Source organism: Xyrauchen texanus, chromosome 26 (assembly GCF_025860055.1).
Source record: "Xyrauchen texanus isolate HMW12.3.18 chromosome 26, RBS_HiC_50CHRs, whole genome shotgun sequence".
Classification (NCBI taxonomy): Eukaryota; Metazoa; Chordata; class Actinopteri; order Cypriniformes; family Catostomidae; genus Xyrauchen; species Xyrauchen texanus.
Window position 1 is genome coordinate 38,708,942 of NC_068301.1, and position 72,089 is coordinate 38,781,030.

Sequence of the window (72,089 nt, forward strand, 5' to 3'; positions counted from 1 at the left end):
ATGTGGTCAAGTTGCAAGCAGAATTCGCAGACAGTGTTTTCTCCCCAATGTGCTGTAAGTTCTCGTGATAGCATAGCTACTCACCTCAATCGGGGTGGTGGAGGAGGAATCTCAGTTGCCTCCGTGTCTGAGACCGTCAATCCGCACATTTTATCATCTGGTTTGTTGAGCGCGTTACTGCGGAGACATAGCGCATGTGGAGGCCCACATTTTCCCCGCGGCATCCATGCACAACTCACCATGTTCCACACCGAGAGCGAGAACCACATTATAGCAACCACGAGGAGGTTACCCCATGTGACTCTACTATCCCTAGCAACCGGGCCAATTTGGTTGCTTAGGAGACCTGGCTGGAGACACTCAGCACGCCCTGGATTCTAACTCATGACAAACCTGAGGAAGTGTGCATTGGGCGAGTGGAATTTGGTATCTGGGGTTCCACTTGGTCATGAGAAGGTTAGACCCCAACAAAACTGCAGCAATCACGGTCTGCCCAAGGCCCAAGACCAAAAAGGAGGTGAGACAGTTTCTGGGGCTGGTTGGCTACTACCAAAGATTTGTGCCTAGTTACTCTGATGTCACCAGCCCACTGACAGATCTCACTAGAAAGGGGGCTCTTGTTTCGGTCCAGTGGACAGAGTAGTGCCAACAGGCTTTTCTAAAAGTAAGATCTTCACTTTGTGGGGGACCGCTCTTACGTGCTCCAAATCACCGTTTATTTTCATGGTCGTGTGTCTGTTTGCGGGAGAGAGGGAGTGGTGTGGCTCATCGAGTTTGTTGGCGTAATTTCTAACTGATGTTTAATGTTACAGTGATGGCGGAGAGAGACTTTGAAAATAAAAAAATAAAAGCCTTACATGAACTGTTTCACTGCTACCCGTCTCCTCCTTTCCATAACGGAACCTTGATATGAGTTACAGAATCATAACTCAAATATATTAGTTCTTTACACTTTGGCTTCGAGAGCTACTTACTTAAAATGATCAAGTGCAAATTTGCAGCTTGTGGGATAGCCTTAAGCCTTTGCGCTTGAATAAATTAAGTATGTTTGGTCAGGATAAGGGAACTTATGAAGAAATATAGTAATTGTTATTAAAAATGTATATAGTTTTATTTCTTATGAATATTGTTGTTGTTTTCTTGTGGCTGGTTGAGTTGTGATTTGTGTAAAGTCACCATTAGGGTGATTAGTGTTACCTTTGGTGAACTTGGAGCCCATTAAATTTAAGTAATTCTACTCTACTCAGTTGTACTTTACTAAAGTGTAGTTTTATGTGCACTAAGAAGCAATGAAGAGAATTCAATGTGTGATATGACAACCTAGAGTCCACTCATCACCCGTATTCTGTATATGACATGCTATAACTCAATTTAAATAATTAAATTAAAACCAAAATACTTGAATCAGATGTGTTAAGTTTACTTGTAAATAGTAAACTGTGATTATATAATTAAGTTCACCATGCTTGAATCAAATAAGTATGTTTACTTAGAAAAAGCATGCAAACCAATTGGCTTAAAAAATCTAAGTAAGGTCAACTAATTAGATTTTACAGTGCAGTGTTCATACTTTTCTCTGGGTTAGTAATTCACACGTTATACCTTTGGCACCACAATTCTGGGGAGTGGTTTATAACCCAGGGTTAAGTGTTATGTGAAGACAAGGGGTTTTACTAATTCTGAAATGCAATGAATTTCCTAATGCCATGAGAAACATGAGTTAATTGTAACTGAGCAATTGTTAGACAATCTTACATTGAGAAGTATACTCATTTTCATTACTGATGAAGATTTTCTTTAATTACTTCTTCACAATTAAAACATTTATTCAAGAACAAGAACAAAGAATAACAACATTTGCCTTTAATGCTGATGTTGATACTGCATTAGCTGGAAGATAAGAACACTACATGAACATTAAATGACCACTACAAAGGCATCTTATCAAGAAGAATTATGAAGATTATGGGTTTGTTTGTGTGTTGAGTGTTGAAATGTTGTATTTGGGGTTATTCCACTACTGAGAATTTTTAACTTGAACTTAAATATGTGAAAATCATGGAACTGACACTTTTCCTAAGAACTTATATATCATACTTTCAATAAATTGTGTTTTTATGAGTACACTTTAATCTTTTTGATAACAAAAGCTAGGTTTCCATCCAAGTTGCAAACTTTATTTATGCAAAAAAATAATGGTCTAAAAATGGTCTAAAAAAATATTGCAAAAACAATGTGTTAATAAAGCTGCTTGTCCATTTCTTGTGTTCAAAAGAACAAAATTGTCACTTTCGTAGAAATTGTAGCCACTGTAACTCTTTTATTAATAATACACTCATTGTTTAGAGCACACAGAAAGAAAAAAAAAACACTGTAGAGAATGTTGTCTCATGTCTGAGAGCGACAGTGCACGGGTACGTGCCTAAATTGTCAAATTCACTTTAATGCCTCATCAAGACGATTTGGTCTAAATTGAACTTAAACAGTGGGACAAAAAGAGTATTTGCATCAAAATGTTTTACTTGAAGTGTACATGTAACTGAATTGAGTACTGTCTAGTAGGCTATGTCATAAAAAGGCTCTTAATCAAACAACATTAACAAAGAAACAAGAAAACATCTCACTACTTTTGGCCGAATAACTTGAGTAGTTTAAAATCATTCATGTAATAGAATAAAACAGTGACATTTTTAATAATAATATTTTTAATAATACTGACCCCTGATGTAGAGAGTGTGTTAAGTGGTATAATAAATTACCAGGAAAGTAAATAATGTACAATTATTTACTACTACTTAAAGAAATAATTCATTAATAAATGACTCATTTCCTCACCCTCATAACATCCCAGATGTGTATACCTTTCTTTGTTCAGGAGAACACAAATGAAGATTTTTAGGAGAATATTTCAGCTCTGTAGATCCATACAATACATTTGAATGGATGCCAGAATTTTGATGCTCCAAAAAGCACATAAAGGCAGCACAGAAGTAATCCATATGACTCCAGTGATTTAATCCATGACTTCAGAAGGTATATGATAGGTGTGAGTGAGGAAAAAGATCAATATTTAAGTCCATGCTTGCTAGAAATTCTTCTCTCTGCCCAATAGATGGCGATATGCATGAAGAATGTGAATCACCAAAAACACTAGAAGAAGAAAGTGAAAGTTAAAGAGGAGATTGACTGAGCAGGGAGGAGAATTATTAGTAAAAAATTACTTAAATATTGATGTTTCTTAATTCTCTTCTGAAGACATGGATTTAAGCACTGGAGTCACATGCATTAGGCTAGGCTACGTTTATGCTGAATTGTGTGATTTCTGGAGCATCAAAATTTTGGCACCCATTCACTTGCATTTTATGGACAAAAGAGCTGAGATATTCTTCTAAAATAATTTATTTGTGTTCTGCAGAAGAAGGAAAGTCATACACACCTGGGATGGCATGAGGATGAGTAAATGATGAGAGAATTAAACATTTTGTGTGAATTATTCCTTTAAAGCCTGATGTGGCCCCGTACTAAACAAATGCTCTATCGCCTCCATTGTGCGGGACATGACATGCCAAGTGACCCTTGCATTGTTTGAACATGATTAATGCATAACAATAACTCTCTTAGTCTGCATTAAGGAAATTTTAGACTCTACACATAAACTGATTTTAATGTAATTGTTTCATACATTATGATATTGAAAATGACTTTTTCATCTTTTCATTTATGTAATCATGTCACCCTTTTATTTATTTTTTAAATCAGATTAATGTAATGTTTACAGTATCATAGATAAGTGATGTATTTTAAAACTTGTCAATCATAAACACCCATAAAATACCTCTATATGTTATTCTTTCTGGCAAACAGACATAAAAGGGAATGTAAATGATGATATGTGTTCTACATTTTTGAATTGCAGCATAGACATTTTATTACAAAGGGGCATAGCTTTCACAACTCAGTACTCAATACTCACTCACTACTCATGAGTACTTTTAAATGAGCTACTCTTTTACTCTTACTTGAGTAGTTTTTAGGACTGGTACTTTTACTCATACTACATTTTTTAAGAAGTAACAGTACTTTTACTTGAGTGTTATTTTTCAGTTCTCTTTCTACCCCTGATAGTTTGTCTATGCACTGCAAACAATAACACGTAAACTAAAAACATAAAACGAGGATTCAGTAATGATGGAGATAAAATATACTTTATTAAACATGAAAATAATATGCTTAAATATGCAAAATAACAATGACAAGAACTTAATTTCAGAAGTCATAAATAAACATGTCACAGTAACTTCCCCCGACAGCAGATACACATCGCGATCGGTTAACACAAGTAATGTTCTATTCATATGAGCATGACAATCAATTTAAGCTTCAACAAACCAAACATATCCCAGCATTAAAGGAGTTACAGAACTTTGCCAAACGGATAACAGCTAAACATCCATCCAGACTGCAGTGATGCTGTCCTGAACTGTGTGAATGTCACTGAACTGAACAATGTAGTTTCTCCAGCCGGAACACGAGACAGCCGGTACTTCTTTCCTGTGTTTACGGATATGATGTAATGATGTAAGGATGAACGACATAAGCCAGCGATTTCGTGCCAAATCTGACCCGAATCATTTTCATAGGCTTACTGTAGTAAATCGGGGTAAGATAAGGACATTGTTTTGAACATTGATTGTTAATGTACTCAAACAATAATGGCAATTTGTTCATTTTTAACCAAAAAATCTTACATAGTGCAGCTTTAATTATAATTAAATAACGAGAAAATGACTTGTGAGAAAACGAGACGTTGCCATATAGAAGGAAATTCTCTCAGTGTTTTGATATATTGTACATATTCCAGGTGTCTGTTTTACAGGTATGTCTTCAGATTTCAGGGCAGATGTGTAATCCGGGAGTGGATGTTCTCATAGCCAATGATCTAATCCGTCTTATTCAGCGAATCAAGTCTGACCGACAGACTTTTGTGGTTTATTGCTCTGTTCTGTGTCATACACACCACACTCACTTTTACTGTGCATATCTAGAAAACAGGGATGGGCTGAAACCTGTTTCCAGATGGCCTATATTGTGGTGTTCACAAAGCCAGTATATCCAATGTTTCAATAATGATATACTTATATTTACACAGTGCCTTTCTTGAACTCAAGGTTTCTTTAGAAAACAAGACAAAATAAAAAACCCAAAAAATCAAATATAGAATAACAAATGTAATAGAATAAAAAGCAAAAGCTGTGAAACAACATATAAGATAAACATAACCATAGGGAGCGACCTACATTGTACCACTTTCATGTTCAAACAGGGAATCTATAACTGCATACACGCCACACATTTTAAACACTGAAATGACAGCAAATTCATGGTGCCTGTGTGCATGTGTCTGAAGGTTGGGCCACACTGCATGTTAATGGGATCACATTCTCCATTCACAGCTATGAAATGTCACTGTCTGTCACTTCCCTTAACCCAACAGCAAACCCATCGACAACAGAATAAGTTCTTTAGCCTGAGCACTTTAATAATACATTAATATGTTTGATAATCTAACAATCATTATTTATAACAATCATCAAAATAATGCACTTTATGTTATACATTTAGTTAGTTAGCCATTAATTCCCATAGTAAAGAAAATACAGATAAGGTCTCCTGCTTCTCAGATGTTTCCCCTGAGAAAAAAGGCTTTAGTAATCTCACAAATGTCTGTTTTGGCGTTCTCAGCTGTCTCAAATTGTCCTCTGAATTGCCAAGATACCAAAATCTGTGATCAGAAGTCTACAGAGATATACACTTTAACGTTTCATCAAATTCATCCAAATGATCTGAGTTATGTCATCCACAAATCCTCAATTTTAGATGAAACATTTGGGACAAAGTTGATAAATGCAGTACAACTGAGATCTCAATTACGTCTCCAGAGCTATAATAGAGCAACCTCAGATCAATTAGAAGTGACATACGGTTAACTAATTACAGGTTTGGTACCCCTGGAGGTTAAGAATCTTGATGAAGGGCACAATGGTAACAAGTGAATCAACCCTTGACTTTTGGGTGATGTGACTGGAACCAACATACTAGACAGACAGCTGTTGATATAATTTGTCTCTGAGTACAAGAACATATAAAACCCCTAGCAATAACAAACATGATGCGACCTATGCAGTTTGCTGACTAAATGTAAAAGTGTTTATGTAGTAGTTCACTTCAGAATTTAAATGCTGTCTCTTTTTCACTTCCTTTCATCTGTGAAACATTCTAAGAGTCATTTGTCAAACAATTCCCAGATAGCACACGTACATCTTCAAGATGTCTGTTTTAGATTTTTCTTTTATCTGGAAAGCAATACTATCTAATATAACATCTGCTAAACATACATTAAAAGATCAGATTTACAAACATTCTAACTCATAAACATCTCAAAGACATTTGCTGAATGTCTTGTTGACATCCGCAACATACTTATTGACATACGTCTTATAGCAATGCAGATGAGCAAACAATGTAAAAATAAGTCTTCCATTAAACACACACAAATCAGATAGAAGTCTGGGTGATTTATGTGTGCTATCAGGGATGTATTATTCAGTAATCCCCTATCCATGCAATTAATTAATTAATTAATTCAATCTTCAAGGACGGAAAAGAAAAATTATATAAGCACTGTTTACAAGTCTATTGAAGACATACAATAGTTTCATGTGAGGAACATTCCAAAATTTAAGCAATTCACTGATTCACTTCCTTTCGGCTCAAGATCCCGCACCACGTCTGCACGTTGCCAAGGGTGTCTCCCTGCGGCGGCTGCACCGGCTCCGCCTAGGCACGCCCCTGCGGCCCCGCCCCGGCTCCGAGCCCCCCGCAGGAAGCAAACGCCACCCATCTCATGGCCACCTGCTAAGAAGAAGAATTCTAAGCGCCCCTGAGACGGGCGACCCAGGGACGAGAAGACCTGCTGTCCTGGAGCTGGTACACAGACCACTCCATCCCCCGGTGGAGGGCCGGGAGGAGAATCTTTTGGCCCTGTTTCTTTTAGTTTTTCACACACCTCCCTGACTCCGCCCCACCACGAGGCCCCACCTGTCGGTTCGTCCAACGAGATTGTCCCCTTGGCCCCCCTCACCTGGAGCTTGGTGTTGCGTGGCTTGCGCTCTCCAACCCATCGCGATGGCTGACCCAGACCGTCCGACTTGGCTACGCGATTCAGTTCACCAGGCTCCCGCCCTGGTTCAGTAGCGTCCACTTAACCATGGTGAAGGGCGAGAACGCCGCTACTTTGTGCATGGAAATCGCCACCCTTCTGCGTATGCGTGCAATAGAGCCGGTCCCTCCTGCCGAAATGAAGAAGGGGTTTTACAGCACCTACTTCATTGTACCGAAAAAAGGCAGTGGTTTGCAGCCAATCTTGGACCTACGAGTACTGAAACGGGCTTTACACAGTCTTCTAGCAAGCATCCGACATAAAGATTGGTTTGTGCCGGTAGACCTGAAGGACGCGTTCTTCCACGTCTTGATTTTACCTCAACACAGAACCTTCCTTCCTCGGTATAGATGCGCTGGGACACAGCTGGCCGCCTGCACTACGCAAGTATGCGTTCCCCTCGTGGGACCTGCAAGCGTTCTCTGTCAGCGAAACGTGCCTGGAGTTTGGTACGGGCTACTCTCACGTGAGCTTGACACCCCGACCGGGCTATGTGCCCAAGGTTCCTACGACCCCTGCCATTTAGATTGCCAAGATTCCATAATGGCTTAAGAGATCATCACTCCTGGGAGGAGTTCCCATAGCATCAGGGAACCAAGTTTATAGCCCTAACATGAACGTTTTTGTTTCTCAGTCTCCTGTGTTTTCACTCACATTGATGTATATTTTTAGTGGATAATGTGATGTTTAGCAAATTAAATTGCCAAATAAAAAAACATGGCTACATAGTGCCGATACTATACAGAGTCGTGATGAGCATCTTTTGAAAGCGCCTCACACGAGTGGCCTGAGGATTGTTACGTTGATAGTATTAACAACTTTGAGTTGTTATGACAGCCAACAACTGCACAAGTTGAGCCTGAACTCATATTTACTTCATCTTAGGGTCTTTCTGGTTCTTTCATTTAAGTAGTTTTTACATTGCTTCTAATGGAGATAGGAACTAGAAAACGGTCCAGCGGTCACAAAAACGTACCAAATAACCTCCCCTTCAAATTAACAAATAGGAAGGAAGTGTGAGAAACATCCAAAATCCTCATCAGAACAAAAAGACCTGCACACAAAATTACATTGGTTTCCTGTTAAATCCAGAGTGGTCTATAAAGTGCTCTTATTAGTGTTTATATAAGTCCAACATGGCTTGGGACTTTACTACCTGACTGAGCTCATAGTTGCCCAGAACTCAGCTTGTTTATTATGGTCTACAGGAAGCTCATTTCTCCATGTCCACAGAACTAGACTCCTTACCATGAGTGGTTTTGCCTTCTTAGTATGTGGTCCTCATCTGTGGAACTGCCTTTTCGTCTCCATAATATAGAATGTCTTGAAGCTTTCAAGAAAGATCTAAAAGCCCATTTCTACTAGCTAGCCCTTCTGCAGTCTTAGTTTTCTTCTTTATTTAACGCTTTGACATTGCTATGCCATGAAAAGCTCTATATATTTCAATTATCATTATTAGGTTGCCAACTTTGCAAAACCATCACCACCAATGTCAGTAGCCTGTCAGGGAAGTGAAAACATTGAAGCAAGCTCCCCTTCTTATTTACAATAGGAAGATATAGAGATAATGCCAAGGCCAAAAGCCTGCAGCACATCATAGTAATGATACTAACCAATAGGGTAGTGAAATATTAGCACATCAACCCCTCTTTCTCAGCCAAAATCTGTGAAGAGAGGGAGGAAACATCCAAGTTCGGGGAATCCTAGCCTGGTGCCAGAGAGATGTCTTTTCTAGAGACACTCCCTTTCACCCAAGCTCAGGAGGAAGGTATGCTCTTGGTGGAATGAGGTTTAACATCAATGGGGCACTTCACACCTTGTGAATCTTAAGCAAGCACAATGGCATCAACAACCCAGTGAAAAGGTCTTTGCTTGGAGATGGCCAAACCTTTTTTCGGTCTCCAAAGCATACAAAGAGCTGATTTGACAACCTGAATTGACTTGTTCAGTCAATATACTGTACATGTGCAATGCCATCACAGGACAAAGCATGTGCAATTTGCACACCTTGTTTGTTTGAGCCCTCAAAATGGTCTAAGAGGGATATAATGTGTGTGCACAACCCAAATTATCTCAGACCCCACTAAAAGGAGCCACGAACAAACTGGTCTGAGTACGGTTTGTTTGTGGGTCCTTTTGTGGTTTGACTGATTCATGAAATGTGAAGGTGAAGAGGTACCCATCTGCTTTATATTTTGTTATGACGCAAGTACCTCGTGACTTGCCACACAAAGTGTCTAGGTTACGTATGTAACCTCCGTTCCCTGATGTAGGGAACGAGACGTAGTGTTGAAGAAGCGACACTAGGGGTCTCTCTTGAGTGCCGAATAGGCCTCTGATCTATGAAAAAAGGCCAATGAGAATTAGGCAGACAGTATTTGCATACCCGGACATACGGGTATAAAAGCGGAGAAATACGTAGAGTTCATTCAGGAGTTTTCTGAGAAGCCGGAAATGGTCCAGCCACCACAGTGGGAATGGAGGTTACATACATAACCTAGATGTTCCCCGTCTGTCACTCACTTCGACGTTGTGTCGAAGAAGTGACACTAGGGGTCCAATTTAAATGAAGCCATGCGCTGAGCCATGTACGTGTACTGCTGACACAAGAGCGGGCAAGTATTTCACGTGCAAAGGCGACAAGTTGTGTCAGACTGCATGTACCCTTCCCCAATGCCCCATAAAAGTCATGAGAATCCTTCTGGTTACCCTAAATGGGAACAATTTGACGCTTGCCAACCTGGGAACTTGCCAACCTGGGAAGGTTGGTTGCTGAGGGCAGTTCCTGCAGGGAGGGACACAGGTGGAGCGCAACAGCCCTGTCCACCTGGGGAATCACCGTGTACATGTGGGCCGCTCCGCCGTCGTGGGTAGCAAGAGCGGATGAGCGAGTGGCTTTGTGACGTGTGGAGAGGGGTGCCCTCCATGCAGACATCAGCTCATCATGCACCTCCAGGAAAAACGGGACCGGGGGGCACGGCTGTGAGCGGTGTGGAGCCCCCAAGAACCAGTCATCCAACCGCGATGGCTGTGGGGAGGACGGACGGTTCCAGTCCAGCCCCACGCTGGCGGCAGCTGGGCAAGCATATCGGACATCTGCGTGTCAGCCTCAGCCTGTGCATGCTGGCCCGAAGGTGGCAGCCCAGGGGAGTCATCAGCGTCAGACGGCGTGCTCTCCAATGCAGCGGCGAGCTCATCCACCTCGAGCTCTAGAGGATAGGCAGGCTGGCTGTAAGGTGAGCCGCTGTTGCCTCGAGCACAGACGGGAGTCAACGAATGTACCCGGCGGAACTGCACCCGCTGCCGTCCCCAGATCGCCTCCATCACCAGCTGCATCGTCCTCAATCCTGTGGGAAGGAGCAATGCGTGGGGCGGCTAGAGTGGCATGCTTTCTATTGAAAGCGAGCCGCGACCGCAACATTGCCATGGTCATGTTCTCGCTGTGAGAACATGAACCATCCACAAACGCTGCCTCGGTGTGATCGCAACCCAGACACACAAGACAACGCCGGTGGCCGTTTGAAGAGGAGAGCACTCTACCGCATCCAGGAACTACACAGAGGCGGAAGGACATCTTTATAAAGATGCGTCCTGAAAAGGACGTTCAACACCAGCTGTGTATTTGCTCTTTTAGAAGAAAATACTCTTTCAGAGAAAATCACTCTTTTAAATAAACTCTTTTAGTTTTGCGTTGTTGAAGCGCCCGGGGGAAAATTGCACTTCCGTGCAGAGAAGTTAAAAGGCACTGATGTGCGCTGTAGATCCAACAGCAGGCAAGCGTCAGAGGAACAGGAACGGGTGTGTAACTCGCAGCTGACTGCATACATGACCATCTGCTCCAAAGAAAATTTCTGAATGAACTCAACGTATTTCTCTGCTTTTATACTGTCTGCCTAATTCTCATTGGCCTTTTTTCATAGATCAGAGGCATATTCGGCGCTCAAGAGAGACCCCTAGTGTCGCTTCTTCGACACAACCTCAAAGTGAACGACAGACATGGAACTTGATTACATAACCACCTGATTGAGATTATTTTATCTAACCGTGGTTATTGTGTTCTTCAAATTCCAATCATATATTACTGTCCAAATAAGGTCATTTTAAGTGAACATCGAAATACCATGATTACCATGACTGTGTTGTGTCTTTCGGTCTTGTCGTATTATCTAAGCACTCCAAATTAACCGCAGACCGGTCACAATCAGAGCAGCTTTTGCAGAGTTTGTAAGGTTTGCACCAAACTCCCGCAAAATTACAAGCAAGGATTTTTTATAGTGAATGCAAAGCTCTTCATTTCACTTTAATTTAACATTCCTGTAATGTCAAATGTGCTTGGTAGTTTTGGATTCATTCATGCAGTGTTAATGAAACACAATAGGAAATGCCCACTTATTCTATTCCTGTGGAGATGATGGAACGAAGAAACATATGTTCAAATAAACATGAAATCTCAAATGTTTTCCGTCATGCGAATAAGGGAATTGCTGTTTGCAGCATTTTATGATGATGTTAGATGTGCTGTCTGTTAACAAGTCCATCTCCCAATAATTTGAGTAGTAGTCCACTATGATCAGAAAGGTGTTATGATTCACAGAGAAATGATCCATGCCCACTGTGGCATGGGGGCGTGGTCATGTGTCGGTCTGCAGGAGAGAGGTGGCCCGTTGTGTGTCTGTCCAGCCATGTAGGATAGTAGATTGAAACAGCTTAGTGGGCTCATCTGCATCTCTCATCCATGTTTGTGATGAGAAGTTTGTATTTGCTTTGTGATCAACCCACTCAAACTCATCGTGTCTGGCAGGGTTGCTTGTGAAAGGATATCAGCAATGTGGAGATCGGTTCCTTTATTGTACGTAACATTGAAGTTGTGATGCTGAAGCCTTAGCATCATTCTCTGAAGACGCTCAGGAGCAGTGAGGAGTTTTGTTTTTAAAGATAATCTCCAATGACTTGTGATCACTCAGCACAGTTTTCCCATGAAGGTATTGGTCAAATCTGTCACCGACAAAAACTATTGCAAAGCATTCTTTTCCGATTTCAGCGTAGAGGTACAGTTGGTGTCAGTGTCCTAGAAGCAAAAGCTATGTCCCTTATGGAGCAAAGCTGCTCCTAAACCAGTGTTGCTGGCATCAAACCGAAGGGTCACTTCTTCCGAGACATCATAATATTTCAGCCAGGCCTGGTGGTGGCATATTATTTACGGCTTCCACTATCTTTGGGGCTGGCCATAGACCATCTGCTGTCTGCTGTTAGGAGGTGCCCCATATAGGGCACACTCCTAAATCTCAGCTTGATTTTGCTCCTGTTCAACTTTAGGTTCACCTGTCTTGCCCTTTGTAAGAATTTGGTCTAGTTGTTGTTGTGGTCTTTCATTGCGTCCTCCTTAGTATCACCACACAAAGACAATGATGTCATCAGCTATGACACTGTCTCCTTGAAAGCCCAGCAAAGCTTCCTGTTGCCTTCTCTGGTATTCTTCAACAGCTGGTTTCACTCCAAAGCGTAATCTGGTCCACCTTTACCTGCCTTTGGGAGACTAGAAAGTAGTAAGGTAGCCGTTCTCTTCATCTAGACAGACCTGCCAGTATCCGTCTTTAGCATCTTGGACTGAAAAAATCATAGCTTTGGACAGAATTGGGAGGAATTCTTCAATTGTGGGTATTTGGAAATTAAAACTTTTAAGATCTTTATTCAGTGCACTTGGATAAATGCAGATTTGTAGCTTGCCAGGTTTTTCTATGACTACCATAATACTTATCCATTGTGACTTTGGTGATCACCCCTGATTTCTCCATTGATTCTATAGCTTTTATTATTTTGTCTATGAGAGGAATTTGCATACGCCGAGAGGGATGCTGCACTGGTTTAATGAGTCGGGCTCGCAAAGCACAAGAGATGACCCTAAAGAGAAAAATTCAGATGAAATGGCGCTGTATATAGGCTGGCCATGACGTGCGCACGAGAACCTGAGCAACAACTGGTACCTGCCAATATGATTGATGTGATTCCATATAAGGGCTTCAGAGATCGTCACACCTGGGAGGAGTTCCCATAAAATTAGCTACTCATGTAGCATCAGGAAAAAGGTGGATAGGGTGGCTACATTTGGGTCTGTTCCTCACACAGAGCGATTGTATGGCTCCAAAAGACTTGAAATATAGCAAATGAGTCAAATGAACCTCTTTTATAAAACTTCTAGGAGGCTTTTTGGCCATTGTGTTGCTTGACAGCCCCAGTCATCATTTAGTTTTATTATACTGTTTGAAAAATGGTGACCAGGATATACTTAAAAAAATAAACTATTGTGTGCCATAGGAAAAAAAAAATAGACATACAGGTTTGGAAAGACATGTACATTTTAATTATGGGGTGAACTGTTGCTTTATCATAGTCTTCAGACTTTTCAAAATCCTAAATCTTTCTGTTGATTTATTTCCAGGTTTAAAAGGAAACAATTGCGGATTTTCAGTGTGGTCTCAGACTTTTAAACTTCACTGTATCTGTTAGTGGGTGTTTAGCACTGACGTGCGGTCTGGGTAGGCAAACTAGGCACTGCCTACCCTGCCAAAATTCAAAAATAAAATGTTTATTAAAAAAATAAACTTGTATTTGTATTTTTACTTTTTATTCTTGTGATGTATATATGCAATATGTGTGTTATTCCAATTGTTTAGACGTTATGATGACAAATGTAGCAGTTACGCATAATCAACTAAAAACATATGGTAGAATAAGCAGTGCTTTTACGGTCCATTCGTTGCAGACGACAAGCGGAAAACCCATGTTGCGCATGCGCACTTCGATCCTGTATTCTTTAACATGTACGTTACGTATCAGACATGGACCAATTAAAATCGAGATATTTCTGGACATTTGCGTAGCTAACGTCATTACACCACAGCTAGCGTACATGCCTAATCCCCGCCAAATTCAAAATGACAGAACACCGGCCGTAATCACGAATTAGGAAATTTTATAACCAAATATGAATTAATTGCAAGAGGGAGGTCTACGCCAGCCTTAGATGGACTAGCACAGCAAAAGGGCCCAAAAATGATCCGATCATTTCAAACTGATTGGTATGTAAGAAAAGATTGGCTATGTGGCTGTTCTAACAATCAGCGGCTGTACTGCTATCCCTGCCTGCTTTTTTTTAACCTGTCAGACTGTTTGGACTTCAGCAGGATATTGTGATTTGAACAACCTGCCAGCAGCTTTAACCAAGCATGAAAAGTCGTCAGCTCACATCCAGTGTCAAATTACACTGAAAACCTTTGGAAAATCTCGGATCAACCTTGCACTTGATGAGCAAAGGAAGCTGAATATAACCTACCACAATGAAAAGGTAAAGGAAAACCGTGAGGATTTGAAGGATCTGATAAATGCGTAACGTTCACTGTTTACGCGCTTGTGTGTGTGTGTGTGCGTGTGAGAGAGAGAGAGAGAGAATACACGATATACATCCTGATTTGTACATTTCTTGATATGCTGCGCTTGTGCGTAACGTTCACTGTTTACGCGCTTGTGTGTGTGTGCGTGAGAGAGAGAGAGAGAGAGAGAGAGAGAGAGAGAATACACGATATACATCCTGATTTGTACATTTCTTGATATGCTGCGCTTGTGCGTAACGTTCACTGTTTACGCGCTTGTGTGTGTGTGTGTGTGAGAGAGAGAGAGAGAGAGAGAGAGTGTACACGATATACATCCTGATTTGTAAATTTCTTCATATGCCGCGCTTGTGCGTAACGTTCACTGTTATTACGTATAATCAGGTAATCTGGCTTTCATAACTCAGTGCCTAGCCTCTTTAAGACATCACCGCACGTCACTGGTGTTTAGTTCTTTAAACTTTAGCCCAAACAGACTGGTGTAACTGAAATTGCCTCTGATGGTTTATGTTGTAGCACATTGTCAGGCAGACGTGTTCAGACAGCTGTAATCTCTCAATGTTACAGTGTGTTCACCAACAACACGAAAACAATATTTTGACCTCAGAATACTATGTCTGTCTTTCAGTCTTCATCATGTGAAGGCATAACTGCTCTTTCTCCTCTCAAACATATCTCCACCCTGTCTATGAGACAGTAACCCACTTCTCACTCTGTCTGTTTCTGTTGACTCATTAGATTCCTCCGTAGGAGGGAATCTATTGTAATTGATGGTTTTATTATTATTATTATTATTATTATTATTAGATTCCTCCGTAGGAGGGAATCTATTGTAATTGATGGTTTTATTATTATTATTATTATTATTATTATTATTATTATTATTATTATTATTCTTCTTCTCCTTGAGCCCCAATAGCTCAAAAAGTCACTGGTCAAAAATTTTCTAAATTGGCACATTGATACTCCATGCCAACGGGTACCCCCAAACCAAGAATGGCCCACATTCGCCCATAGGTGGCGCTACAGGCCACGCCCAAAAAAACAAAATTCAAAGTGATACAATTTCCACGCCATTTGTCCAAATCTTCTGAAATTTGGTGTACATGCCTCATTCCTCATGGGGAACAAAAAGCCTCAAGAACCCATAACTTCCGCCATGATGGATTTTCCCGTACGTTGAAAATTTGCGAAAACCTACAAAACTCTTCTTCTCCTGAACCGTAGCTCCAATTGACTTGAAATTTGGTACACATGTGTAGAATGGACATCCTTGAAAACGTTACTTAGGAAAAATGAATACGATACAAAATGGCTGAAAGGGGCGTGTTTATGTAAATGTCCAAATTTTAACAATATATACGTGTCAATAAATCAAATGTAATTTTGACTGATGGTTTTTCAAACCTAACATGCTTAAAGATGACATCACTCTGAAGTACTGTGCAAAGAATGGCCATGCCAAAATTCCCATTTTCTGGTCAAAAATGTTCTAATTTGGTAAATTAATAGTACAGGCCAACAGGAATCCACAAACCAAGAATGACCGACATACGCCACTAGGGGGCACTACAGGACAAGCCAAAATTCCCATTTTCTGGTCAAAAATGTTCTAATTCGGTACAAGAATAGTACAGGCCAACAGGAATCCACAAACCAAGAATGACCGACATTCGCCACTAGGGGGCACTACAGGACAAGCCAAAATTCCCATTTTCTGGTCAAAAATTTTCTAATTTGGTACTTTGATACTGCAGGTCAACAGGAACCCTCAAACCAAGAATGGCCAACATTCGCCCCTAGGGGGCACTACAGGCCATGCCGAAATTCCCATTTTCTGGTCAAAAATTTTCTAATTTGGTACTTTGATACTGCAGGTCAACAGGAACCCTCAAACCAAGAATGGCCAACATTCGCCCCTAGGGGGCACTACAGGCCATGCCGAAATTCCCATTTTCTGGTCAAAAATGTTCTAATTTGGTACATTAATAGTACAGGCCAAAAGGAATCCACAAACCAAGAATGACCGACATTCACCACTAGGTGGCGCTAGAGGCCAAGCCGAAATTCCCATTTTCTGGTCAAAAAAGTTATAATTTGGTACATTGATACTACAGGCCAACAGGAACCCACAAACCAAGTATGGCCCACATTACGCCATTAGGGAGCTACAGGCCACTCCCAAAATTTCGTTTTCTGGTCAAAAATTTTCTAATATGGTACATTGATACTGCTGGCCAACAGGAACCAACAAACAAAGAATGGCCAACATTAGCCCCTAGGGAGCACTAGAGGCCACCTGAAATTCCCATTTTATGGTCAAAAATGTTCTAATTTGGTACATTGATACTACAGGTCAACAGGAACCGCTCAAACCAAGAATGGCCAACATTCACCCCTAGGGGCGCTACAGGTAATTCCCAAAAGTCCCATTTTCTGGTCAAATATTTTCTAATTATGTACATTGATACTACAGGCCAACAGGAACCCACAAACCAAGAATGACCCACATTTGCCCATAGGAGGCTTACAGGCCACGCCCCCAAAAAATATTTTCAAAGTGATACCATTTCCACGCCATTTAACCAATTCTTTTGAATCTTGGTGTACATGCCTCATTTCTCATTGGGAACAAAAACGCCTCAAGGATCCATAAGGTATGATGGATTTTCCTGTAGACTGAAAATGTTTCGTTTAGGATTCAGACAGAAATACATGTTTTTGGATTCATCCATTGAGAGGGTTTAACCCCAACCCTCTACTGATCAATTTGAAATGATTTGCCATTTTGAGGAGGAATCCGCATTGCTGCTTGCAGCTATATTTATTATTATTATTATTATTATTATTATTATTATTATTCTTCTTCTCCTTGAGCCCCAATAGCTCAAAAAGTCACTGGTCAAAAATTTTCTAAATTGGCACATTGATACTCCATGCCAACGGGTACCCCCAAACCAAGAATGGCCCACATTCGCCCATAGGTGGCGCTACAGGCCACGCCCAAAAAAACAAAATTCAAAGTGATACAATTTCCACGCCATTTGTCCAAATCTTCTGAAATTTGGTGTACATGCCTCATTCCTCATGGGGAACAAAAAGCCTCAAGAACCCATAACTTCCGCCATGATGGATTTTCCCGTACGTTGAAAATTTGCGAAAACCTACAAAACTCTTCTTCTCCTGAACCGTAGCTCCAATTGACTTGAAATTTGGTACACATGTGTAGAATGGACATCCTTGAAAGCGTTACTTAGGAAAAATGAATACGATACAAAATGGCTGAAAGGGCGTGTTTATGTAAATGTCCAAATTTTAACAATATATACGTGTCAATAAATCAAATGTAATTTTGACTGATGGTTTTTCAAACCTAACATGCTTAAAGATGACATCACTCTGAAGTACTGTGCAAAGAATGGCCATGCCAAAATTCCCATTTTCTGGTCAAAAATGTTCTAATTTGGTAAATTAATAGTACAGGCCAACAGGAATCCACAAACCAAGAATGACCGACATACGCCACTAGGGGGCACTACAGGACAAGCCAAAATTCCCATTTTCTGGTCAAAAATGTTCTAATTCGGTACAAGAGTAGTACAGGCCAACAGGAATCCACAAACCAAGAATGACCGACATTAGCCACTAGGGGGCACTACAGGACAAGCCAAAATTCCCATTTTCTGGTCAGAAATTTTCTAATTTGGTACTTTGATACTACAGGCCAACAGGAACCCACATACCAAGTGTGGCCCACATTCAGCCCTTAGGGAGCTACAGGCTACTCCAAAATTTCGTTTTCTGGTCAAAAGCGTTCTAATTTGGTACATTGATACTGCAGGTCAACAGGAACCCTCAAACCAAGAATGGCCAACATTAAGCCCCTAGGGAGCACTACAGGCCATGCCGAAATTCCCATTTTCTGGTCAAAAATGTTCTAATTTGGTACATTAATAGTACAGGCCAAAAGGAATCCACAAACCAAGAATGACCGACATTCACCACTAGGTGGCGCTAGAGGCCAAGCCGAAATTCCCATTTTCTGGTCAAAAAAGTTATAATTTGGTACATTGATACTACAGGCCAACAGGAACCCACAAACCAAGTATGGCCCACATTAGCCATTAGGGAGCTACAGGCCACTCCCAAAATTTCGTTTTCTGGTCAAAAATTTTCTAATATGGTACATTGATACTACTGGCCAACAGGAACCCACAAACAAAGAATGGCCAACATTAAGCCCCTAGGGAGCACTAGAGGCCACGCTCGAAATTCCCATTTTATGGTCAAAAATGTTCTAATTTGGTACATTGATACTACAGGTCAACAGGAACCCACAAACCAAGAATGGCCAACATTCACCCCTAGGGGCGCTACAGGTAATTCCTAAAAGTCCCATTTTCTGGTCAAATATTTTCTAATTATGTACATTGATACTACAGGCCAACAGGAACCCACAAACCAAGAATGGCCCACATTTGCCCATAGGTGGCGCTACAGGCCACATCCCAAAAAAATATTTTCAAAGTGATACCATTTCCACGCCATTTAACGAATTCTTCTGAAACTTGGTGTACATGCCTCATTTCTCATTGGGAACAAAAAAGCCTCAAGGATCCATAAGGTCTGTATTGATGGATTTTTCTGTACACTGAAAATGTTTCGTTTAGGATTCAGACAGAAATACGTGGTTTTTGGATTCATCCATTGAGAGGGTTTAACCCCAACCCTCTACTGATCAATTTTAAATGATTTGCCATTTTGAGGAGGAATCCGCATTGCTGCTTGCAGCTATATTTAAGCTTGTGTCTATGAAAGTCAAATAGTGCCTAAGGCCTTGTCCACAATAATACATTTTAGTTTGAAAGCGAATCTTTTTCTCTCTATTTTGGCCTTCCGTCTGAGATGGAACGTTGAGATTTTGCAGCCAAAATCGACACTCCAAAGTAGATACATTTGAAAAACGCTGTTTTCGCGCTGTAGTGTGGACTGGGAAAATGGATGCTTTTGAAAACGATGATGCATTTTAATCATGTGATGCAGTCATGTGACCCATTCAGTCCAAAACAAGATTGTGGACGACATTGTATCGCAGTTGTTTTGGCTACTCTCCAGTTTGATTGTGTCGTTAAAGATTAATGTCAGTTTGTACATACTTCAGCTTACATTTCTTCAAAGGAGACAGGATGTTTACTCAAAGTTGTTATTCAGCAGCGGAAAGCGAGGACAGTTGCATTTCAGACCGTAAATTCCCAGTCTTCATTTTCACTCGCTTATGCAACTTTATAGTCTAGTGTTAGCCGCGGCAACAACTCCACCTCATTCTCCGTCCTTTTAAAAAACTCGGTGCCTTTCCTCGACATAGCCGCAACGTTTTAAAGAGGTGGAAATGAAATAAACGCCTGATGGAAATTATGCATATCGAAGTGTCTTACGTTTTACTCATGTGCATTACAGGGACGTAAGCCTTTTCAGGCGTTTCAGTGTGGATGAGCAACTTTTGGAAAACACTTGAAAAACGCTAGTGTGGACGGAGAGTATTTTCAAATGCATCTGGATTAATGTAGACATAGCCTAAATTATTTGCATGTGCAGAGTAAGATTTGTGAAAGCATAAATCAATTTGCAAATAAATTGCATGCACAGAGACATTTTGGTAACGGCGTACATCAAGTTGCAAGCATAAGAAAAAATTATTAGCCATAATTGAATGCTTTGCATAAGTGTAATTTATGTGTTGTATTATGTATAAACACAAAGTGAATTTGGTTTGTAGTCTTCTGACTTCCTTTTTTTCACGCTTACACTTTTGTCATTGATTTTGTGCCTAAACATGGCCAAAAACTGTGCAAACCTGCAATCAGCGATATGCAAGAAAAGAAAGAATGTCATGAACCTGATTCAATCTGTGTGTGTGTAAAATAAACTACTGCAAACATGTAAATGATTTGTGTTTGTGGCAGTAATATTTTCCAGAAATAATCCGATATACACAGTGTCCACATTCCCTGCTTCTAGTAACCAATCAAATGAGGATTTCCTTGACCAGTTTACTCTGACCTGATTGGTTTAATAATGTGACAGACAGCTTCTTCTTCATATGGCTAAATGTCATTCCTCTGGGTATCTCTCCTCTCTTAAATATTAAAAATCTTACTCTGTGCATGCAAATCATTTAGGCATCATTTTACCTTCTTATAGTCTCCCGGTGTCATTCTCTCATATGTCTGTGCAGACAGGTGACTTTAGTCCCAAACTGCACCAGAAACACCTCAAGCATTTATCAAATCATCATTCTGAGGCTGAAGTTAATTTAGCTTAAATGAATAGTTCACCCAAAAATTACAATTCTGTCATCATTTACTCACGCTCATGTCATTCCAAATCTGTATAACTTAAGTGGAACACAAGAGGTGAATTCTCATGAACTCTTCTGAACTTGCCAATTTTAATTTTCAAACATGCATTTATCTGCACATTTCTGGTGAAACCATTTCAGTAGCACTGTTTACAACTGTGAAGCTGTCTTAGCCAGCTACCCAAAATTGTCTTGGAAGAATCAGAGGCAGCATGACAACATTAACATATTAATTGCCATGCTAACTGTTTCCAAGGCAACATTATTCTGTCCGACTGAGAAACAAGCAGCAGTTAAGCAGCTGCTGGGGTGACTGCATGGTATTGGTGTCTTATCCTGAAAAATGACAAACAACTAAAAGCATTTTTCTCTCTGGTGAAAGTTTAAAGCTGATGTGTGTAATTTATTTTATGTAAAAAAATATTCTGCAATTTAATGTCAACAGTCAACAGTATGCAAGCCATGGATCGAGTGACTTCCTGAAGAGTGTAAATCTTTCTAGTAAATCAGTTAACTGGTGGCCATCTTTGGAAGCTATTACACAGTAATCAAATAACATTTGATAACGATTTCAAATCAGTAGTAAAATCTGACAATGCATCATAAAATGTGCTTTTTTTATTTTTTACCTCAGATAACTGTAAAAAACTAAAATGTCCTGTCTTTATAGCTAATGTGCATGAGCGTTGTGAAGTTGATTGGCTCAATTTACCTGTAAGGCAGGATTTCCTTTCTACATCTGTTGACCTTTGGACATTACGATTTCTCCCATTCATTTTAAAAGAAGTGGCCAGTCTTTGCTAAATAGTCTCTGGTGTAAGTAACACCCTGTGTACACTAGATGCTGCGGTGACAGTAAACGGCCACTGAGTGATGCACATGCTGGCACTACTCCTGCCAACAAGACAAATAAACTATTTAGAATGTTCGTTTCGACGTTTCCAGTGTAGACAGCCTCACGCGCTACATCGCTCTTGCCAGTGTCTGTTTGAGCTGCGTGTTGCCTATACAGCTGGAGTTTCTCTTACTGCCCTCTGGAGAAAACAGGTGATACTCCATGCTTTAATTGCTCAGACGGAAGAAATATTCCTTATAACAGTCCGGGGAGATGATTTTTTAACACGTTATTGTTTATATAATTAATCACATATTTATTGCATATCGTTTTTCACATTAAAAAACATCAGAGGCACCAACAATCCCTGCATGCGATCTGGAGCCTCCTCGTCCAGGAGAGAGCCCCGGCCGTGACCCCGGACAACCGCAGCCCCCTTACCCCACCTACGCTCTTGAAAATGGGGGGGAAGATGACGCCGAGGCCTTCCTCGATCTGTTTGAACGGACTGCCGAGCTCTGGGGCTGGCCTGACCAGTGGTTGGCCAGGCTCTTTCCGTTGATGTTCAGGGAAGCCCAGCTTGCTGCCCAACAATTGCTGGCGGCTAACCTCCTGGCCTTTGATGTCCTGAAGAAGGCCAACCTGCAGCGGGTGGGTCGTAGTCCAGAGCAGTACCGCCAGCTCTTCCGGTCCTTGAAGCTGGGGAAACCGACCGCCCGTTTGCCTTCTCCCAACGGCTCTGAAACACGTGCCGGAAATGGCTGCTGGTGGGGAACCACAACGTCGTGAGAGTGCTTGACCATGTGGTACTGGAGCAGCTAATCCTTCATCTGCCAAAAGGAATGGCAGAATGGATCCAGTGCCACTATCCGGCGTCGCTGGCGGAAGCTGTCCAAATCGCGGAGGACCATATGATGGCTGAGGGTGGAAGAGCCCCCTTTCCCTCTCACTCTGCTCTCTCTCTGCTCTGAGATCGCTGCAGTGGGCGGGGATCACAGCAAACCCCAAGAAGTGCGCAACTGGGCAGGTGGAGGTACTGTATCTGGGGTTCCATATGGGTCATGGGCAGGTGCGTTCCCAAATTGACAAAACTGCGGCGATTGCGGCCTGCCCGAGTCCCAAGACCAAAAAGTGGGTGAGACAGTTCCTGGGGCTGGCTGGCTATTACACGAGATTTGTGCCTAATTATTCAGATATTACCAGCCCGCTGACTGATCTCACTAAAAAGGGGGCTCCAGATCCGGTCAAGGGGACAGAGCTGAGCCAAAAAGCATTCACGCAGATTAAACCAATACTTGGCGGGGTTACTTGCGTGGCCGGTTTTGCATTCACCTAATTTCTCTCTCCCTTTTCTTATTAGAGACGGACGCTTCAGATAGAGGACTGGGTCCATATTCTCGCAGGTGTTGGAGGTGGAGGAGTGCCCGGTGCTGTACATCAGCCATAAAAGGAATGTCTGGCCATCAAGTGGGCGGTCCACACTCTCCGGTACTACCTGCTAGGGCGGGTTTTCAACCTCTGCTCAGATCACACCCCACTCCAATGGCTCCACCGCATGAAGGATACCAACACGCGGATCACCCGGTGGTATCTGGCTCTCCAGCCCTTTAAATTCAAGGTGGTTCACAGACCGGGGGTGCAGATGGCTGTCGCCGTCTTCCTTTCCAGAAATGGGGCTGAGTGGTAGGCAGGCCGGATGGCACCTCAGCCTGAGTCTGGCAGTGGGGATATGTGGCAGCGGGGGCGTGGTTGAGCACCTGACTGTAGAGGGAGAAAGTGGTAAGGACGCTTGCACCTGAGCTAAATTATGTCTAACACGGCCACAACACCGCCAGACTGGTGAGAGAGAACAACACGAGTGACCAGTGACTGGCGTATCTTATTGAGTGTTTTATGTTATTGTGAAGCTGAAGACTCAGAGAAGTTTATGTCGACAAAGTTTGTGTGACACTGATCTGATTGAACTGAGAAAAGCTCTGAGAAGAGTGCACGCTGAGTGTTGAAGGCAGAGAAATAAAGAGCTTTACTCGACTCTTCTCCATCTCCTCCCTTCCATCTCTAAGCTTGAAATCGTTACATTCAGCAATTGCATTTTTCATCTCACATTTCCTTTATCTGACAATATCTGTAAGGTTTAGGTTTAAGGGTTGGGGTAGGGAGGTCAGTTTTGTTGATTAAAACTCGATAGAGCATTAACCTTAAAAAATGTATTTGTTTGGGAGAACATTTAACTCACTTTTAGTGCCACACCATGGACATTTTTAGAAAATAACTATTTAAATTTGGTCAGTTCCAAATACTCATCTATCAAATGACTTCAGAAGCGCACAAGTTGTATGTCCTTCTGTTATGAGGCTTTTAGGAGGTTTACAACCTGTATACTTTTTATGTATGGAAAAGAGCTGCTAGGAATTTCTGGAAAACCTCTCCTTTGCACAAAACAAAGGCATCTGGGTGTAAATAATGACAATTTTCTTTACCTATTTCTGCACACTTTATGTACTCCTGGTATTATAACACATGTGCAAATACAAACACAGCTTTCTGATGCTTTGTACTGTAGAGTTTTGTGTTTTTGTGTCTAAATGATATGTATTTTCAGTTTCTCCAGAGTGGAGGAGGTGTTCCTGTCCTCCAGCATGAGAGTCCACACTTGACTGGGCAGTATGGCTGGAGACAGCCTCTTCTTCACTGCACTCATGATTTGCATGGCTGTCTGGACGTCACACACAACCCACAATGAGTTGTACTGCGTCAGCACCTATCCACACTTTTCCTCTCTTTCTCCTTTTAACACACACACACACACACACACACACACACACACACACGGACAAACAATATCCCTCCCCCACCGACTTCAGACTCCAGCAATCTACCTCCCAAAGGACTCTCTCCCTCTCTCGCTCTCTGACGAAGGCAGCCCTTCCCCCCATATGTTCAGGTCTCTTCTGTTCCCACGAGACTGGACTGAATCCTTGGGAGCAAGGTTAAAGTGTTCACTATTAAACACAACACTTTACTCATATTCAGGCTCAAAGTTAACACAAGCAGTTCAGAATTATGTGAATTCAATAATTTCAGAATTCAATTCTGTTTATTATTACCAACATATTGTTCCAAACTGTATGACTTTCACACAAAGAGATGTTTAACAGAATGTCAAAGCTGCTCCTGTTAGGATTCAGACAAGGGCAGACGAGGAGTGAGGATCTAAATGCAGTTCTTTAGTAAATCAACAAGAAAACACAGAATAAATCAAAACACAGGGAACAAACAAAACATCCACGAGGGGAAAACAAAAATATAAACACTAGAAACATCCACAGAGGGCACGGCAGGAACACAGGCAAAGACAACCATAACATAATCGACCGACAACGAATGAACAAACAACAGGGCTTAAATACACAGAAGGACAATGATTAAATGAAACACAGGTGTGAACAATTATACTGGCAGTGATGAGGGCAGGGGATTATGGGAAGTGTAGTTTAGAACAGGTGACAGGGGAGAAACACAGAGCAGACAACGGGGAATCGTGACATAACCCCCCCTCAAAGGAGCGGATTGTAGACGATCCTAAAAAAAAAAAGAATAAACCCACAAAAACAAAAACAAAATCGTCCAAGGAGTGAAGGGGGGGCTCGGGGGGGCAGGCAGACCAAGGAGGGCAAAAGGGGCAAACAGGCAGACCAAGGAGGGCACAAGGGGCAAACAAGCAGTCCAAGGGGGGCACAGAGGGCAAACAGGCAGTCCACGGGGGGCACAAAGGGCAAACGGGCAGTCCACGGGGGGCACTAGGGGCAGACAGGCAGTCTAAGGGGGCACAAAGGGCAAACAGGCAGTCCAAGGAGCCACAAGACGGGGACTGGGTCAGGAGGCCTGGGAGGTGGCCACAGGACAGGTACTGGGTCAGGAGGCCTGGGAGGCGGCCACAGGACAGGGACTGGATCAGGAGGCCTGGCAGGTGGCCACAGGACAGGGACTGGGTCAGGAGGCCTGGGAGGTGGCCACAGGACAGGGACTGGGTCAGGAGGCCTGGGAGGTGGCCACAGGACAGGGACTGAGACTAGAAAGGAGTGAAGAAATTTCATACATTTCTGTCTGTTCCTTAAAAATGTCTGTGGCAGATTTCAGTTTGTTTGTCAGTTACAAATCTTTGGAACAAATAGATTAAAACGATTATACTCTTAAGTCGAAAGAAATGCTTGAACAGAAATGTGTATTAATATCTATTCCGATTTTAAAGCAGAGCATAAGAAAGCAGAAAAATATTACAAATATTCACTATAGACATTTCTATGTGTTTTCAAGTATAGGTCTCTGCAGAACAATAATGTGTGTTTTCTAAACTATCCAATGAAAGGAAGGAATCTCAACATCCGCGGTGGTGCGTGCCAGGACCCGTTGCATTCCCACTGTCACTTCCGGGGCTTCATCTTGCCTTCTTGGGGCTTTCTTGTGGTCAATTGGCTTTGACCCGCCGATTACCCTTGGGCCAAACAAGGCCAACTGGGAAATTAGGTGGGTTCATTGTCAAAGGCGGCGTTTCGCCAAACTTACCATGGTACTTTCCATGGTTCGGTGAACTTTCATAGAGGGTGTGCTGGGACATCGTCCCGCTGTTAGTGGAGAGACTACTCTGACATCATGGCAGTTACAGTCGGTGAGTTGTTATTGCTAATTTATCTTGCTAACTAGTTAATGTTTACATTTGAAATAAACTTGATATTCTAGATAACTAGATAACATGATACTTCAACTTGAGCTTCCCTTTTGCTTGTGAAATAGGCGGGTTATGTGAAGTTGGATCCAGGGCGGCGTACTCAGGGCAGGTTTTAGGATAACGCTGCGGGGCCAATGGCCAGATGGTAGGAATGCAGATCGATTTTGGTCTTGTGGCTCAAGGTCTGAGGCTTTTGGCCCTGACTGCCCAGTAGATAGCCCTGGCTCGCACTTGACTGATAGTGGAGAAGCGGCTATTGTAGAAGTCAGTGGCTATTTTCAAACTTTCCAATGAAAGTAGGTAATCTCAATGGTTTGAAAATACTCAATGCCTTGAAATGGTCATTTTAAAATAATGAACAATTTAGTAACAATAAAGTGCTGTGTTACAAGTTTCACCAAATGGAATTGCAAAAATGGTTGGTCACTTTGTGTCAGGGCTTTGTGTCATTCCAAGGAACGAAAAACAAACAGAACAAAACAAGTTTTTTTTGTCGGTAACAGGTAAATAAACAGTTAATTTCGTTCTGATCGGTCTCAGTTACTGTCATAACCTCCATTCCCTGATGGAGGGAACAAGACATTGTGTCCCTCTTGCCACAACACTGTATTAAGCTGCTGAAATGTCCGGGACCTTACTCTCGGCACCTCAGCTCAAAACCTGTCTGAACAGACACACGCTTCCCTCATTTTATACCCATATGTCCGGGGGAGGGGCATGCAAATTCTGTTCGCCAATTCTCATTGGCCTTTTCTCAAAGATAGAGGTAACCAAGGCTCTCAAGAGAGACCCCTAGTGTCACTACATCGACACAATGTCTCGTTCCCTCCATCAGGGAACAGAGGTTACTACAGTAACCGAGACGTTTTGTTATATGACTCTGTGCATCGAAAGTTTAATCCTAAAGTCTCCTTAACTGAGATCAGTTGTTTTAAATTAATTTGAATTATGCGCAGACTATATGTAATGTCCACGCATGTGGACGCACGGTCTCAGGGGGTTAAATATTTTTGGGGATATATTTAATATTAAGAATACATTTATTAAATATTTTTGGGGATGTATTTAATATTAAGAATACATTTATTAATAGATGTTATTTTATATAGGCTACTGTATACTATGCTTGTTATTATATGTATGCTGATAATTCCCCCACATGGGGGAAAAATATATTGCTCATACCCTTATTTTTTTGTGTGTTTTATCAGATCAGGTTCATTTATTTTTTCTTAAGAGATCTGGTAACACTGCAACCAGTACATCACCCAGCCTTAGCACAGAGTACTGGCATTTAAAAAAAATATCATTATTAAACATTCTTTAATTCATCTGGAATCGGAATGAAAAACATTTCATTTTTTTTTTATTTATTTATTTTTTTATCTTTATTTAACCAGGGAAATAATCACATTGAGATAAATATCTCATTTACAAGTGAGCCCTGGCCAAGGTAGCAACACACAATATACATAACTACATAAAACAGATTACACAACACACACATATACAACAATAAAACAAGATTAAACGTTAAGAGCAAGTGCAGACAGATTTGAATAATTTGTTTAAATGTAACTTGAACTCATTTATAGAAATAAGTACATCAAGTTTCAATGAACTTTGGATCTCATTCCAAGCAGCTGATGCACTATAAATAAAAGCAGTTTTTCCAAACTCTGTCTTCATTAAAGGAACATTTAAAAGAATATATCTACTTGAACGTAGATTATACCCTTGAATATTAAAAGTTATTAAGCTATTCATATATTGAGGAAGCTGGCCGACTAATGCCTTATATACAAGTATGAGCCAGTGCTTGGTGTCTCCCATAGTATGCCGCAGAATTTTGATCACATTAGATGTAAAATGTATAATTTAATCATGTGATATTTGAAATTAATAACCAGAAACACTATGTTATAAATTTGAAGATTTTACTTGTGCCTGTGTGTACAAGAAGAAAGCCTGAGAAAAGCTTTTATTTCTACCTTTTAAAACTAATGAAGGATTCAGTATTTTTTATAATTTTTTCCATTCTTTTTTTTATAAACATGATATATGAGATTACATGTAAGTATATTTCTACTGTTATAAAAACACAGATTTGAGAGAGTTAGCAAAATTGAAGATAATAATCATAAAGAATTAACATGAAACACACATCATCGCTGTCTTCAGAGAGTCTAGCCAATTACGAATAAGCCGTGTCATCATCAACATTTTTAAACATTTTGTATCAACCCTGTGCAGAGCTCCATGAAGTCAGACACACCTAATAACTATTTTCAATCAGGTTTCCCAAACACCACCCTTTTCTTCCATTGGTTTTACAAACAGATAATCCCACCCCAAACTTGTTTCTGTGTCAGACTGGTCCGGACGCTCAAGCAAATAGAGGCCTGTCTCACAAAGAGAGATAAAAAGAGAGATTCAGAGTAGATTTCAAGTTGACAAAACCAAAACAGTTTAGATCAGGTTCAGTGGTCTCATGGCATTCGCTATAAACCTTGCCTGTCAACTTTGATCCTGAGTTCATGATTAAACCTGCAGTGCGTGACGTCTGCCATGAACATCCAGTCACGTGAAGTATGGTGTGAGTCATGAAAGATTCAGCATGATTTGCTTTGCTATAAATATCAGAAGATCATTATGAAAAATATGAAGAATTAAAATATTGACACAGCAAGAAGTAACACTACTGATGTTGCAGAAGTTTGAAATGAGTGCTGGATCTATCATCTATCAAGTAATTATTTAAATATAACTGTTTATAATTATTTCATCATTATCTATTTAATTATTGTTATTTGAGGGGCTTTCTCAGCAAATATTGATTATATGTGATTAATTGTGATTCATTTGATGAATTAATTGGCATACCATGTAATTAATTTGATTAAAATTTGTAATCAATTGACGGCCCTAAAATTTATTTAAAATGTAAAGCTTTATTTTTATTTAAATTAAAAGCTTAATATAATTTAATAGAGTGCAAGCTATGCTACTTCATATGACTGCCTTGCCTATAATTATACCAGTATATTATTTGTTCAGGTGGATACAGACTCTGCCAGAGCCCTTTATAAAATTATAATAATAATACTTGGAATATGAGAAAATGTATTAAATAAATTTTGCTCTTTCTTTCTACAAACATGACAACTAATAAATACCTATTTGGTGTAGCAGTGTGCTTTTATTGAAATGATGGGCATTGTATTAATTAATCTTACAAGTTGTTTTATAGATTTATCTTAGATTTATATTTTAACAAGATTTTATATTGTATGGAAAGAGTGGGTACAATACGCAGAATAAAAAGTTGCATAATACGTGGTGGTGGTGAATTGGGCTAAAGCACATAACTGTTAATCAGAAGGTCGCTGGTTCGAACCCCACAGCCACCACCATTGTGTCCTTGAGCAAGGCACTTAACTCCAGGTTGTTCCGGGGGGATTGTCCCTGTAATAATTGCACTGTAAGTCACTTTGGATAAAAGCGTCTGCCAAATGCGTAAATGTAAATAATAAAAGTGACTTTAAAGTGTGAGAATCCCATTATGAACAGTTCTGCAAACAGTTTTTCTGCATTACACACAGCATACAGGTACAAATGTGGAAAAAAAAACTTTTAATGCTGCTTTTAAAACATACAGTGCATTCAGAAAGTATTCAGACCCCTTCATTCTTTCACATTTTGTTATGTTGCTGCTTTAAATATTTTTATTTTCCATACCCCATAATGACAAAGCAAAAAACTGATTTTTGATAACATTGCAAATGTATTTAAAAAACAAACAAAAAAAAAACTGAAATATCACATTGACATAAGTATTCAGACCCTTTGTTGTGACACTTGAAATGTAGCTCAGGTGCATCCTATTTCTCTGAATCATCTTTGAGATGTTTCTACACTTTTAATGTCCACATGTGGCAAAGTCAATTGATTGGACATGATTTGGAAATGCACACACCTGTCTATATAAGGTCTCACAGCTGAAAATGCACATCACAGCAAAAACCAAGCCAAGAGGTCAAAGAAACTGCCTGAAGAGCTAAGAGACAAGATTGTGTCGAGGCACAGATCTAGGGAAGTCTACCATTTTCTATTTGTGACTGCATTGAAGGCTTCCAAAAGCATTCCTCCATAATTCTTAAATGGAAGTTTGGAACAACCAGGACTCTTCCTAGAGCTGACCGCCTGACCAAACAGAGCAATCAGGGGAGAAGAGCCTTGGTAAGAGAGGTGACCGAGAACCCGATGCAACACTCCACCGATCTGGGCTTTATGGCAGTGTGACCAGACGGAAGCTTCTCCTCAGTGCAAGACACATAAAAAACACCTAAAAGAATCTCTGACTGTGAGAAACAAGATTCTCTGGTCTGATGAAATGAAGATTGTTTGGACTCAATTCCAAGTACCCTGTTTGGAGGAAACCAGACACCGCTCATCACCTGTGCAATACCATCCCAACGGTGAAGCATGGTGGTGGTAGCAGCATGCTGTGGGGTCTTTTTCAGCAGCAGGGACTGGGGGACTGGTCAGGGTTGAAGGAAAGCTGAATGCAGCAATATACAGAGAAATCCTTAATGAAAACATGCTCCAGAGTGCTCAACACTGGGTTGAAGGTTTACCTTACCAACAGGCCAATGAGCCTAAGCACACAGCTAAGACAACGCAGTAGTGGCTAAGGGACAACTCTGTGAACGTCCAGACAGAGCCCAGACTTGAACCCATTTGAACATGTCTGGAGAGATCTGAAAATGTCTGTCCATCAACTGTCCCCATCCAACCTGTCAGAGCTTGGGAGGATCTGCAGAGATGAATGGCAGAAAATCCCCAAATCCAGGTGTGCAAACCTTGTCGCATCATTACCAAATAAACTTGATCCTGTAATTGCTGCCAAAGGTGCTTCAACTAAGCACTGAGTGAAAGGTCTGAATTATGTCATTATAATATTTCAGTTTTTTCTTTTTAATAATTTTTCAAATGTATCATAAATCAGTTTTTTTCTTTGTCATTATGGGGTATTGAGTGTAGACTGATGATTTAAAAAAAAAAAAAGCATTTTAGCATAAGGCTGCAGCATAACAAAATGTGAATTCAGAATTTTGAATGCACTGTTTATCTGCTGGAAAAATTCTTATTTAAATCTTAATCCATTAAATAAATTAAATTAAATAATTTGCTTGTGTGCTTTAATTTTGAGCAAGAGATACAGGGGGAATGACTTCATTGTGTTAGAAATGTCACTTTACTCAAAGCTGATTGGTTCTGAACTGTTATCCTTCTAATCTGTCACCCTGAACAAAACCTGCCCCAGACCAGATTAGCAATGTAGTGTAAATTAAACCAGGAAAAACAACAATGTTCTTGAGAATGAAAAACTAGAGTTTGCTCAACTAAACTCAAACTCACGTGGGAAACCTTCTTTGTGAGATAGACCTCAGAGCAATGTATTGAAAGTGTCACAGTTTACACTTGGTACTGGCTTACTTATAGTTGTCTCTGCATATTAACCTGAGAAAGTATTTTAACATTGAACAAATGACACACATCACCTATACAGATCCAATCTTAGTTGCCAAAACTGCCACTTTTTAAAGCACGCACGTGGCCTCTGCTCAGAGGTCAGTGGGTATATTTTTAACATTTAAAGGCATTTGTTGTTTAGGCCAGGCTGTCTTAGAATCAGCATTTTCTGTTGTGACATGTCAAACTGGTGTAAACTGGATTGTTGTTTGCCTGGAACATTGAGCAGGTATGTGTTACGAGAGGCGTGAAGTCAAAACATGCATGCCTGTGTGTATTCAGCAGAATATTTCTCAAGACTACTTAAGAGGGAGAGAGAACAAATTGCTGACTTAAAATACTCCGTCTTCCCTTTCTAAGTTCAGTTGATGATGTGATTGGAGCACTCCCACTGAACTGAGAACAAACACATGATATACTGACTCTACTGTTAGCTTAGCAACATGATCTTTTCAACAAATTCCTTCATATCTCGAAACATGACATTTTTATGCACAGATAAAGATTTGCTTAGGGCTGAAATGTCATTTCAGTGGAGAGGAGATTGTGCACCTTAGAAATGCTTTTGTTCTGTTTTTCTACAGGTACTTTCTGCTATGCTCACCCAAAGAGCTAAACATTAAGCAACATTTGATGTGTTCAAACATCCAGTCAGCTCATTGTTCCTCAGAAAACAAATCTGGGAATTATTAAACTTTCATTTGTAACAGATTTATTGGGATGAGAAATATCATGAGAAATAGAAAATCTTTGGAACTAAAAGTGTTGTTCAAATGAAGCTAACATTTTTAACATCTCTTTTTGTGTTCCACATTACAAAGAAAGTCACTCAGTTTGGAATGTCATGAGGCAATTAAATGATGACATGATGTTCTATTCTTTATTTCATATATATATATAGTATGTATTATATATATATATATATATATATATATATATATATATATATATATATAGCAAAGCTACTTACAGTGCATTCAGTGTTTCCATTTTATCAGTTTGTGTGTTCCCTGGGAATCAAACCCATGATCTTTGCATAGCAAGCACCATGCTCTACCAGTTGAGCCACAGAAAGCATTGCTAAACAATGCAGTGTACACCTGCCACTGGAGACGGGAGAGTACTGTAACGCAGTTTTACCTGAAAGAGATGCATCTTTTCAGCACAAGGGATCAGATGTCCGTTTGAAGCACTAGAATAATCTGACCGTGCGAGATGACATTTTAACAAGATATACTCTCTCTCTCTATATATATATATATAATATTAATAAAAAAACACTTTTTTAACAATGTTAACTTTTCTTTATAAAGGCTTAGTTTAAAGAATCGTGAAATGAATGGAACCGCGAGCTCAGTATTGTGAACCGTACAGAAACATGAGATGAGTGAACCGTTACAACCCTACATGCTATTATTAACAAATATCTGATGAAAATTTTCCTTATTCAGTAAAAAAACACTTGTGTAAACCCTGACCTCAATGAAAGCGCTAGTGGCCTTTGTGTTGTCTGTCAAGAGGGTATGAGAACTGTTTTGACTGAATTTCATAGTATCATGTCCTTTGAATATCTGGCTTTCAAGATTGTTGGTCAAACAACCCTTGTTGTAATATTGTTTCAGTCCCATTTTTTTCTCTGAACTTAGTGAATTACTCCTTCTTGCCTGTACCATGTCTTCCCTTGTACTCCTGCTTAATGATTTATTCATGTTGACACTGACTGTACTAATGCAACTGAATGCATGTCTGTTCTATATTGCTTCTATTTAATACAGCATGTGAACGTTCCTAACTACAAACATAGTCACATAGTTGTTTATATTTGTACTTCAGGCAGGGGTGGAGCTCTCGGAAATTGCCATTTTTGGTCATTTTATGTCTTGGGTACAATTTAGTTCATCCAATGATACAAATCTATCATCTACTATCTTAAATTTACAAATTGCCTTTCATATCTAAACTCTTGGGAAAGGTTGTAGCTTCCCAGTTATAGAAGCCAATAATCTCTTTAAGCCTTTAAATCAAGTTTTTGTCTATAGCACAGTAATGAAACGGCTCTCCTGAGAGAGACAATCATTTTTAATGATCTCCTCTTCTTTGCTCACTCGGGGTCCCTCAGTATTCTGATTCTACTTGATTTAAGCTCTGCTTTTGATTAGAGATGGGCTTTTCGAGTGATTTTTTAGTCGAGTATTCTAACGCATAAGAAAAAGAATAACCAATTACTTGAAATTTGGAATTTAAGTTCAACCTTCAACCTATGAACCTTTTTTCTTATTTAAAAACGAGCACTATGCATAAACAACAACAACAAGATTTAAAAAATGACCAAAATGAAAAACTCTTTCCTCACACATAGAAACATACATTCCAAGTCTTCTGAAGCAATACAATCAGTTTAAAAAAATGACAGAATTTTATTTTTGGGTGAACTATTCCTTTGACAACATCATGCATCCGCAGCGCCAACCAATGCAATGAGTTGTAACAAGATTTAGGTGAAAGAAACAGTTTCATTGATGCCCCCGGCAGGTAAAGGCACATATAAATATCCAATTGCAATATTCGAGTAGTGTTTTTACTAGCTGAATATTTGAAGATGAACGAGTACTTTGATAATTGAATACTTATTCACACCCCTACTTTTGATACTATCTGCCTCTAGCACTCTATGTGTGCTACTATACACACCTCTTTCGACTCTCAGATATTGCCTATAACTGGCACTGCTCTGTCCTGATTTTCTTTTTACCTCACTAACAGACCGACATGTATTGGGGACAACAACAGTTTAGCTAACTACTGTCAGCAACTTCAGTACTTCACTCATTAACCTCAACAAAAACATAAAAAACCAACAGACATCAAAACCATTTTGCAGTGGCCCATGGAGGAAACCTCCACACTACTTGCAATAGATGGAGATCCAGCTCGCAAAGAAGACAAAGAGTGTACGAGGAGATACAACAAGAAATTATGAATGCCAAAACTTCAATCGGAGGAGTAAAAAAAGAAAGAAAAGAAAGAGTTATTGTAACAAGAGTGTAAAAACACATCAATCACAGATATCGTTCTTTTACGTAATTTCAATTGTGATATAATGCACTGTCACAAACAACCATTCCTCCATACACAAGCCAGGGATATTAACATAGTTTTGAGTGAAATGCAATGTACAGCAATGGGAAGGTCCTTAGGTGCCAGGGTGACTCATTCTCTCACTTCTGAGTTAGAGCTCTCTCCTTCCCAAAGATCAGTACCTACACACTGTCTGGATGTGTGTAATAGGACACACATACACCAGAGGCAAATCCAGACAGTATGCACACACACACAGACACACATGAAATGCGTGGTGATCCACAGGTATTGTACAGCCCATGCAGTCAAGCTATGAGTCACGATGCCTCCCAATGACAGTGTGGGGAATCTGTGATGTAAGCAAGTGTGCTGACTCAGGTATGCAAATGTGCTCCTTTACTGAGAGGAACAAGGGGTGCGAGCATTCAGGTGGAGTGGTGGTGGTGTAGTGGTTTAAGCACATAACTGGTAATCAGAAGGATGCTGGTTCAAGCCCCACAGCCACCAACATTGTGTCCTTGAGCAAGGCACTTAACTCCAGGTTGCTCTGGGGGGATTGTCCCTGTAATAAGGGCTCTGAAAGTTGCTTTGGATAAAAGCGTCTGCCAAATGCATAAATGTAAATGTAATATAATGGCCCTTTGATGTATGGTTACCATATTCATGTACAATGGTATTTACATGGTACATCCACATATTTTTTTTTTCTTGTGCAAAATCTGTGGAATTATGCAAAATAGTTAAACTCTGTTAAACTGAGCTGAGAGTAAGCATGATCAAATTAGCAAATATATAATAAAGCAACACCTATTGTGCAGAGGATGTATGGAATTTTATGAACAACTGTCTTTTCAACAGTACAGACAACAGAGTTTTATGCAGAATTCTGCACATACAGAGAATACATTTACATGGGTTATATTTCTACAATATTAAATTATGTTAATTATTATTTTTGTATAGACTGTATATATAATATTATTTATAATATTATTGTATTGTATCATTTGATTTCACTCCACTGTAGATGCCCGCATCAAATTCAAGGCTTTGACTCTGGCCTTCAGGACAGCCAATGGAACAGCACCCTCTTTCTTCAATTCACTTTTCCAGAGCTACTGTATGTCCAAACTCGCTCTCTGCAGTCACTGATCGAATGGCCCCTGGTAGGGACACATAGAGGCACAAAGTCTATTTCACGATCATCCACTCTCTCTGTTCCTCTGTGGTGGAATAAGCTTCCAATCTCCACATGATCTGCTGAAACCATCTCAACATTCAAGAAAACACATCTGTTCCGCAAGCACTTAACCAATCCACACTAACTGCAGTTCCCCTTTAGTCACTCACTCAACGTTGTGTCGATGTAGTGACACTAGGGGTCGCTCTTGAGAGCCCCGAACACCTCCCATTCTTTGAGAAAAGGCCAATGAGAATTGGCGAGTGGAATTTATATGCCACTCCCCCGGTCATCCAGGTATAAAAGGAGATGGAATACCAACTCCATTCAGATTTTTTCTTCGGAGACGAGCGGTTGTACTATCATCGAGCTGAATACTACTGCTGTTCCATTCACCTCTTAAGAACCGTATGCTGTTGGCTATACGACGCATTTCCAATGGCATTCTCTTTCTGCGCAACAAGTGCAGATTTCACCCCTGGGTGCTTCGACAGAGCTAAAAGAGTGTATATTCCTGCTAAAGAGTATATTTTCTCTATTAGAGCACACACATTGACGTTGAACGTCTTTTTAAATATGCCTTTCCGTCCTTGTGTGATTCCTGGATGAGGTCGTTATCTCTCCACTTCCGACGGCCACGGGCACTGCCTCACATGTCTGGGCAGCAATCACACTGATGCAGCGTTTGTGGATGGTTCATGTTCTCATTGCGACAATATGATCATGGCAAAGTTACGGTCGTGGCCGCGGTCCTTCATCTGGGGGAAAGCCACTCTAAAACATCGAGTGAGTGACAGAAGGGGAACGTCATGGTTACTGTCCTAACCTCCGTTCCCTGATGAAGGGAAAGAGACATTGTGTCCCTCTTGCCACGACACTGTTCTAGCCGCTGAAATGGCCGACCTTGTCTCGGCTCCTCAGCACAAAACCTGAATGGAGTGGGCATTCCAGCTCCTTTTCTACCCTTATGTCCGGGGAAGTGGCATGAAAGTTCAATTCGCCAATTCTCATTGGCCTTTACCCAAAGAATGGGAGGTGTTCGGGGCTCTCAAGAGCGACCCCTAGTGTCACTACATCGACACAACATCTCGTTCCCTCCATTACGGAATGGAGATAACAACAGTAACCATAACGCTACTTAATATTTAACATTATTTAAAAAAATAAAGGTCTTTCTTCTACGCTAGCTTCTATATTAATTCAGCCACTTTTAAAACTTGGCAGTTCAATACTGCAGATATTGTTGAATTTCCATGACAAATTTCTTGCTATTTTCCTCAATTGTAAGTCGCTTTGGATAAAAGCACAACTGTTGTCATATGTACAACTCTTTACATTTCTGTGACAATTGAAGTGTCACTAACAAGTCATAATAAGGGAGAAATATGTGGCGCTGACTGTATTACTTTGGTGTAACAATGACCAAGGAGGAAGTATAAACACTGTTTTGAATTTGTTTAGTGGTAAAACAAAAACTTTTTGATTAAGTATTTTAGAAAGTAACTTGAATTAACGTATTATAAGTCTATAAGTAATGCATTTCCTTTCCCCTTGAAGTAATCAGATAAGTAATCTGATTATACAATTTTGAATAAGTAATTAGTCATTTGTAGTGGATTGCTTTTTGAGTAGCGTACACAATACTGGTGCCAATCAATTCATAGTTACATAATTTAAATAACTTGTGGTGTTTGCCAAGGAAAGCATCACCATTACTATTGCTCATTCAAACAGTTATTGATTTTAAGTATTAAACACCTGTGCATAACTATTTGTGCTATACAGACACAAATCATGCCTAAAATTGTGTGGCTTGTTATGGAGAGGTGTGTAAGCCAAAGCAATAACAATTAATTAATGTTTTCATTCTGCTGAAAATAAAATGGGTAAAAAAATCCCTTGGACCAGCACTGAAGGAGGGTTTGAGACACCTTGAGACTACAGGAAGGTCTCTTTTGACTTTATTTTGCGAATAAACAACAACCCAGAACACGTTGAAACTATTTGGCATTAGTAGAAACGAATCAGAATACCTTAGCAAACCACATTGATTCTCAAAAATCAATACTCAAAAGTATTCATTCACTCACTCACTCAAGAAAATGTAAAAATCTAGACCAGCATTTACAATAAAAATATATGCTAAGTCACATGCTGACACACACACAAATAATATGCATGATGTACCACATCAGAAAGATGACACACTGCACTTGTTACACACTATTTAGAAAATCGTCAAAAACTCAAGAGGCAATGTGACGGTGACTCAAAAAGTAACTATATACATACAGCTGGTGAATATGTGTGAGTGTTGGCTGTTGGGGGTAGGGAATTGAAAGAGTTATTGCAGATGTTGTTAGAAACATGGTGAAACTGAAAGAAACGGATACAGTGTTTGACAAGAGCAGTGACCACAAAGGGAAGTAGATAACAGCCATGCCACTCAAACATGTCCAAATATAGCAAAACACCAATGAACTGTATTCTCACAAGATAAAAGTTACATAAAATGTGTGTTGCTGAGCAGGGTCATGCACTTCAGATAATTCAATTTTGAATTCAAGGAAGTAGAATTAAATGGAAAAAAATACTTTAAAATTCACATATAACTGGTGTAGTTTTTAATAATACATTTAATTTTACTATATGTATAACCCATATACATGTTATCACACACATTTTCAGAAGCATTAAAAGATATTAATAAATCAACGTTTGAAGAATGTTTTATAGACATTTTTTTGGGCCCTACTGAAAGAACACCACTTCCTAGAATGCACCTATTTAAAAAGTTTTAAAAATGTAGATTGATGTCTTTTAAAATTTGATGTATTGCTAAATTTATGTTCTCCTTTAAGTTGGTAACTTCAAATGCTGCATCAGTAGCTGATGTTGTGGGAGCTCCTTCCAAGGTGTAGTGTTGAGTCAGAGGCGTTTGGATCCATTTGCAGTAGTTTATTCACACATGCAATAAAACAGAGAGAAGCAGACATGAACAGAAACTGGCTCTGATAAAGGGACAATCCAGTACTCGTAATCAGACACAGGCAAGGGTCAGGGCAGGCAGCAAAGTTTCACAGAGTCGAGTCCAGGCAGAGATCTAAGGTCCAGATAATAACAGGAGACAGGGAATAACGCTTGGTAATGTCTGCAGAGCAAAACAACACTTCGCAAAGTAACAATGAAAGGGACAGTGGGAAATAAAGGGGAGATAATGATGAACAGGTGACGGTGATGAGGATAATCAGATAAACCAGGCAGGGATGGAGATAGATAATGACCAGAGGGAAAGATGGGAAGTGCAGTTCTAAAACTCCGGAGAGAGGGAGCAGATGAGACCAGAGGGAGGCATAGCTGAGTGCTCTGTGACACAAGGGTGGTGTCAATCATGCCAAATTGACTGGCTGGTGACACATTATACTCCGCCCTATGCATGTGTCATTGCGGGCATTTATTGTAAATTGAGTGGTGGTGGTGTAGTGGGCTAAAGCACATAACTGTCAGAAGGTCACTGGTTCGATCCCCACAGCCACCACCATTGTGTCCTTGAGCAAGGCACTTAACTCCAGGTTGCTCCGGGGGGATTGTCCCTGTAATAAGTGCACTGTAAGTCGTTTTGGATAAAAGCGTCTGCCAAATGTAAATGTAAATGTAATTTGTTGGGATGTGCCCTGGGCAGGAATAATGACTTAAAAAACGAATAACGGATTTATCCGAATAATATAAAAATATTTGAATGACTGATTAACTAAAAAGCACAAGGATAAAGCAATATAATTTTTTTTAAAATAAACATATCCAAAATGACATCTAATTTATGAATCTGTGCAGCCAATATTTCAAAAGTGTAAACCTTATGAATGAAATGTTCATGTTGAGATTTCAGATCGGATGGGCGCGGTCTTAACTCTGTTTGTGGTCTCTGTTAATTGTGTGCATCTGGAGATTGTCAAGTGTAATATTAACTAAGATATATCAAATACACTTTCCTCTTCTTGAAATGTCTACGTTAATGTATCACACGATTCACACGTGATTCTCACGTATTTATTTATAGCCTAAACCTGAGCGCAAAGTTAAATTCCTGACTTGAAGTGATTTAATGTCGGATCTTATCTTTCCATCTCTTAAAGTTGACCACATTTATATCCACATCAGCGATTAAGGTAATTAACTGGGTAAGGTTTTATTCTGGAAAAAGGTTAAAATGCTCCATAAAGGTTTAAATGCTCAATAGAGCATCTATTGTTCATCTATAAGGAATATTCCTCCTTATGTAAAACGAATAAACTGAAACATGCTCCGTCTTTTTTTTTTCCATTTTCTTCTTCTTTATACTGTGCTAACTTTGAAAATGTTTAGTGTTCTTGAACTCTGGTAAGGCGCTATATAAATTGAACATTATTATTATTATTATTATTATTATTAAACTAAATAATGGTGTCCTATCGTAAAATATTCTGATAGATTTATGGGACTTTCACCTGTTTGTAGGCTATATTGATTTTATTTCAATTACATTTAAAGTTTGCATTTGTATTTTTTATTCACTGTAAAATATGTGCTTGACACTTCACATTTTGCTTGACACCTCTTGCCACCAGAATAATGTTTGTTATACAAGCACAGACAAACGAAAATTGCAGATATTATACTGTTTCATGCAGATATTAATATCTGAAATACCAGGAGAAACCACAACATATTCCACAGTTAATGTAGCCTATAATTTCAGTTTCATCTGGTAAGAAAAAATCATAAAATAATATTTAAAAAATTATAATAATTGTATGATAATAATAATTATAATTAGGCTATTATTATGAAAAGACACATACAAGGTGTAAAACAGACTCAGGTAAGTTGGGATCCATCAGCAGTTTCTTTATTGAACTCACAGAAATAAACAGGCAATGGTCAAGCAGTGGGGAAGCAGGGCAATCGTAGACAGGCTGAGCGCGTAGTGAGGCAGGCAGAACGTCAGGGCAGGCAGCAAGTGGCAATACGAAGAGGCAGGCAAGAGTTTCAGGTAGGCAGGTAGCAGTCAAACGTGGTCAGAGGGGTAAGCAAGGTCGGTAGGCAGGTAATCAATAAGGTTTAGTGGTTAGAACACTCAGTAGTGTAGCCGGAACAAACAAGACTTCGCAATGTGAATGTCACTGCGCGTGGCTTATGTAGAGGGAATTGAATGAGGAACAGCTGTACCTTAATCAAGCCCCGGTATGTGGGTGAGGAGGAGATTAGAACTCAGGTGAGGCCGATCTCCGGTGGCCGATCGTGACACAATGCATAGAAACTAAACATGCAAGAGTAAACATAAAAATGGGCATTTCACTTAGTTTTGACTCACTTCCAATTGAAGACCCACCTACACCCGGTTCTATCTGAATACAGAGACAAATACAGATCATTTTGTCATATGAACAGATACAAATACGACTACAGATAATGGCTTTGCTGCACACCCCTAGTAATTTGCCTGTTTAGAGAGGAAAATTTCTCCCTGTGTGCTCTAGCAAAGAAAAGCGTATCCTTAAAACACTTTTGTGTTATTGTTTGCATTGTTTGAAGTTGTTTGTTTTCTTTCATTGAAAGAAACTAAAATAGCTTTTTGCTTACCGACTTCTTTTTACATCTGATGGGCACAAGTACTGTTTTCTAACAGCCAGTTCAGTATAAGCGCTGTATATAGCCTTGGCTGAGCCCTCGCTGACACAGCTCTCGCTCAGACTGATTGTGTTCATGGCAACACATGAAGCTCAACAAGTTTTGCTCTCATCTCACTTTCATTCTAAAAGCTGAGTCCGCTCCACTCTCCCCCTGCTTACTGTTCTGTGGCTCCAAAAGGACAATATGAATGAGACGCAAGAGGAATGGAAACAAAGCGTAGACATTTTAGGAGGGATTTGTCACCAGCTCAAGCCTTGCATGCCTCCTTTTCTCCATATCAAGTGGCTTCACTGGGACGTGGCAATCTGTGCCCCACAATTGGCACACATAATATGATCACGTTCAGCAGAGATGAGGGGAATGATATGTTACTGGTTCATTGGTGAGACATGTTTGCACTTAGTTGAGGTGCTCACCATATTTTTCCCCAAAGGTTGGGAAATGGGCCCTGCGATGGACTGGCGACCTGTCCAGGGTGTCCCCCGCCTTTCGCCCAATGTTAGCTGGGATAGGCTCCAGCCCCCCGCGACCCTGTACACAGGATAAGCGGTTGACGATGGATGGATGGATGGATGGATGGTTGGGAAATGGGACAAAGTGGCCTCTGAGGAAGAGTTGCTTAAAGTTCTTGCTTGAGCCTTAAAACAATGGGGGGGTTAAAACAACGATTCACCTTCAAACTTCAATGTTCACTGCTTTTTCCAGAGCTGCACATTACGTCACTGACTTGACTTTCTGATGTTCAGTGTGAATTCAGGTATTTGGTGCAGTGTTTGTTAAAAGCACAATGCCACGAATCTGCACTCTGGCCACCAAGATCTGTGCCCAGGAAATTTGCCAATGTGTGGCCTGATGTCAGTGGAATGACACCTCTTACAAAAAATATCTGCAGGTTTGTAACTGTAGTACAAGTGTGATAAATTGGACACAGTATTACTGTAGTACTGGAAACTGCAGGAATACTACATCCAAATTACCACACTTGATTTGCAGTACTGGAAACTACAGGAATACAGCATCCAAATTACCACACTTGATCTGCAGTACTGGAAACTACAGGAATACAGCATCCAAATTACCACACTTGATCTGCAGTACTGGAAACTACAGGAATACTGCATCCAAATTACCACACTTGATCTGCAGTACTGGAAACTACAGGAAAACAGCATCCAAATTACCACACTTGATCTGCAGTACTGGAAACTACAGGAATACTGCATCCAAATTACCACACTTGATCTGCAGTACTGGAAACTACAGGAATACAGCATCCAAATTACCACACTTGATCTGCAGTACTGGAAACTACAGGAATACAGCATCCAAATTACCACACTTGATCTGCAGTACTGGAAACTACAGGAATACAGCATCCAAATTACCACACTTGATCTGCAGTACTGGAAACTACAGGAATACAGCATCCAAATTACCACACTTGATTTGCAGTACTGGAAACTACAGGAATACAGCATCCAAATTACCACACTTGATCTGCAGTACTGGAAACTACAGGAATACTGCATCCAAATTACCACACTTGATCTGCAGTACTGGAAACTACAGGAATACTGCATCCAAATTACCACACTTGATCTGCAGTACTGGACACTACAGGAATACAGCATCCAAATTACCACACTTGATCTGCAGTACTGGAAACTACAGGAATACAGCATCCAAATTACCACACTTGATCTGCAGTACTGGACACTACAGGAATACTGCATCCAAATTACCACACTTGATCTGCAGTACTGGAAACAACAGGAATGCTGCATCCAAATTACCACACTTGATCTGCAGTACTGGACACTACAGGAATACAGCATCCAAATTACCACACTTGATCTGCAGTACTGGAAACTACAGGAATACTGCATCCAAATTACCACACTTGATCTGCAGTACTGGACACTACAGGAATACTGCATCCAAATTACCACACTTGATCTGCAGTACTGGAAACAACAGGAATGCTGCATCCAAATTACCACACTTGATCTGCAATAATTTAAAGAAATTGTCCCTGTAGGTTGCATATTCATTGCATTGCAAATTATGTAAATCTCTAAAACCCTCATCCTCCACAATATTAATCGTTCAACAGGCTGTGGTTGTCCAACAGGCTGTGTTGTTGAGACCAAGAACACTATTCTAGTTTTTGCTGTGATGGTGTGCCAGAAGTCTGCCATGCCCCAGCATGACTAACAGACCTCGTAGAAGCTGCATGAGGCACAAACATTCACAAAAGAAAGCAATATCCAGTTTAACCTACTCGGTTGTGCTGAGTGACCGCCCCTGACAGAGAGTTGAGTTTTGTGGCTGGTCGTTTGACCCGCTGCTAGTCTAATCACAGGTACAAGGGTGCATGCACAGAGACCTGTTGCTCACGCATTGGGGCCTCAAGGTCAACTGGACAAAAAGCGTTTAGGTGCCTAGTCAACAAGTTTCCTTCTTAGGAATGAAACTTGACTCTGTAATCATTTTGGCACCTGACTGACAAATATGTTTAGTAATAATACTACATTTGACAAAATTCAAGCTGGGGAGAACCCTGCCATAGTGTCATGATTGGATGGCTGGATGGCACCCTCAGTTAATTTAGAGCAGTGGTTCCCAAACTGGGGTCCAGAGCTAACAGGGGGTGCGTGGAAACTCATATGTTTGAGGTGGTCAAAGATTCATAAAATGTGCAATACCAGTAAGACATCATGTCAGTGTCCTCATCTTCCTCAACTTAATATCAGGAAAATCTCAACATAAAAATGTTAAACTGTCGAAAGACCTAAAAACCCATTCAAACTCTAAGATGCAGTGCCTCTTTCCACAACTGCATGAGTGCTTCAGAGATTCTTTTTGTTGGATCTTAATAATTCATGGGTTTTCTGAAACATCATTAACATGCACTGTAATATTGCAAAAACCTTTTAAAATAACATACCTTTTTGACTTGTTAATGCTTTATAATGAGACCATCAGTTTGCAGAGCGCTGCATTGGGGTGGACAATGTAAATGTGTCAACTGCTAGAAATGTTAAAGTATTGTTTCTTAAATTTTTTCATGGCCTTGGATGATAGCACTCTCTCTTGCACACTAACACGCGAGCAGATACAGCAAGAACGGCAATAAGCCTGACAAGGACGCTGTGTGTGCTGTGGCGTCATGCTCGTCTCTCGACTCTGGAGCTTCTGAAAGGATTTCAGAGGGACCACATGTTCTGTCTTAACGCATGCAGACAGCTCAGCACTGACTGTGTGCACTCGTTGGTGAGGCCCGCTGTCATTGAGACCGAGTCAACATCATACCAAGAAAAGAGATGCTCTGAACCGGGACAAGCTTGCTCTTTTCCCATTTGACATGAAGCCCCAAGCGGCTGAGGTGCCTGAACACCAGGTCCCTGTGAGCAGACAACATGTCCCGCGAGTCAGCTAAAATTAGCCAGTCGTCGAGATAGTTGAGGATGCGGACTCCCACTTCCCTTAGTGGGGCAAGGGCTGCCTCTGCGACTTTCGTGAAGGCACGAGGGGACAAGGACAGGCCGAAGGGGAGGACTTTGTGCTGATATGCCTGACCCTCGAAGGCAAACCAGAGAAAGTGTCTGTGTCAAGGAAGGATCGAGACATGGAAGAACGCATCCTCCAGGTCTATGCCGGACGCTCGCTAGAATGCATTTCTGCGTGAGCATCTTGAACGGGAGTCTGTGCAGAACCCGGTTCAGAACTCGTAGGTCGAGGATTGGCCGCAGCCCGCCGCCTTTTTTGGGTATGTTGAAGTAGGTAAAGCTGTAAAACCCCTTCTTCACCTCGGCTGGAGGGACAGGCTCTATCGCGCCCTTCCGTAAAAGGTCCGGTTTCAGGGCGCCGTACCTGCCAAAGAAAACAGGTGGCCGGCCGTCGTAATAACCTGTAATGACCTCCATCTGCTTCCTCACCGTTGAGAACTGCCGGGCAAAAGTGAGCGTGTGAGCTCATCAACGTCGAGTAAGTGACAGATATGGAACTGAGGTTCAGGGGCAGACTGGGGCAATAAAAAGTAGTCCTGGACTTTCTGGCCCAGTCCAGCCCAACAAATACAGCTCACAACACATCACACCATCTTACTGATTAAATTTTCAAAATTTTTGTGTTGAAAAAAATACATTTCTGTTGACTGTTAGTCATGGCAATGGGTCCCACCACTGCAAAAATTGTTATAACTTTAACACATATAATACCTGTTATGATCCCTTGTTGTCTGTCCCGTGTTTTCTGTTTCACCCGTCTCTGTTCACATTCCATGTCATGTTTTCCTTGTTGTCCGCCCCGTGTTTCACTGTCTTCGTGTTAAAACTACATTTCCCATGATCCCCAGCACTCATCACTGCCAGCCTTGTGTCATTGTGCTCACCTGATTGTAGTTTTCCATCATCTTGTATCCAGTGTATATATACCCTGTTTGTTCTCCATTCCCTTGTCTATCGTTGATGTTTATGGATGCTTGCTCGTGAACCCTGTTTATGCCTCTCGTGTTTTGTTCCATTTAATGTCTTCCGTGTTTTGTTTCTATTTTTTCCCATCGTGGATGTTTTGTTTGTTCCTGTTTTGGTTGTCTTATTAATTCAATAAATACCCTGCGTTTGGATCCTTGCCCCTCGTCTGCCTTCCTGCTCATCATTACAGAACGATAGACCCACCTATGGATCTAGCAGCGGTTTTCCTTGAACTGGCCCAGGCAAACCTTCCCCTCCGCGAGTACTCACGACTCTTCTCCACGGTCGCTTTCCACACCGGGTTCAACGACGACGCCCTGAGGACCATCTACTGGGTCGGGTTACCATCATCCCGGCGGAGAGAGGCGCCGAAACCCGGAGACCACCCGTGGAGGGAGTACGTGAGTCTCGTGCTGAGGAAACTCGTGCCCGAGGAACCACCCCTCGTGATTCCGGCCGTCGAACCTGAGCCCCTACCTACCCGGACCAACGTGCCAGCGCTGCCAACTTCGTCCGCCCGAAGGAGGAAGAGAAGGAAGGCTTCCGCCTCCAAACCCACGCCTGCCACGGTCAGCTAGCCAGAGCCCACGCCTGCCACGGTCAGCGAGCCAGGGCCCACGCCTGCCACGGTCAACGAGCCAGAGCCCACGCCTGCCACGGTCAGCGAGCCAGGGCCCACGCCTGCCACGGTCAGCGAGCCAGCGCCTGTAGCCTCTACCGTCCCAGAGCCAGCGCCTGTGGCCTCTACCATCCCAGAGCCAGCGCCTGTGGCCTCTACCGTCCCAGAGCCAGCGCCTGTAGCCTCTACCGTCCCAGAGCCAGCGCCTGTGGCCTCTACCGTCCCAGAGCCAGCGCCTGTGGCCTCTACCGTCCCAGAGCCAGCGCCTGTAGCCTCTACCGTCCCAGAGCCAGCGCCTGTGGCCTCTACCGTCCAAGACCCAACACTTCCCGAGCTTTCCAGAGCTCCGCCTCCCGAGCTTTCCAGAGCTCCGCCTCCCGAGCTTTCCGAGCTTTCCAGAGCTCCGCCTCCCGAGCTTTCCAGAGCTCTGCCTCCCAAGCTTTCCAGAGCTCTGCCTTCAGAGCCTCCCGAGCTTTCCAGAGCCCCGCCTCCCGAGCTTTCCAGAGCTCCGCCTCCCAAGCTTTCCAGAGCTCTGCCTTCAGAGCCTCCCGAGCTTTCCAGAGCCCCGCCTCCCGAGCTTTCCAGAGCTCCGCCTCCCGAGCTTTCCAGAGCTCTGCCTTCTGAGCTTCCCGAGCTTTCCAGAGCTCCACATCCCAGGTTTCCAGAACTCCTCCTCCCGAGCCTCCCAGGGCTCCGCCTCTCAAGCCTCTCGGGCCTCCCGGGGCTCCGCCTCTCAAGCCTCTCGGGCCTTCCGGGGCTCCGCTTCTCAAGCCTATCGAGTCTGCCAGGGCTCCTCCTCCCGAGATTCCCAGGGCTCCGCCTCCAGAGCCTCCTACGGCTCTGCTCCCAGAGACTCCAGAGCTTTCTAGGGCTCTGCCCCTCAAGCTTCCCGAGCCTTCCAGGGCTCCGCCCCTCAAGTCACTCGAGCCTCCTACGGCTCCGCCCCTAAAGGCCCCTACGTCGCCACCTTCCAGGCCTCCGCCTTTAAAGCCTCCTGTGGCGCCACCTCTCTCGGCTCCTCCTCCCGAACCTCCCAGGGCTCCGCCTCTCAAGTCCCTCAAGCCTTCCAGGGCTTCCCCCCTCAAGCCTGTCGAGCCCTCCAGGGCTCCGCCTCCAGAGCCTCTCGAGCCTTCCATGGCTCTTCACCCAGAAATTCCAGAGCCTCCTATGGCCCCGCCTCTCGAGCCACCCAAGCCTTCGACGGCTCTGCCCTCAGAGCCTCCTGAGCCTCCTACGGCTCTGCCCTCAGAGCCTCCTGAGCCTCCTACGGCTCCGCTTCCCGAGCCTCCTACGGCTCTGCCCCCAGAGACTCCAGAGCCTTCCTGGTCTCCACTCCTAAAGCCTCCTACGGCGCTGCCTACCTCGGCTCCGCCTCCTGAGCCTCATTCAGCTCCACCTCCTGAGCCTCCCTCAGCTCCGCCTTCTGGGCCTTCTAAGCCATCTCCTAGGCCCCCTAAACCGGCCTCTGTCCTGTGGCCACATTCCAGGTCCCCTGAACTGGCCCTTGGCCCACGGCCATCTCCCAGGCCACCAAAGCCGGCCTCTGTCCTGTGGCCTCCTCCCAGGCCTCCTGACCCGGTCCCTGTCCTGTGGCCTCCCCCCAGGCCTTCTGACCCTGTTCCCGTCCTGTGGCCTCTTCCCAGACCTCCTGACCCAGTCCCAGTCCTGTGGCCTCTTCCCAGACCTCCTGACCCAGTCCCAGTCCTGTGACCTCCTCCCAGGCCTCCTGACCCTGTTCCCGTCCTGTGGCCTCCCCCCAGGCCTCCTGACCCGGTCCCTGTCCTGTGGCCTCTTCCCAGGCCCCCTGACCCAGTCCCTGTCCAGTGGCCTCCTCCCAGGTCCCCCAAACTGGTCCTTCCCGGTGGCCAGCTCCCAGACCACCTGAACCTGTCCTTGCCCTTTGTGCCCCCTTGGACTTCCTGTCTGCCCCTCGTTGCCCCCTGGACTGTCTATCTGCCCCGCGTTGCCCCCTTGGACTGCCTGTCTGCTCTCTGTGCTCCCTTGGATTGCCTGTCTTGCGTCCCTTTGGTCTGTCTAATTGTCCCTTGTATCTCCTTGGTCTGTCTCTGTGTCCCTTGTGCCCCCCTTCATCTGTCTGTTTTCCCCCCAGGTCTACCCCCTCACTCCTTGGTCATTTTTTCTTGTTGTTGTTTTTGTGGGTCTTTTCCCCTCTAGGACCGTCTGGAATCCAGTCCTTTTGAGGGGGGCCTATGTTATGATCCCTTGTTGTCTGTCCCGTGTTTTCTGTTTCACCCGTCTCTGTTCACATTCCATGTCACGTTTTCCTTGTTGTCCGCCCTGTGTTTCACTGTCTTCGTGTTAAAACTACATTTCCCATGATCCCCAGCACTCATCACTGCCAGCCTTGTGTCATTGTGCTCACCTGATTGTAGTTTGCCATCATCTTGTATCCAGTGTATATATACCCTGTTTGTTCTCCATTCCCTTGTCTATCGTTGATGTTTATGGATGCTTGCTCGTGAACCCTGTTTATGCCTCTCGTGTTTTGTTCCATTTAATGTCTTCCGTGTTTTGTTTCTATTTTTTCCCATCGTGGATGTTTTGTTTGTTCCTGTTTTGGTTGTCTTATTAATTCAATAAATACCCTGCGTTTGGATCCTTGCCCCTCGTCTCCCTTCCTGCTCATCGTTACAATACCACTGTAAATGTAATGAGTGGATTTTTTAGAGAACGCACAAAAATAGGCGATTTAGGTGATGTGACAAGTCAGCAGATCTTAATCACCTTTCAACTTTTTTCCAGAAGTGCAAATAAACTATTGTCTTAGTTAATATGAGGTTGTGGAAACACCAAATATAATAATAATAATAATAATGATAATAATAATAATAATAATAATATATATATATATATATATATATATATATATATATATATATATATATAAAGATAATAAAATGTGGTTGAAAATAGTTAGATGAAGAAAGTGACACAGCAGGACACTTTCATGTCAACTACTCACATTACTATGAGTAAATGTTTGTTCAAATAAAAAAAAAACACAGATTTGATTTATGTTGCTGTTATTGTATTTTTTGTAACTTGCCATAATTTGGCATTTAGTGATAATTCAGAGCTCATCTTACACTTAATATGTTGTTTTTGGTTGTTACCATTATTGTGATTTGTATGTCAAATAGTCAGGTCCAAGTAATATAACTATACATTCTGATATGTAATACATTTTAAATAAAAAGACCTTCCATAATTTCAAAATTAAATCTATTGTATTGGATTAACTTCACAGGGTTTATTGAATATTCCCTCTGTTATGGTGTCCCTGCAGGCATGTTGGAGCCCAGGGCAGCCACTTCTATTGCCTGTAGGACGGGTCGGTACTTGCACAGCAGCGGGTCGGCCCGAATTACCCGGCGGCCCACTGGGAAAACAGCCGGTGCTCCCAATGGCCAGTCCACCCCCGCTGATATTATCAATAAAAGAGACATTTCAGTTGAGCACACACACTTGAGCAGCAGCAGAGTCAGTAACAGGCTCTTGGCACGCACGCACACACACACAATCCTCCATTCTAGTGACTCATTGGCCTGCTGTTAATGAAGGCTGGCTGTCTCTCCTCATCAACCTACAGACTTCTACACTTACATCCAATGAGGAGGTGAAGTTATGGAAAATGGAGCTTGGCTGCCCCCTGGTGGCTGAATGACAAGTAGCGCTGAAAGCATCAGGAAGTAGGCCAGGGCTATTCAACTTCATCAGCAAGTGGGCCAGATGGAAAAAAAATATTTGAGGAAAAATCATGTTGGCTGAGCCAGAATATTTTGTAAATAAAAAGATAATATCTACAGATAACAGTTATAAAGCATTCATATATAAAACCTCTGTGTTTATAGCTTTCTTTTTTTGTCATGAGAAATATTAAACACCTATCAAGTAATTCTGAAACAATACAATTCATTTGAGGCATATACAATCAACTAAAAAGTGTTTCAAAATTGGTCTGTAACAGAGAGAGTAAATCAGACTGAAGGCAAATATGTGCCTCTCCACATATTTTTTACTCTTTGGTTAGAATCTACGGTTTCAAAAACATTCATATTTAACTCTTTAAAATGGTGGGTCAAGATTATGATAAAATCTGACAACAATAGTATCATATATTTTGTTCAATTCAAGCTCAAATCAAGAAAAAACACTCTTTTTCAGACTGGTTCAACAAATGTCCATGAATATTTTTGAGTTAACCTACAGGCAATGTTTGTATCCAAAAGATGAATGGCTCGTTTACCCTTAAGGCGGACGTCTTTTTCTACATCTGCCATTACAAGTCCTCCGTTTGGGCTAAATAGTCTCTGACAGCGCTTGGTACAAGCTCTTGTTATGTTACATTAAAAATACCAAGCATGACAATATTTGGTTAACACTTTACAATAAGATTTTATTTGTTAACATAAGTTAATATCACATGAGCAAGAGTGTTGTACTGTATGGCCCTATATCAGCATGGCTGTAATTCGACTGCAGGTAATCACAGCAGTGCTGATTTAGTGCCATACAGCCATACAAAAAAATCTTCCAAGCCTGTATGTGCCAGCTGAGCAACTGTCATTGAGATGAATAGCAACGCTAACAGAGAGCTCTCTCCAGGTATAGATAATATTCCAATCAGGTGTACCATCACATGTGTCAAAGTAGTATTGCCAAATTTTGACCCAAGACGTATAATGCTAAAACAAGTGGGCTACCTGCTATAAAAGCCTGTTGTTTTTTTTTTTTGTGTCTCTTCATTTATTGTACATAACCATATTATCACTGCATAATTATAAGTATATTTTTATGAATATACAGTCTGTTGCTTAAATCTCTAACTTTGCATATACATGTCATCAAGTGAGCCTGCAGGATTTAATCTCTGGGTAGGGTATAAGCAAAGAAACCTGACCATTATTGTCTAGGGGGGGTCTGAGGGCATGCTCCCCCGGGAGAATGCTTTTGCAAACACAACACTAAAGTGTTCAATTCTGGTTACTTTGAGGGAATAATATTTTATATTTTCTTCTATTTAACTATAAACTATTTACTACAAAGCATTTCTAAAATACTTGTTCACATGACACAGCACAACTTGAAGTTATTTCTCAACTGATTGTCGATAAATATTCACTTCATCCAGTGCTCTGTTTGTTCTCTGTGTTTTAAATTATACCAAAACTGTTCTTCTGCGTGAGAAACAATCTCACCTAAATCTCATAGGGGGTTGTTTTTTTCAATACTTACCTCCAGCTTTATTAATGTGGAATAATTTTTTAAAGTATACAGTCTGCAATATGTCCCTTCTCTTTAGACACTTGTTTCCCAGCAAGACTTACAGTAATGCTGTCATGTAATTACATTTATAGTGTTGTTCTTGGCAGATGTCATGTATTCCATGTTTGTGCTTAGACTTTTATGTTGAAATTCTTGTTTAGTTCCCCGTTCCTGTTTCCTGTGTTAGTTTTGTAGTCCTTAGTAGTTTAATTTTATGATTGATTTACCCTGATTGTTTCCCCAGGTGTTCCTTATTCCCTTGTTTTCCCTTGTGTATTTAAGCCCTTGTTTCCCCTGATTTCCTTGTCAGTCTTCACATGTGTTATGTTATCCTCTGCACTCTCTTGTGGTTTTCTTCCAAACCGGTCTGAATAGTGCACTGAAGGAACTGATGCCTCTGGCTGATCCTTACTAGACCCTCTGTGAATATGTGGAGAAAGATTTTGAACTTTGCAGGTCCCCATACAAAGTGGATTATGGCAGGAACCCCAGGCCAAACCCTGAATCCACGGCTCCTTCGTCGCAGAGCCAATGCCTGCAGCGCCGATGACTGCAGCCTCGACCACACCCGTAACTATGCTCCCAGCTGTCCAGATTTGAAGGAAAAGGACACCTCTCCAGTCGCTGCCCATGCTCATGACAATGGAGGTCTTCCCCAGTCGCTGCCCATGCTCATGACCACGGAGATCGTTCCACGTCTTCCACAGCTCCGCCCTCAGTCTTCCAAGGCTCCGCCCTCAGAGTCTTCTCCAGTGGTTCTGCCCGCTCCTCCAGAGACTCCTCCTCCAGTGACTCCGCCGCCTGACCCAGTCTCTGCCCTGTGGCCACCTCTCAAGTCTCCTGGCCCTGTCTCAGCCCTGTGGCCACCTCCCAGGAGTCCTGACCCAGTCCCTACCCCGAGATCATCGCCTTGGTCTCCTGGCCGTCCGTCTGATCTGTTCTGGCCTCCTGGCCATCCGCCTGATCTGCTCTGGCCTCCTGGCCGTCCGCCTGATCTGCTCTGGACTCCTGGCTGTCCGTCTGATTTGCTCTGGCCTCCTGGCCGTCCGCCTGATCTGCTCTGGCCTCCTGGCCGTCCGTCTGATCTGCTGTGGTCTCCTTGGCCTCCTGGCTGTCTGCCTGTTCTGCTCTGGCCTCTTTGGTCTCCAGCTCCACCTTGGTCCTCACTCCCCCTGGCTCTACCTCAGCCCATATCTACTTCAGCCCTCTGAACATTCTGGCTCCAGCTTGGTTCTCCGAGCCTGCAGTGTCACCCTGGTTCTGCATCCCTCCGGCTCCGCCTTGGTTTTGAGCCTCCCTGACTTTGCCTTGTTCCTCTGCTCCCCTTGCCCCTTGTGCCTCCTTGAACTACCTGTTTCCCCCTTTCCCCCTCACCTTATGGACCATTTATTATTATTTTGGAGTGTCTGGAATCCAGTGTCTGTGACTCTGTTACATATTCCATGTTTGTGCTTAGACTTTTATGTTGAAATTATTGTTTAGTTCCCCATTCCTGTTTCCTGTGTTAGTTTTGTAGTCCTTTTGAAGTTTCATTTTATGATTGATTTACCTTGATACCCTTGCAGACATCTCTTTTGTAAGGTTAACTCTAATACATTTCATCTTAATCTAGCCTTGCTAGATAATGCTGAAAATCACTTTGAACTGTGGTAATGTTTGTACCTGACAAATTAATGATTATAGACTGATGGTAACTAAGTCTTACAAAAATACAATGATGGGATTTTCATGTTGTTACCTACACGTATAACAGCCATAGAAAATGTCATGTTTAGTATGTAATCGTTCGCTAGTGTATGAAGAAATATCTGATGAAAACGAAAATCATGTACCATTCTCAAGATATAAAATCTCATGATTAAATATGCATTATTTTTGAGCAGGTCATTTTTAAGTGTCTGAAACAAAGGACCATAACTCAACTGTCAGAAAAGACAGCCAAGTTGACCACGTGACTCTGAAAAGTCACCTCTGATTGGTGCAGGACACCTTTGGGAGATGCGGCCAATCTCAGTTCAAATAGTTCCAAACAGGAAGAAATCTCTCTCTTCATCTCCTCTCTTCGCTTCTCTTCACTCTTCTTCGGCCTGCACATGCTTCGTCTGGTCGCTCCGCTGACGGCCAGGTTCTCCCATGTGAGATCCAAGGGAGCTCGAGACTCGACGTCCCGAGAAGGAGTGAGAAGGCCTCGCTTCACAGTTAACCTAATTCATACAGACAATAAACTTTGACCATATAGAAGTCAAAACATCGATGGAACGAACTTTCAACCAAGAACCAAGCCACACAAAAACACAAGGAAACACCACAAAGACAAGCAAGTACATCTCCAATATTGTGCTCAAAGTGCTGGTGTATTAATTAAACAATTTGAGTAATCCGATTGCAAATCGATGTAGACTCAAAGAAGGATAAATGGTTCTTAAGGTATTGTCAACAGACTCCGTAAAGTTCATTTTCACTGTATTGATCATTTATTTCACATTCTGTCACTCTTTTCACCAACCTGCCTCATGTATATATGTGTTCGATTAGATTTATGTTTAGAATAGTAATACAGTTTGTCTGTGTTCAAAGACGACGTGACTGTGGTATATTTTGATAAATAATCTCATCCCTGTTTCTGAAAGATTTAGCTTCAAATCTGTACCTAAATACATGTGATATTATTTTCAATAAGCCATGAGAATAATATCACTCCAATAAGTGAATTAATCATAATTCACTTATTAAAGCTAATTCCTTACAGTAGAAATTGTGAGCTGATACAACTAGACGTTGTATTACAATTTCAATGGTGGAGAATCTATTAAAGATTTTTCTAATTTATAATGGTTGTCAAACGCGACTAATTCTGTTATACATTTCATTACCTAATAAGGTACAACAAAGACAGTTTAATCTAATCAATAACTTTCGAGACCCTACATTTAGCATGCGTGCAAATTACCCTACATATAATGGTGGTAAAATGTGTGCAAAATACCCATTTTAACTGATCCCGTCCATATCTCTAAATTATATATGTAATTACCCTACATATCATGGTGTGAGAATGTGGCCATTTTAAATGATCCCATCCACATCTCTAAATTATATGCAATGTTCTGTTATGCTCTGTGCTTGGTTCCCTGTAGAACCAAGAATAGCTTTTTATATTTTGTTTCATTAAAGCTGCATTTAATTCCTTAACCCTCGCCTGCCTCGTTACAGCAGATACCTTTAACAAAAACGTAATGCTACACTATGCAACTTTTGGCCCTCTAGCGGTTAAAAAATAATATGGCATGCGTCTTGCGTAAGAACATTGTTTTGGTTGTGCTATGGCTCTACTCTTCTGCACAGATTAATGTGGTTCCAGGCACCGGTGTACACATGGATACAGGACATCTTATTAAAGCGAATGGACAAATAAATAAGAAAAGAAAGTTAAAGACTGCTATCTGAAAACATGTCATCTGAACAGGTAAGTGCCATATCTTATGCTGTTGTTTTGACTTTTTGGAAACACTGATGACAATTAACATTATATATAATTATTGCTAGTCTGTTAAGATCAAACGTTGTAAAGTTATATTCTGACCAAACAGACCACGATAGTAACTAATTTATAGATTGTGATTGTTCCCAACCAGTGGTCAACATCATTTCAAGACTCACATGGCAAGCCAAGGACAAAAGGATTTATTTATATAAATGATTGCCGTTATAAAGAAAATAAACATGTTACTAGCAATTATAGTATAATTATTGTATTTCACTACACTCAGACTATACATAAACCATATCAATAAAATAACTTGCCTTTTGAGAAAGAAAAAATCCATATCTGGGTCTTTAAATCCTTTCAGATCTCGGAGTTGTCGCCACCTCTGAAAAGTCGATGTTGAGTCAGGTTTTATTACAGACTCTGTCGGTTTCCTTTTTTGCATGTAGACCCTGCTCTGTTCGGGGTTTCTTTGTTTTTACAACTGGTGATTCCCCAGAGGTTTGCCATTTTGAATTATCCATGGTCAATTTTTCTCATTCGTTGTGACAACAAACTCAGTTTTTCCCACACATCTTATTTTCTCTGTTTACAGAGATGACGTCAACACGCACAGGCGAATGAAGTATGTATGCAATTTCCCACTAAATCCGTCCCGACAGCTTTAAAATAGAAATAATTATTATATGTTTATCAAAGTGTACATGGTTTGGAAGTTGGATTTTTGTTGCGCTCTCTCAATAATAATTGCTGTTTTTAACAAAAAAGTTACATAGTGTAGCTTTAAACAGGAAATTAAAAAGATTTTAATTTCATTTAACAAAAATTATAATTTGAATGTAATAAAATTGTATTTAATCATGACACATATTGTTCTAGACATTAATTTCTCTCTTCTATGCAGCACAAAAGATGTTATGCAGAATGTCAGTCTAAGTCACCATTCACTTACACTGCATCTTTTTCTCTATACAGTGAAAGAGAATACTGAGAATAACATTCAGCCTAACATCTTCTTTAGAGTTCCACAAAAGAAAAAGTCATGGGTTTGCAAAAATATGAAGTGATTACAGAATTTCAATTTTGGGTGAACTATCCCTTTAACAGTTAATGCTCACAAGTTTAAAGTAGACAAAATGCACCTTGGTGCTAAATCAGTTATGATATTTACTGAAAGACAATAACATGTAGCCAAAACATAATGACTACCTGCCCAATATGCTATTGGTCCTCTGTGTGCCATCAAAACAGTGCCGACCCACTGAGACATGGACTCTACAAGACCCCTGAATGTGTCCTGTACTATCTGCCACCAAGACATTAGCAGCAGTACCTTCACGTCCTGTAAATTGAGGTGGATCTGCTGTGGATCTGACTTGGTCCAGCACATCCCATAGATGCTCAATCTGGGGAATTTGGAGGCCAGGGCAACACCTTGAACTCTTCATCATGTTCCTCAAATCATTCTTAGAACAATATGTGCAGTGTTCGGAGATGATCAACATTATTTGCTTCACCAGTGAGCGTTTTGGCTCATCAGTTTTGTTACGCTGGGAAGTCAAGAGAGCTGGATCTAGGTGCAGCTAAGGATTTTAATGAAAATAAACAAATAACGGGAAGACACAGGAACAAAATAAAACATCCACGAGAGGAGACAAAAACATTGACAGGAGAAAACATCCACGAAGGGCACGGGCAAAACACGTTAGGTCAGGATACATTCAAGTACATACATTCAACAACTGACCAAGACTGAACAGAAATCAGGGCATTATATACACAGTGGGTAATGACTTAATGAAACACACGTGACGACAATGAAAGACAGCAGGCAGTGATGAGAGCAGGGGATTATGGGAAGTGTAGTCCATGGGGAACAGATGACAGAGGTAAAACAACAAAACACCTGCATGGCATGAGCACACATAGGCAAGACAATAATGCTATAAATTATTTTGCAAACAAACAAAGCGATGCCATGCATTCCCACACTAAACAAAGCCTGAGGATACATCGGGAGGCAAACGCCACGTGATGCACGCAACAGGTGACAAAAACAAGAGAGGACACCTGTGTGAGAGTTCGGCCTCACACAAACCCGAAACCTCAGACCGAAGTGATCGAACCTCAGCACAATGTGAAGACAGCTCGCGACCCAGGATCCAGACAACATGCTCCAGACATGAGACACGAGACAGACCGTAGAGCACATGGCAGGGAAATCCAAACGGAAGCCATGCGCTCACATAAAGACAACAAACGAAACACAGGACGATGATGCCAAGGTCCTGTCAGACAAAACCCCAAACTAACAGAGTGACAGGACTGTGACAGGAATCCCATAGACGGTGTTGAACCTGAGAAACAGATAAATGTGATTTTTTTAATACAAATATTCAACCATTAATTTAAGATCAATGACTTCTGGTTAATAAATACATAGTTCAGATGCATCTTTAATGTCATTGTCTGAAAAGAATAGCATTTGCATATACATTGGCGGCCAATAGTTGTAACAATATTAATGTTCTGACTATATTAGTAACATGTATACTAATATAAGTACAAACGAATAAAAGTACCAAGTTATTAAAGTACCAGCTAACTCTTCAACATAGACTGGCAAGAATATCAAGATCCGATAAAGAAATGTATCAATATACTGATTGAAATAGCAGAAAAAACTGTGCCAAAATCATCAACAAAGTCATGCCGTCGGAGAAACCCATGGTTCAATGAAGACTGTAAAAAGGCTATTGCTGATCTGAAGGAAGAAGAAAGAACCTTTTATAAACATCCAACAACAGAAAACCTCATCAGATTGAAAATGTATAGAGCATAAGCACGAAGAATTATTCATGAAACAAAGAGGCAGAGTTGGAAAAAATACGTATCAAATTTAACGTCACAGACACCAACAAAGAAAGTATGGGATATGATACAAAAGATGAAAAATAAGGAAGGAGGACTACAAATACAACATATAAAAAAATCAGGATACTTTATTAACATCGAAACAAGATATTGGTTATAAACTGGCGGAGACATTCGAGAGAAATTCATCAATAGAAAACCAAGCACCAAGTCTTCCCAGGTATAAGGAAATTCAAATAAAACAGGAACAGGAAAAACTTAATTTCTCTTCGGATAACACTGAACTGTATAATCAGCCTTTTACAATGGAAGAACTTCTGAAAGCTATTAAAAATTCCAACGACACTGCAGTTTGACCTGATACAATTCACTATCAGTTCCTGAAACAGCTACCCCAAAATATACTATTGATCCTTCTGAACATACTCAATAACATTTGGAAATCAGGAAAAATACCAGCCATCTGGAAAGAAGCAACCATTATATTATACCAGTACCTAAACCAGGAAAAGACCATACAGACCCAAACAATTGTCGCCCAATAGCCTTAACCAGCTGCCTATGCAAAACCATGGAACGAATGATCAATGATAGGCAGGTGTGGATTTTGGAAAAAGACCAAAAGATCAGTAAATATCAATGTGGGTTTAGGCGAGGGACAAGTACTCTTGATCACCTTATAAGATTAGAGTCTTTTGTACAAGATGATTTTATTAAAAAAAGAACATGTAGTAGCAGTATTTTTTGATTTAGAAATAACGTATGATAGTACGTGGAGGTATGGCATTCTAAAAGATTTGTACAATATGGGTTTCAGGGGATGTCTACCCATTTTTATTTCCAATTTTTTATCTAATTGAGTTTTTCGTGTTCGAGTAAGAAATAATCTGAATTGCATATACATGAATCAGGAGTGTCCCAAGGAAGTATACTTTCAGGAACTCTTTTTAGCATTAAAATTAACGGGATTGTAAGTGTTATGGGCCAAATATATTCAATAGCCTGTATGTAGATGCTGTGTGCATTTGTTATAAAGGCAAAAATATTAACATAATTGAGAGACAACTACAAATATGTATAAATAAAATGTATGACTGGTCAGTACAAAATGGATTTAAATTTTCTAAATCAAAAACTGTGTGTATGCATTTTTGTATTTTGCAATCTATGCACCTCAAGCCAGAACTCTTTTTGGAAAGGGAACCTATAAAAGTCATAAAGGAGACAAAATTCTTAGGACTTAATTTCGATAATAAACTATCCTTCAACCCTCATATCAAAATGCTGCGGAATAGATGCTTCAAAGCAAAGGATATTATAAAAGTGTTGGCAAGGATCAAATGGGGTGCAGATTGTGAAGTACTCTTGAGACTATATAGGACACTTGTTCTATCAAAAATGGACTATGGGAGAACAGTTTATGGATCTGACAGAAAGTCATATATTAAAATGTTGGACACAGTACATACAGGATCGAGACTTGCACAAGGAGAACCTCTCCAATTCAAAGCTTGTATACGGAAGCAAGAGAACCATCACTATATAACACAAAAGCTAAAATTGTCCCTTAACTATGCAGTTAAACTAAAAGATAATGAAAGTAACCCAGCATATCTTTCAGTCTTTCATCCTCAACATGCACACCTGTATGAAGCCAGACCCAGGTACATCAGTCCTTTTGGAATTCGCATAAAACCACACTTGGCGAACATGGAAATTAATCTGGATATCCTAACATCGACACATCTGTGGCCTATACTGCCCTGGAATATTAAAAAAACAACTATCACGATGAACCTGGCTCAGTATACTAAAAAGATAAATCATCCAAAAGAGAAATTCCTGGACATAAGATACCATTTCATGTACCAGTGTACAGAGATGGATCAAAGTCAGACAATCATGTATCTGCAGCAGTAGTGATTGGTCCTAAACGTTTTGGCAAGTGTATTCCTGGACAAAGTAAAATTTTCTCAGCAGAAGCTTGTGTATTATTAATAGCTTTAGAACAAATTGAAAAGGAACAGCAACGTCACTTTCTAATTTGTACAGATTCTAAATCCTGCCTGCTAGCACTCGAAGCTCTGAAAACAGAACACCCTACAATTATTAGCATAATAGTAAAAGTGGACTCCTTAAAAAAAAAAGATTTTAATATTGTCTTTTGTTGGATAACAGGCCATATGGGATTGGCTGGCAATGAACAGGCAGATAAACCGGCTAAGGAAGCACTTCAGTTGGACATGACAGTATGTAATATACCAGCATCTGATGTTAAACCCATATTGAATATGTACATTCACAACAAACGGCAAATGGAATGGAATGAATGTGTATATACACTCACCTAAAGGATTATTAGGAACACCTGTTCAAGTTCTCATTAATGCAATTATCTAATCAACCAATCACATGGCAGTTGCTTCAATGCATTTAGGGGTGTGGTCCTGGTCAAGACAATCTCCTGAACTCCAAACTGAATGTCAGAATGGGAAAGAAAGGTGATTTACGCAATTTTGAGCGTGGCATGGTTGTTGGTGCCAAACGGGCCGGTCTGAGTATTTCACAATCTGCTCAGTTACTGGGATTTTCACGCACAACCATTTCTAGGGTTTACAAAGAATGGTGTGAAAAGGGAAAAACATCCAGTATGCGGCAGTCCTGTGGGCGAAAATGCCTTGTTGATGCTAGAGGTCAGAGGAGAATGGGCCGACTGATTCAAGCTGATAGAAGAGCAACTTTGCCTGAAATAACCACTCGTTACAACCGAGGTATGCAGCAAAGCATTTGTGAAGCCACAACACGCACAACCTTGAGGGGATGGGCTACAACAGCAGAAGACCCCACCGGGTACCACTCATCTCCACTACAAATAGGAAAAAGAGGCTACAATTTGCAAGCTCACCAAAATTGGACAGTTGAAGACTGGAAAAATGTTGCCTGGTCTGATGAGTCTCGATTTCTGTTGAGACATTCAGATGGTAGAGTCAGAATTTGGCGTAAACAGAATGAGAACATGGATCCATCATGCCTTGTTACCACTGTGCAGGCTGGTGGTGGTGGTGTAATGGTGTGGGGGATGTTTTCTTGGCACACTTTAGGCCCCTTAGTGCCAATTGGGCATCGTTTAAATGCCACGGCCTACCTGAGCATTGTTTCTGACCATATCCATCCCTTTATGGCCACCATGTACCCATCCTCTGATGGCTACTTCCAGCAGGATAATGCACCATGTCACAAAGCTCAAATCATTTCAAATTGGTTTCTTGAACATGACAATGAGTTCACTGTACTAAAATGGCCCCCACAGTCACCAGATCTCAACCCAATAGAGCATCTTTGGGATGTGGTGGAACGGGAGCTTCGTGCCCTGGATGTGCATCCCACAAATCTCCATTAACTGCAAGATGCTATCCTATCAATATGGGCCAACATTTCTAAAGAATGCTTTCAGCACCTTGTTGAATCAATTCCATGTAGAATTAAGGCAGTTCTGAAGGCAAAAGGGGGTCAAACACAGTATTAGTATGGTGTTCCTAATAATCCTTTAGGTGAGTCTATAACTAACTACATGAAGTGAACCCAGTACTAAATCAAGGAGTTTATCATTTAATCTTTGAAAATAGATATGACCAGGTTGTATATACGAGATGTCGTATTGGTCATTCAAGACTCACTCATTCATACTTATTGAAAGGGGAAGAGGAACAGGTTTGTGATCTATGTAAGAACATCTTGAGTATTAAACATGTTTTGATAGAATGTCCATATCTAAATGATATTAGAATATACACTGATGGATATTTTTAAAAAGGTCTCTCCGGGAAATTGTTTTGAATTCTTATCACATACTAAACTGAAAAACTCGATATAATTGTTATTACTACTACTGTATTTGTTTAATTATTTATTTGTTATATATATGTTTTAATGTATCTGTCAAACTATTGTAAACATTGTTTAATTTGAACACTGTTGCCTTTGCCATGAATATAGCCATTGTTGCTGATATGGCATCAAAATATAAATAAATAAACTCCTCCCAAATAAATGCAATACTTCCAAAAATGTACAAATGTATTACTCCTTAGTAGTTACTTGATTTTACCGAATTGTATTTATCTGTGAGGGTCTCCTTCTATAGAAGGATTATCTAGATATTTTTTTTTTTCATTTCATTTTATTTGGTTTATCATTAACAAATATACAATAACAAATATTCAACTCATCATATACATAACTTTTGATTAAACCAAAGGGTATAGGCTGAAGCTCAAGGCTTATTGACGCCTATCCCTCTCAATTTTTACAACAGTCAAACAGTGCTCAATTCTCTTCTTACAAACACTTGAAACAACAAAGTCATAGATATTAATTACCCAAAACCTATCTATATGAAAGTATCATCTTGTTTCTTAGGAGGCGTTTAAATCCTTTTTATTGTTTGTGTCAATTTAAGATCTATATGCAAACAATTCCATAAATTCACTCCTCTTACAGAGATAGTTCTACATCTAGTATTTGTTCGTACCTTCAGTTTTTTGAACAAACATGTTCCTTTTAACTCATACTTACAATAACGTTTCTCAAACATACTCAAAACTTTATCAGGCAGCATTTTATAGTATACTTTATACATTATCAATGTAACCTTGTAATCCACTACATCATAAAATTTTAGAATGTTTAATTTTAAAAATAAATCGTTAGTATGATCCCTATATTGTGATCTTGTAATAATACGTAAAGCTCTCTTTTGTAAAATAAAAAGTGATTGGGTGTATGTCTTATACGCATTACCCCAAATCTCCAGACAATACGTTAAATATGATAACAAATAATGATGCATATAACATAAATAATACCTTCTTATTTAACAAATTCCCAATCTTATGTAATATCGCGACTGTCTTTGAGATTTTAGATTTTACATAATCAATATGCTTTTTCTACCCCAATTTACAATCTAATATAATACCCAAAAATTTTATTTCATTTACTCTTTCTATTTCCTCCACCCCTATTCTTACTTTCACTTCTGTCACACTATTTTTACCCCAAATCATAAACTTTGTTTTACTCATATTCAGTGACAGCCTATTAATATCAAACCATTTCTTAACCCATTCCATCTCCCTTTCTACATTTCTCACAATGTCTTTTAACTCTTTCCCAGAATAAAAAAAATTGGTATCATCCGCAAAAAGAATAGGCTTGAGAACACATGAGACCCTACAGAGATCATTTAAATATAAAATAAACAATTTTGGTCCCAGGACCGAGCCCTGTGGAACCCCACAAAGAATTTTCAGGGGACTTGACATAATTCCATCAACTGAAACAAATTGTGTTCTATTATTTATATATGAACAAATCCAAGAATATGCAACCCCTCTGACCCCATACTTAAACAGCTTCTTCAGAGGAATATCATGATTTATAGTGTCGAATGCCTTTTTCAGGTCAATGAAGACACCCAGACTCACTCTCTTATCATCAATAGCCTTGCTTAACTCATCCACTAGTTTCATTATTGCAAGTCCGGTCGACTGCTTGGCCTGAAATCCATACTGCTGCTCAATCAAAATATTATATTTATTAATAAAACTATCCAACCTTTTAACAAACAGTTTTTCCAATATTTTCGAAAACTGTGGAAGAAGTGATACAGGTCTATAATTTGATAAATCATTTTTATTACCTGCTTTAAACAAAGGTATGACCTTTGCTACCTTCATCTGGTCCGGGAATATTCCCGTCCTAAATGAAACATTACATATGTGTGTCAATGGTTTAATAATTTCTTCTATGGTTTCTTTCACTAAGGACATATCTATGTTATTGCAATCTTGTGATCTCTTACTTTTATAGTTTAAAACCATTCCCCTCACTTCAGATTCACTAACCTCACTTAGATACAAACTTTGCAGATTGTTTTCAATTAATTCATCCAATCCATTTTTCTCTTTTGGTTCAACAATATCCCTTGCGAGATTCAGTCCCACATTAACAAAAAAATCATTAAATTCTTTAGCCACATCTTGTTTCTTGTCTATGCACATATTATCTTTTATTATAAATTTAAGATATGCAGCTTCATTGACTTTATTTCTTATTAAACCATTTATAATTTTCCACATTCCTTTCATATTTCCTATATTTTCCTCTAAACAACTGCTATAATATGTCTCTTTCCTTAACCTAAGTATTTTCGTTAGTTTACTTTTATATGCCTTATATTTCATCTCAGCTTTTTCCGTTCTTTGTCTTAAAAAGACCCTATATAGTGTGTTTTTCTTTTTACATGCATTAAGTAACCCTTTTGTCATCCAGGGTTTTTGTTCCCTCTTTTTCTCAATGTATATTTTTAAAGGACAATTCATTTCATATAACTTTAAATAAATATTCAGAAAAGAGCTATACGCTTCATTTACATCATTAACATAAACATTTTCCCAATTATATTTTAATAGATCTTCCTTAAAGGCTTTCAAGGTTACAGGAGTCCTCAGCCTCCATTCTCTTTTCCTCCTTACAGGTGCTTCTTCATTTAATTTACAATTATAATAAACAAAAATTGGCAAATGGTCACTTATGTCTTCCACCAACAATCCCCCTACAATGTCATTATCAACAACATTTGAATAAATATTGTCAATTAATGTAGCACTTTGTCCTGTAATTCTACTCGGCTTTGTGATTGTTGGAAATAAACCTAAGCTATCCATTGTATAAATAAAGTCTGTGGTACCTTTGTGGCCTTGTGGATTCAAAAGATCAACATTAAAATCTCCACAAACAAAAACATTTTTTCTACCTACCACCTTCTCAAACATACAAACTAATTGATCATTTGTTTTGTCAATACATGTTCCAGGCGCTCTATACACACAACTAACTATTAGATTTCTACTTGTTTTCATCTCTATTTCAACAGTGACTATTTCAAAATTCCCAGCACATTCTTTCGACATAGAGACAACCTGCTTGCATTGCAGGGCAGTATTAACATATAAGGCCACTCCACCTCCCTTCTTTAAAGTCCGATTTACAAAGAACATTTCATAGCCTGTCATTCCAAAGTCTTCAGCAGTGTCATTTCGCAACCATGTCTCTGAAATCGCAATGACATCAAATACCCTCTTCAGCCGCTTCAAATAATCCATGATATTGCCGAAATTTCTATTTAAACTTCTGCTATTGAGATGGATAATATACACTCCATCCCTCTCTACAATGTCATTGAATTGTTTTTCAGTGAAATATTTACAGTTGGACCCATCTGTTGTGGAGTCATAACTGAAATTCCTCTCAGGGTCTATTTCACTCCCCACATCAAACGCTCTTTCATCCAAATCTTCTAATCTTCCACTGTGCGAGTAATTCAGATATGGTGTTACCAAACTTGACATTGGCATTTCATTGTCCATTTTATCACTCCTCGGCTGGTCTAAGTCTTTGTCATGTCCATCCGTAAAGGGAAACACATAATCTTTAAACATACAATCAGTCATTGTCTTTTATAATATGCAACACTTGTAAGCCCAATCCTCTATCTCTGATCCGTGTGCACAACAATCCATCCATCCAGTTTCACGACATTCCCTGGCAAAAAAAATAATCACATTCAGTATGCCCAATAGCCCTGAGCCCCAAATTAACCATCCTCTTCCAAAAATATCACACAGTCTGGGCCATCTAGGATTCCTGCCATTTCCATCAGAGTGTAATTCATTCATTTCAGGATTCATGTTTTAAATCTTTCAAGTTCGCGTAGATCTCTTACCGTGATAATCTTTGCTTCCTCAGGCGTTCCGTTTAGTTTGATTATCACCTTCCCATTTCTTGTCCATGTTGCTTGAATCTTCCTTTGTTTCCTCAGGTTCCTCGCCACTCTGGCTATATCAGCATTCTTTTTGGTTAAATGTTCATTTATATAAACATCGCTCCCCTTCAGTTTTTTCCCTTGCTTTAGAATGTCTCTCTTATGTTTAGTCGCGACAAACCGCAAAACAATTACTGGCTTCGTTTGTTTGTTTTTCCCTGGAAGACTGTAGCAAGATGACACATTTTCACTTTCAATATTAATATCCTTTGTCTTTAAAAATTGCATCACTTGATATTCAAGCGATTGCTGTTCTTCGCTCGAAATATCTTCACCGTCTTTTCCAGCAGCCACACTTGAGTAAGATCTATTTCGGATATCAGCCGATTTTGTTCCAACTCATCAATCCTTCTTTCCAACTGGTCGATCATCATGTCCTTTTCTTTTACCAAACTTTTCAATTGTTTGACTTCCGACATTAGCTCCTCCAGCATTTCTTGTTTTTTAGCAACTCGAGCAAGATCCTCAGACAACATGCTCAAAGATTTTCGAATTTCCTCCATATCCTCATCGATTTTCTTTTGTCTTGACATGTTTAAATTTCAGCATTTACTTCACATTTACTTATTATTCACTGTTCACTGTTACTGCTCTGCGGCACGCACACAGACGCTTCTCCATCATTGTCAACATGACAACGGATGATGGAGCTCCATATTCAGTGGGTGGCAATGCATGGGATGATACAATAGTGTCCACTGAAGTGGCTGATGTGCAACTAGACCATCAAAATCCATGCATATTCAAGAAAACGGGTTTTGAATCGCTGTCCACTGTAGAGACCACTATGCATGAAATGCTAAATGTAAAATAAATTATTTATTTTCCTCTCTGTGTCCAGCACCCCAAGGCCAATCGCACTTGGTAAGTCTTACAAAATGGTTTGATTTATTGATACTGTGGCTGAGATTATGATCAGCTGGAGGGTCTGCTTTAATGTCATATAGCTTCTGAGGTCCCCTCATTCTATTTTGTTTGTGCTATGCTCTCTAACGGGCTTCGCTATTGGATAACCCCATCGAGGCTCTGCCTCAGCACCCTGAGAAGGATCATTGGACTCACTGCCCAATCAGGATGTAGCAATTACACTCTATAAAACGGCATCATCTCCCTTTTTTACTCAGCCTTACTTCCTTATCCTGAGACAGTTGGTCACTTTACTGTAATGCAGTAGTGTGTGTGTGTGTGTGGTTTTGAAAGATAATATAATACAAGATAGCCATTAATAACCGCTCACTCATAACAAGTGCAATAGCATTCAATAGCCGCTGATATCCAATAGCCTATAGCTTGGCTACAACACACAAGCTAATGAACTAACATTAAACTAACAGTATCCTAGTCACAGTGGGCTAATATAATGTAGGAGTTCGCAAGAAACTTAAATAATCACTCAGAAAAACTGTATGAATTAACAGTAGTTAATCTTACTGGGGTGTACACTACATGCTGCACCACATCCAGCTACATACAGAGTGGGTTTTAGTTTAAAGGAGGAGGAAAGGGCTAGCAATATGACATTATTAATATAGCAATTTTGCAAACTATTATCATTAATGTTGTTTATTTTATTAAAAACTATAAACGCCATAATGTGACTACATTATTGTATTGACTAGTACAACACCACCTTTAAACTCTCTCACCTCATCGTCACCCATCGTTGTGTAGTCTTCAGTTCTGTTATGGTACGGTAGTTTTTACCATACTAGGCCATAATAACACTGAAAAGCTGCTGTCTGTTACAGGAGATTCTGTTCTCCAAGCAAAAACATGGATGCTGACTATGGAGGGCAGAGTCATCATCCAGAGCAAGAGCTAATTATTTTTCATCAGCATTAGCTGTCCTCTTTGGCTGTTACTATGTATTCAGTGTACAGTGCCAGGAAGAGTCAGCAGTATGCTGGAGTTCATTCAGAGGTTTGTACATCATAAATGAATTCAAAAGCAGGATAACCCCAATTGTCCATTGACAGAATTGTGCATAATTTATATTCCTAATTTGTTCATGACCCCGGCCATTATTTGAGAAAATACAGTATTTGTTCATATGTTTTGATATCCATTAGATTAATATATATATATATTATATTTAATCAAAGTTTTGATTTTCATTCTGATATTAAACTACAATGTAGTAGATGAGGAATGTGAGGTATATCGTGGGAAAATGCACTGTAGTTTTGTTGTCTAGGCTGAAAAAGGGCAGCTCAGTGGTAACAATGGTTGCCTCAAAGTAAGAACATCCTGGGTATGCATCTGCTGGCCAGCTAGGGCCTTTCTGTGAGTTTCCTTTCATTGCTATGCTTTCCTCCCACAGTCTGAAGACATGTACATTAGGTTAGTTCATATATGTTTTATATTTATAGACTGGCGACCTATCCAGGTGTACTCTGCCTCTTGCCCAGCGTAAGAATGGATGGATGGATGAATGGATGGGTTAGATTAAATGGCACCACCTGGTGGAAAATTTAAATGCTGACATTTTGTCCAAATGAGTGTTGCAGCATTAGGTAACCCAAAATATATTTTGATGTAATGGATGGAGCTTCAATTATTTGAATATGATGGATTATCAACTAATTATGTACCTTCCATTCAGGTGAATTCAGATGTAGTACATATTGCTTTTATTAACATACAGTACTAAGTTATGGCAGTTGGGAGAATCAACCTTAATGGCACCAAATGCAAATCAAAGTCACCGATCAGCCAGAAATCAGGAAAGAGGGTCCAAAGAAAAAGCATCAGCTTAAATCCCCTCATGGTGTACTAGCCATGTCTCGGCTTCCCAACCAGTTTATAAAAAGTACAAAATATACATAGAGAGAGACAGAGTACATGGACACATTTGTAATTTGTACTTTTTATAAGAAAATGATCAACAATTAAAAAACATATTTTAAGGAAATATTTTAATGAGTAATTGTGATTTCTTTTGGGGGGGGGGGGGGGTAAAATAAATTATGGATTACAGTCCTGTACTGCAATTAGATTGGATTTTACAGGTAGAAAATTTATTTTGTAAGTGAATGAATGAAGCTAAACTCTAAAATATGAATACTGTTTTTCAATAAATTGAATAACAGTTCTAGTAATGTAAATTAAGATACAGTAGTAATACTGTAACTGAAACCTTTGTACAGTGTACTATAATTCAGGATGGAACACTCACATCCTCACTACCTTCCTCTAAGGAAGTGTCAATCATGTTACAGTCTTTTATGGTGTCTGTGAATAAACTGAGAGAAGTCGAAGAACTCTTATTTGGTGTCGCAGAGGGATATATAAGGCTAACGGACACAGGAGGCACAGGAGATGCATAAGGTTTAAAATGGACTGATGCAGACCTGCACCTTCTTATGATGGTTTGGAGTATTCAGACAGTTATCTGGAAGGTCAGCAATTGGTTGCAATGGCACCTTTTGATTTGGCTTTCCAGAAATCTGAAAGATATCATAAGATTTTACAAACCTAGCCACATCTCACTTGATCTTAGGCCAATAAAACCTGCAAATGATCCTAACATATGTTTTCCTTATGTTGGTATGACCAGCAACGTATCGGTTACCTAACGTAACCTCGGTTCTCTCTAGATGAGGGAACGAGTATTGCGTAAGCTAGCTTACGCTACGGGAAAGATTCATCTTTTCTGAGATATTGAAGCCAAAAAATTATCCTTAATTTTTGTATCCATTGTCAACGCAGTGCGGCAGCTGCAGACCTTGAGCGGGCTAGCTAGCGAGCTCATAGGTTGCTCTGCGGCAACTGCTGCAGCCTATAGACGAGCTTGGGCGAACTCGCATCCAATGAGAGGCGTCCGCGCGCTCACTGCATCAAAGCCCGCCAAAAGGGCGTGACTAGAGTGCATATAAGCGTAGTTCGTAGGCTGGAACCCTGGTTTTCATTGACTGAAGCGAAAAGTCGCCGTGGCGCGAGCACGGCCGGCTACGCAATACTCGTTCCCTCATCTAGAGAGAACCGAGGTTACGTTAGGTAACCGATACGTTCTCTTACGAGAGGTTCTCTCGTATTGCGTAAGCTAGCTTACGCTACGGGAACCCATTGTCAACGCCGTGCGCGCCAAGCATCCACTGTATAAGCCCCAGGGAATTAAGGGGGACCCGGGGAGCCCTTATGAGTGGGGAAATAATATTTGGCCGGCAAGAATGCGGGTCATTGATTGTGTAATACATAAGCACATAGTAGGACGGGAACGACAGAGCGGCGGTGCCGGTCTGTGTGGAATGTGTCCCATCAGTGCAGCTCACCAGGGGAGCTGTAGCGTATTAAACCGCTAGTAGTTTTGCCTGCAGAGCGGGCACTTCCATATTGTAAAATCTGACAAAGGTGGAGGGGAAGTCCATCCCGCTGCCACACATATGTCGTGAATGGAAATTCCGCTGGACCATGCCCACGAGGATGCCATGCCTCTAGTGGAGTGAGCCCTAATGCCCAACGGGCATGGCAGGTCTTTTGACGCGTATGCAGCAGCAATAGCGTCCACTATCCATCTAGATAGTGTCTGTTTCGAGGCGGCGAGACCTTTGGTGCGCCCTCCGAACGAAACGAAAAGCTGCTCGGAGCGTCTGAAAGCAGCGGAGCGTGCAGTATACAATCTCAGTGCTCTGACCGGGCAAAGGAGATTGGCGTCGCGTTCAGCTATCCGGTGCTGGCAGCGCCGATAGGGAAATGACCTGTGCTCTGAAAGGAGTACCGATCACCTTGGGAACATAGCCGTGTCTAGGCTTTAAAATGACCTTGGAGTCACTTGGTCCAAACTCAAGACACGCAGCGCTGACAGACAGCGCGTGAAGGTCTCCCACACGTTTGACTGATGACAGGGCAGTCAGAAAAACGGTTTTGAGTGAAAGGTATTTCAAATCCACGGATTGAAGTGGTTCGAAAGGGGGCTTTCATAGTTTCGAGAACTATAGAAAGATCCCAGATAGGAACCGATGGGGGCGCGGGGTTCATCCTTCTAGCTCCCCTGAGGAAGCGGATGACCAGCTCGTTTTACCCCATGACTGGCCGTGCAGGGGTTCAGCGAACGCCGCAACGGCCGCCACATACACTTTGAGCGTGGATGGGGATCTGCCCTCATCCAGCAGCTCTTGTAGAAATACGAGCAGCGACGACACCCCACATGTCCGTGGGTCCAGGTCTCTGTCGGTGCACCATTTTGAGAACACAGACCATTTTGACGCATAGAGTCTTCTCGTGGAAGGGGCTCTAGCGTGTATGATGGTGTTTATTACTCCTTCTGGCAGAGCGACGGGTAGTCGTTGATCACCCACGCATGCAGCGCCCAGCGCTCTGGGTGGGGATGCCAGATTGTGCCGCGAGCTTGAGAGAGGAGATCTGCTCTCACTGGGATGGGCCACGGCGCTGTCAGTGACAGTTGCGTAAGCTCCGGGAACCATGTCTGATTCTCCCAACGCGGGGCTATGAGGAGCACCGAGTGA